Here is a 70,221-nt window from a genome sequence, read left to right on the forward strand (position 1 = left end):
CCCAAATATACAGGAGCATTCTAAAAAAATAAAAATAAAAATAAAAAAGTGAAACACAGCCATAGGTGACAGATTCAGAATGCGATTATTGATTCAAACACAGATCCTTTCTCTTCCTTGCATTTTCTACCCCACTCCCTTCAAAGATTGTTGATGATGGCTGGGTAGTGACTCAGGGAGCCAGCTAGCAGGGGAGAGTGACTTGGCTGCAGCCGGTGCTAAAAATGACCAGCACCAAGGCAAAGGAGGGAGACAGCATTTTCCCTCAGCCCTGCTCTCCCTCCCTGAGCCTTTTTTTTTTTTTTTTTTTTTTTGGTAACAAGGAGATAGAACTCTTGACCTATTAGAGAAATTGAGTGGATTAAATATGATAAGGGGTCTGGCACCCATTCATAAAGGTAGTAAAAGCCATGATGTATTGCGTCCCCGAGGCCAGGTACCATGCTAAGTGCTTTACAAACATTATCTCCCTTAATCACTGGCCCAAACTCCATGAAGGCTGGGACTAGATCTGTCTTGTTCCCTACCATACTGCCAGTCCCAAGTACAGTATCCTCCTGCATGATGGTGATAATAACCAATGCTCACAGCAATCTTATTTTGTACACGCGTGGTATAGCCTTATTCATTATTTTTATCAGTGTACATTTCTAATCTTCATGATAATTTTAAGGGGTGGGTACTACCATTATCCCCATTTTATGAATGAGGAAATTGAGGCACAGAAGGCAGAGAAAAGCTGGGTAACTTTCCCAAGGTCACTAAGGAAGTGATAGTGCAGGAGTCTGAACCCAGGTAGTCTGATTCTAGAGTCCATATCCTTGACTCCTATGCTAACTCAGGGGGTGGAGGTGGGGTTAGGGGTTGTATCATAAGTCCAGTGTCAAGATGTTTTATCGGTAGAGCAATCAAAGCTAAGAGAAAAGTTAAATGATTGAGTCAAATCCACAAAGCCGATAGGTGGTGACCCAAGATTTGGATGGAGTGTGACCAAGCTTAATGCCTCAGAAAGGGTACACTGTACTCCCCCCACCCTGAGCCCAAGCTCTAGGGCCAGACTTTCCCTGTAGGGCTCTGCCTCAGAGTCCACAAATGTCTTGAGTCTGGGTCTGGACTAAGTTGAGCAGTTGTGGAACAGTAACAATGACACCCCAAATCTCAGAGACAGCCCTAGGCCAGGAGTCTGTCAGGAGTCCATTTCCAAGGGTAGGAATGGCTGCGGGCTAATGCTGGGCCCTCTTTCCACCTGTAGCCTGTGGCAAGGGTGCCTCTCAGAGGGCCCGGGATTGTCCCCTCCCCAACCTCCAAGGGCAGGGTGGTGACTGTCTTTCTGGGAGAGGGAACTGGCAGCTTCAGACATGGAGTTTGGTCAAGATATTTTTCATTCTCATCTCCTGGCGAGAGCTGAGCTTCTATCACTCACATGCTTGTTTTCCATCACTCACGTCCTTGCCCATGGCTTCATCTGGCTCACCGTGGATGTCCTGTGATAAGTCAGGGACATGACAGATGCCATTAACATAACATCCCTATTCATCCTTCCAGGGTAGGCTGGCATGGAGGGGAGGCCGAGAGAGGGGTGGAGTCAAATGACACCTGACCCATTTGAAATTGAGTATGGCCTCTGCTGCTTACTAGCTAGGTAGCTTGGGACAAGTTACCTAACCTCTCTGAGAACCTAAGTTTCTGTATTCATAAAATAGGAATAGAAATTCTTATCTGGAAGCAAAAACCACTACTTTGCACAACTCAAGGGGGCACCATTCACACTGTTGTATATATGAGTGATGCCACATGGAACCCAATTCCACAGATGACAAGGTAAAGGATGTCTCGAGATTGTATATCCCTGAGTCTGCACCTTGCAAGTAAGAATAGCTATGCCAACTTTCAGATGTGCAACCAAGGTGCTAACATGACTATGCCATGTAAAGGGGCTAGGGCCATGTAGGTGAGCAGTAGGCATGACATTATTCTAGGACAAGGAGGCAGCCCCTGGAGCGAACTGTACAGTTTCCCCAGATGCCGCCTGCACTGAGATGCCCCTGCCTCATTCCAGCTCTTGTGTGGACCAGGCCAGAATGAGTAAAGACCCACCTCACCATAACCTTGTTAGCAAGGCCTCAGTTTCCATGTTCTGTAGGATCTCCTCTTACCTCTCGGTCTGGCCCCATGGTGACCACAAAGAGCATTAGACTCCTCGGCAGTGGACCAGGGAGAGTTAAGGGTTTCACTCTACTGGGTTTTGCAGCTGACTGGCCAAGAAATCCTGAATGGAATCTCTTCCCCAGCCTGGTTTTCCAGTCTCTGCCTGAAGCCACTTACTCTGTCTTTACCTCCCCTCATTGGACGTCTTGAAGTGAAGAAACATTTATTAAAAACCTGCGGAAAGGAGAGTAACAAGTGGAAAGGAGAGTAACAAGAGAGATAAAACAGTCTCCAGCCTCAAGAAGGTCACAGAAAAGTTAGCTGAGTTAGCTGAGGTGGTAGAGTTCAGGGACTGCGATGTCTGTGTACATGTGTGTGTCTGTGTAGAATCACCTTTACTTGATACTTGAGCCCAAGGGGGCCATGTGCCCTGCAGAGCCCTCAAGCAGGAAACCAGTAGCTCCACTGCCACCTTTGGAATCAAGGCTAACTCTTCTCTCCAGGTGAGGGCTCCGCCCAGCCAAAAGCAGTTTCCTGCTGCCTCTCACTGCCACTCAACTGGCCCAGTTGGTTGCAGTTCTGCAGCTTCCAACACAGGAGTCAGTCAAGAGATCCCCAACAACTGGGGATGAAGCTTACCTTTTAATTGCCTCTCACACCCTCCCACCTCCCTTCCCCTCCACATCAACAAGTCCATCTTTATTCTGTTTGATCAGTGAACTCTGAGATACAGCAGGCCCCTTGCCTTGTCTATCTGATTTACTGCAGAACCCCTAGCTCCTAGACTTAGTAAGGAGCTCAATACATATTAGTTGAATGAGTGGATGGAAGGATAAACGAAACCCTTCCATGAAAGTTGGACACACTTCATGCTCACTCTAGGGAGTTGTTTGGACGTCTGTGGTTTTCCAAAAGAAGTCACCACTGCTCTTCTTTCCCACTAGGGAACCCTGACTCTTTTATCATTCATTCATTCATTCATTCATTGGGCCAATATTTCTTGAGTAGCTCTTCTCAACAAGGCACTGCATCCTGTGCTGGGAAACAAACCTTGAGCTTTCTTCACACCCTGTCCCCTTCTTTTCTCCCTATTGCCACCACACACGGTGCCCAGAGCACTTGCTCCTCCCTTGTTCTGCCTTTTGCACAGAAAGTCCCATATTTGGCTGTTCTTTGACCTGGCCAACCTGCATAGCAGTTGAAGGAGAAAGGTGGACTCCCAGTCTCTAGTATCTGTCCTCAGTCCATCCTCCCACCCCACCCCAGGAATATGTCCCAGCCAGGCTCTGGCCAGAATCCCAAGTCACCCCCTGCCTCTTGGAACAGCCCTGAACTTGTCTCAGCTCAGCCCCTGGGGTCTTTGCCCATGGGCGTCCTGCAGAGCCCACCGGGTTGCCTGGCCCCCAGCGCCCTGGCCCCTGGTGCTGCCTGCGGCGGGAGCTACCAGCTTTTTGGAATTCCTAATCGCTTCTGGCCCCGGTGATTGGCTGCTCAGCTCTGACCCCACTTGGGCTGCCGCCTGGTTGGATAAAAGGGGAATCTCCTTGGGGCTCCAGAGCATTAGACACCGGAGGGGGCACCTGGGACCAACTTCGCGAAGCGGGGAGCCCGGCGGGGGGGTGGGGGGAGCAAAAGACCTGCGGCCTCGGCCTCTCCAAAGAGCCGGGAGATGACGGGGAAAGCGGGGGAAGCGCTGAGCAAGCCCAAATCCGAGACAGTGGCCAAGAGTACCTCGGGGGGCGCCCCGGCCAGGTGCACCGGGTTCGGCATCCAGGAGATCCTGGGCTTGAACAAGGAGCCCCCCACCTCTCATCCTCGGGCTGCCCTCGACGGCCTGGCCCCCGGGCACTTGCTGGCAGCGCGCTCCGTGCTCAGTCCCGCAGGAGTGGGCAGCATGGGGCTGCTGGGGTCCGGGGGGCTCCCTGGTTTCTACGCGCAGCCCACCTTCCTGGAAGTGCTGTCCGACCCACAGAGCGTCCACTTACAGCCGCTGGGCAGAGCGTCGGGGCCGCTGGACACCAGCCAGACGGCTAGCTCGGGTAGGTGAGGGAGAGACTGCGTAGCTACCCGGTTCGGGGCGAGAGCCGGGACCCCACGCCGTCGGCTCTCGCTTGCACCGCAAGGCCTCCTCCGGGCGCGAAAGTTCGTGCCAGGCCGAGAGGTCGCAGCCCTGGCCTGGGTCGCGCGCGCTGGGGACGAGAGCCGGGACGCTGCCCCCGGCGCCCGCCGGCTTGCGTCCCCAGCGTTTCTGGCCGCCGCGCTGTCCTCTCGTCCCCGCGTCGGGCCCGGCTTTGCCACGGCGCCCAGTTGGGGCCCCACTGGAAACCGGACTTGGGGTGTCGGGACCTGTGGGGCGGACTGGGCCCCTGCAGCTCCGCTGCCCCACTGCGGCCCCGGCCCCAGCCTCCCCGAGGACCCGCGCTCCTGGAGCCCGACTCGGGTCCGCGCGCTGGCGGCCCAGGAAGCGGGTGCCGGCTTCGGCCCCAGCCCTGGTGCCCAAAGTTGTCTTTTCTCTCCTCCTTTTCTCCATTCCAAACTCCTGGCGTTTAGTCAGCGGGGGTTTGTTTTTCACCCCAAGAGCTTGGACAACCCGGCCACCACGGCGGCCGAAGCGGCCACAATCTGGTCGCACCCAAGCGCCGCAGCATATCGGATCCCCGCGCCTCGCGCGTTCGAGGGCCCCCGGGTGACCCCGCCGCGCCCTCCCGGGCCGCTCTCCCGGCCTTGCGTCCCCGCCCGCTCGGCCCTCCCGCGCTCGTTGGCGCTCGGCAATTCCCCCGATTTTTCGTTTCCGTTTTAATGATTTATTTTATTTGGTGGGGCAACGAAAAATGCTGAATCGCAGCCTCTCCAGTCTCGAGCGGAGGCGCATTTTGCGGGCACTGAAAAATGGGCTGTGCCGAGGGAGCCCCCAGCCCTTACCGGCGCCAGCTACCTGCGCCCCGGTTCCGCCCCTTGGGGCCAGCTTTCCGGCCAGGGGAGCCGGAGCTGCAAGCGCAGAGCAGGGCGCGGAGCCGGGAGCGCGACCGCGGGTCCCCGCTGCAGCCCCTGAGGCTGCCTCGCTCCCCCGCTGTCTCTGCCCCAAGCGCGCCAGGGCCTTCGCCTCTCTTACAACGAAATCTGCTCAAGACCTCCGGGTTTGGGCGCCCGCGTGGGTAGGGCAAGCCTGGGCTTAGGGATGGGGTCGACCTCGTGGAGGTCTTCTTGGGGAGACAGAGCAGGCCCCCACCGCTCCCGGAGGCGGCCCGGGTGGGGCCTTGGAAGGTTTGGGGCGCCTGATGTTCCTTGGCAAAGCCCAGCGCGCCCCCCATTCTTCCGCATGTGCCTCCGCCCGCTTTTCAGATTCCGAAGATATTTCCTCCAGCGACCGAAAAATGTCCAAATCGGCTTTAAATCAGACCAAGAAACGGAAGAAGCGGCGGCACAGGTAAGGCCCTTGCGGCGCATGTTACCTCTCCTGCTCACTCACCTTCTCCCGACCCGTTTGGGCGTCGGGTCTCAAGGACTCTATTTTCGCTGCCTCCAGATCAGAAGTCCGCGACCGCGCCAGGGCGGGGAGAGCGGGCGTTGTTTGGGGTCACGCACCGGGCCCCGGCGTCCGGCTGCTCTGGGTGAGGATGAGAAGCGGCCGCCAGGAAAGTGGCACCGTTTTAGGCTTTTTCCTTCTTCGGGAAAAAGGAGAGGCCCCAGCCAGGGCCAAGTCGGAGCCAGAAAAGGGCTGACGGCCCCAAGATGCAACCCCGGCTTCAGCGCATCCGAGAGCCGCTCGCACTTCGCGGCCGGCAACTCGGCCCCCACCTGCCTCCCAAGCCAGGTCCTCTGCCCTTTGCCCCCGGCCACCGTTCCTCTTCTGCTGCCCCTGTCCACTTTGCCAGCCCACTAGCTTTGCGCTCCCACCGTTCCCCCAAACTCGAACGTGATATCTGCATTGATGGAAATTTTTCGTTAGGCTTCTGCTCTTCTATGATCCTGAGAGTGTCTCTTTCCTTCCGTGAGCCTCAGTTTCCTTGTCTGTAAAATAGAGAGAGGGAAGGTAGAGTGTGGACTGGATGACTCCACTCGCTCTAGCTGGAGTGGAGTGGGCTCCACTGGGGTACAGACTAAGGAGAGAGTTAAAAAAAAAATGTCTTTAAATAGGCATTGCTTACACAAAGTTAAAATTCAATAGATGCGGAAAGGTGTATCTTGAAAAGAAATCCCCCCACCCCAGACCCGCATGCCCTTGGACCCCGGCACCAGCGCTACCAGTTCTTTAAGTGCATTTACGACGAGTTTTCAAGGAAATAAAGAAGCGAGAACCAAAAATCTGTTTGACTTTCAGCGAGTGCTGCTTCTAGGAGCTGTCCCTGCACTCACCACGGGTCTGTCTCCCCAAATCTCTCTGCGCCCGGGTCCGGGTGGGCCGCCCGCAGGGTTCCGCTGGCTCTCTGGAAATTTTCCCCCTGGGGAGAATTTCCACCTCCCCACCCCGACCCACCTCATCCACGCCTCCTTATTTGTTCTCAGCCTCTTTGCACTTTCTCTTTTGGTGCTTTTCTGCGTTTTCCTCTTAGCCCTTTGAAACCCCACGATTAACCCTCACCTTTGAAAAGGGCTCTTCCTGACCTCACAGGTTCCGGCTTGAATGAGAGTGGTCCTTGACTTGGTTTCTCAGTGACCTCGGTGTGATCCCTTCAGGCAGCTGTTTGGTTTTGTTTAGTTTGTTTTATTGTATTATAAACCAATATATATATATATATAATGTAAAAAATAACCCCAGATCAGGACTAAATATATATATATCAATATATCAATATCTATCTATCTATCTATATCTATCTATATCTATCTATATCTATCTATATATATATATATATATATATATATATATATATATATATATATATATATATATATATATATATATATATATATATATATATATATATATATTTAGTCCTGATCTGGGGTTATTTTTTACATTCATTCATCCAACAAATATGCATTAAGTGCACCCATCTCAATCTGGTCCCAGGACAGGTAATCCACAGCTTCCTACACCCGGACAGGGACCAGACCTTGGAGAGGAGGCAAGTGGGAGTCCCACTGAACTGCTTCTGTGCTGGTGCAGGAATTAGGGGAGGGAAGAGCGCTAGAAAAAGCATCCCCCAAACCCTGAGTGCCTCAACAGTGTTTCTGCATCAAGAACATCTATCTCCCTGTCTGGCACTTGGAGCTGACTAACCCATAGCCCAAAGTCCAAGCTTAAGGCTCTTGACTCTCTGTCCTCACCTGATTGCCTGGCCACCAAAGAAATCTTTGGGAGCTTTGGAGGTTCCCAGGGAGACAGGACAACAACTTGCCACCTGCTCTGGGTTTCTGGCTATTTCTGATGCCTAGAGAGAGCAGATTATTGGAGAGAGGAGAATGGTTACTGATTGCCGGCACAATTTTTAATTAGTAAAAAATGTGTTTTCCTGAGCTTCTCTCGTTTGGGGATTTCAGGTAAGAGACCTGAAAGGGGAGTGGACGGGTCAGCAGCCTCTGGATACTCAGATTTTGTTCTACTCTTTACTTAGAAAGCTCAGACAGGATACAATAGGAATCTGAAGGATCTGGGGTTCTGCAGAAAGTCAGGAGCAGGCTTTTCTGGGTAACGCTGTGGGAGCACAGGAAGGTTCCCTGGAGAGCTGTCAGCATCAACACATAGATTGGCTCTGAGGCAGAAATGAAAGGATGTTTGGGGGATTTGAGGCTTTGTTTTGTTTTTCGTTTTCGAATGGAGCTCTCCTAAGCAGAGGCTGGCACTTGAATGGTCTTAAATGACCTATGTCAGCTCTCCTCTTTGGCTTTGGCCACAACACCTATGTGCCTCAGTTTCCCTGGTTTTGAAAAGGCCTTGCGTATTTCGATTGCTTATTTTGATGATCTGTGCAGGGGCCCTTCAGTAAGTAGCAGGAGAGAAATAGAAAGCATCAGATCTTCACATTTCTTTCCGTTTACATAAGCATTTTCATCCCCCCACCAAGAGAATAGGGGAAACAATTTAGAATTAAACAAGTCATTTTCTGTAAAGAGCTGAATCTTTCTTCCTCACACATCCCCTACATCATCTCCCAAGCTATTAATGACAACACCAACACAAGGGATGTACAGGGCTTACGGGGCTTAACTTTGTACTTTTTCCTTGTGTTGGGTGAGGGCGAGGGCAGCAGTGAGGGATTCTAAAACCTTGTGCTGGTCCCAGGGTCCAAATCTCAGAGCTTTGAGCAGGGAAGGTGCCGCTTTTACAAGTCTGAGTTTGCAGAATCTGGGCTCTATTGTCTGTTGGGTTGTTGATAAGGATGCAGGAAAAAGGTCACCTAAAACTTAGTGAAATCAAGGTCTGAAAAGGGAAGAATTTGTGTTTGTAGGTGGGCATGTAGTTTATTTAATGAAGGGGGCTTATGAATTTTCTAATATTGGAGGCAAAATTTTATGTATTGGAGCATATTCATTTGCACATTTTCTTGGAATGAGAGAACATAGATTTTATCAGACTCTTAAAGCAGTTTGACCCAAAACAGATAAATGTGAACTGCTCTGTTGGGGTGGGGGGTTGTGTGGGTAGGTTCTCTCACGGGGACCTGAGTAGAATTCCCCCTCCCCTGACTGTGGCCCCACCCACTGGGTGTGTGGCTGAGAGTGGGGTGTGTGTGTGTGTGTGTGTGTGTGTGCGCGCGTGCGTGTGCATGTGCACGCGTGTGCATGTGCACGCGCGCACACGCGCGCGCCACTAGCCCTTGCCTTCTGAGCACAGGAGGGGTCAGGGTGCCCTTCCCCTCATCTTCCCCACCCCTACATCTCTGAGGAAGCTGAGGAGCTGATGGATTTGGGCAGGCGAGGAAGGTGGAGTGTTAGAGTGGGTTGAGGGGGTAGGAAATTCAGTTCTCAGTTGTATAAACACTGGAGTTGAGGCTGCATTTGACCTTCTGGTGAGTCTTCAACTTTGAGTGCAATTTAAAAGATTAGCTCTGCTGTCTAAGAGAGGAGCCCAGGAAACAGAGCCCAGCAGGGCTGAGGCATTTATCTACCTGGTATGCCCCTCACCTGTGCCTGGGAGGAGGAAGAGGGGCTTTCTGCAGTTTTCTAAAATTCCTCTCCCCTAAAGCACTTCTAGAAAGACTCCCAGTATGAGATGTCACTGAGGGCCGAAATAATCCCCCAGCACCACCAGAAAGGTAGCGTGAGCCCTCAGCCTTCAATGAAGAAGAGTCCAGGAGGTTAAGCTATGGGTGTGTGTGTGTCAACGTATGTGCGCACATGTGCGTGCACGTGTGTGTATGAGAGCCTGTGAGGGAGTTCGTGTCCGATTGTGCTGAGACAGCCTGGATATGGGGTCTGTCTAGGAGGCGTAGGGGAGGGCCAGTCTATCCTCTCTGAGGTAGGCTCGTTCTGTTTCCAGAGTTCTGAGTATCTGGTTTTGCTCCCTTCAGGACAATCTTTACCTCCTACCAGCTAGAGGAGCTGGAGAAGGCATTCAATGAGGCGCACTACCCAGATGTCTATGCCCGGGAGATGCTGGCCATGAAGACGGAGCTGCCAGAAGACAGGATACAGGTAACAGAGCCTCGAGCCCCTCTCTCTTCCATGTTCCCTGCTCTTGGGGACATCAGCAGCCCAGGTTCCGAGACACCCATCTCTCACCTCCCCACACCCCCAGCCCCTGCTATGAGCACCTGCTTGCCTTTGATCGTGTTCTCATGAAGAACAGTTTGTTTAAACTGACAAGTATTTGCTGAACACCCACCAGTGAGGTGGGTACTGTTTGGGGGCAAGAAACTTAGATGTGGCCTGGCCTGCTGTTCTAGACTGTAGGCTTCCTGAGGAGCACATCAGACAGACCCTGAGGGGGCCTGTGGTGGGAGAAGCAGTTCTGGGTGGGTCCTGGGTTCTGAGCAGGGTCTCTGTCGTGGCAGATGTCTCCTAGGTACAGCTAAACATCTGCTTCAAGGCCAGCCGTGGCCCCAGGCCTCTCTGGGTGCCTGAGGGTGGGAGGGCAGCAAGACCTTCGAAGTCAGGCTTCTAGCCCTGACCTCAGTCTGTTTCCCTTCCCTCCACTCCTCTCCTTAGGGGGAAGAGGACGTCCCCTCCCTTCCTACTCCCCACCACCGCCATCCACCTGAGGCTCTTTCTTTCTCTCACAACTGCCCTGAGCTCTTGCTCCTTTACTTCTCCTGGCTCTGGCCCAGGATGTGGCTGGGGACCTGCACCTGCAGTTGTGGCTCATGAAGCCCTCCTCCTCTCCTGAGGAGTTTTGTCATAACCAGCCACTGATCTGGACTGGGATGTCCTCACTTGGGCTGGGCACAAGGCCTCCTTTCCTTAGCAGTAGGACCTTTTCAAGTCCAGAGGCCCCCTACCTGGGCAGGAATAGTGTTGCTTAATCATTTCTCTGGGAGAAGATGAAATCTGATGAGTTCTAAAACAGGTCTCCATGAGGAGGAAGACGTGACTTGGGTGGGAGGAACATTTCCCAAAGATCTGGATTCACCTTAGCTGGATCGCAACCTGGGCTGTCCAAAGTAGTTTACTACTGAGGCTGGGAAGCGGGGGGTCCTGACTCCCTGAAACCCCTTCTGCTCACATCTCCTCCCAGTCAAGGTCCTTTGTGTCTCCAGGTGCGATGTGTGTTGGGGTTTAGGGGTTGGGGGCTAGAGAAAGAACCACATAAGGTGTGTGGTTGGCTAAGGTGCTTTCTCACTGGAAAACCAGAGAGAATGGGAGATGATGCATGAGCTGCTTTTCCAGAAAAGACTTTCTCTCCCTTGAAAATCTATTTGGAATTTCAGTCAATGGCTTTAGACATTAACACTAACAATAAGCTCAATTATTCATAAGCAGATTATCTGTTTGGTGTATTATCCTTGGTGGCCTGGATCTATCACCCCACACACCCAGTTGGGTTCCAGAGGGGTAAGGCTGGGTGTTGATTCTGAATCTTGTGACTGTGTGTGTGTTTTGTGTGTGAGTAAGCCAAGGCCCAATCCAGTTGATGTATGGGGGTAACCTGCACCTGGCCTTCGTTAGGACAAAGTTGGCTATTACAAGTGTCTAGTCAAAGTCTCCCTTGACCAGAAGGAAGGAACAGCTTGTCTCTTGCAGTGAGTTGTCTTAAAACCTGTCTGGCTGTGATGGTGGCGGGTGGGAGTGTGCGTTGCTACGAATGCCTCAGCGGGTGAATGCTGGGCTTCTTTAAGTTCCCTAGGGGGTGTCCGTGGGGTGGTGTCTGAAGCCACCAGGACCAGCAAGGAGGAGCTGGGGTGAGGAGTGAGTTAGTTGCCCTGGGACTGCGAGGACTGGCGAAGGAATGTGCGTGTGGGAGAACCGAGGCGAGAACCTCTCCAACTCTTTGAGCACCTCATGGTTCTTTGGCTAAATGCTGCTCCCAGAAGGTGTTTGCGAGCTGTCAAATAGTCCTGCCCCCAAATGTTTTGCCAAGTGGCCCGGGAAAGGTCTTAGCGTGTGTCAACCGTAACCACAGCTATAATTTACAGAACAGTTTCTGTGTACCAGGTGTTCTAAATACATGACATTCGCAAGAGAGGCAGGGAAGTGTGGTGGGTAGGGACACTGACCCTGGAACCAGACTGCCTGGGTGCACGTTCTTGCTTCGCCAGTTACCAGTTGAGTGACTGTGGACAAATTACTCCGACTTCTCATCTAGAGAGTGGGGATGATAATGGCACCTGCAGATGTGATGAGCCACATGTGTAATGTGTTGAGAGCAGTTGGGGAGTTTGTGTTGTGAGCCTGGTACATGCCCAGTGCTCACTCAGTTTCAGCTCTGATCTCGTTAAATCCTGGTGACAACTGGTAGAGAAGAGACCATTAATTTCTTTTTAAAACTGAGGAACCTGAGGCATAAGGACTTCCCAAGGTCACACAGCTAAAATGCGGAGGACACAGGGACCCAGGACTGCATCTTGGGTTTGAAGCCTGTGCTTTGACTTGAAGCTGGGGGAAAAGAGATGATTTGAGGGTGAGTGGAGGGCCTGTGTCAAATCTTCTTTATAAAAATAACCAATATTTATTGAGCACCAGGTAGTGTTCTTAAAAAAGAAAAAAACTTATTCAAAAAAATTATTTCTCAAATGGGTAAATTTAGGTAACGCCAGTCTCCCTCCTCACTGCCCTCCAGCAGGCGCTCCAGGGGTAACCAGTTTCGTTCCCCAGGAATCCTCCAGATACGCAATGAGCCAGGCACTATTACTAGTGTCGTTTAACAGATGGGGACCTGAGGCACAGAGGCCAGAGTGCAGACCCAAGTCCCTTTAGCCTCCAGGACACTTGCTTCGCTACACCGCCACCCCTCCGACCGTTTCCTCTTAACGTGTAGGTTTAGGTGGGAACAATGCATCTGAGGACCGAATGCTACCACCCCAGCCTGTCCTCTCCCCACCCCCAGCTTTCAGCCAGAGGCTTTTGTGTGTCTGTTGGAGGGTACGGGAGCGGGAGAAAGGGGTTGTTTGTTAACTCCAAGTCTGAAGTTAGACATTCTCAAGGTGGAATGGAAAGGTTATTGGACTGGGTGTCAAGGACCCGAGTCTTCGTTCTGGCTCTGACACCCACCAGGTATAGTAGAGGCCAGGTCACTTCCCATCCCTCAGTTTCCTCATCTGTAAAAAGAAGAAGGGGGATCCCTCCCAGGGAGGGGCCTTCTCAGGGTCACCTTCCTCACCAGGCCCCTGGGCTGCCGTTGGTGGAATGTGGGAGCAGGACAGGTGCAGTTGGACAGCCCCAGGTGGACAGCTGGGACACATGCCCTCGCTGGACCTACCCAAGTAAACCCCAGGATGTGTCTGAGGTCTACTGTCTAATGTCTAATGAGAACTCAGTGTGGAAGTGAAAAGTCCAACACACCTACTTCTAATCTTTGTTTCTCATCCAGCAAACTAAACTCTAAGCCTGAAATTACTCACTTGTAAAATAATAATATTTTCCCAAAATGCTAATTTAATAAAAGTATTGTTATTGCTAGCGTTATTAAGTACTTACCCTTGCCCCAGATTTTAAGTGTTTTCTATGCTTTGATTCATTAAATCCTCACAACGGCTAGATGAGTTAATGCTCTTCTTATTCCCATTTTGTAGATGTAGAGAATGAGGGGCTGAGAGATGAAGTAAGTGGTAGACTGGGATTCAAACCCAGTACTCAGTTACTACCACGTGAGCATTCATGAGGGAAGCATGAACTCCTGTGTCCATAAACTGGAATAATCAACGCCAATGGCAGTGATGGTGGGCCAGCCCCCTCTGCCTTAGGGCTTGGAGGGCAAGCACTTCCTTGCTTTATAGCTTTCTGGGTTGGGGTGAAGGGACACCGTGTATTGTTGGAGAAAGAAGAGATTGCAAGTCTCCACATCAGACAAATACGCAGTCCTCTTTGTGTCTCAAAAAATAAAAGAAAAATGCTGGGACATGGCATTCTGGAAGCCCCTGCCATTTGTCAGCCCTGGGGAAGAGGAAATGGGTTTCCGGACTGATTTCATTTCCTCTGTGAGGTCACTCGTTCCTAGAATTATAAGATCAGGATATAAACATATATTTATTTGGCTTTTTATTTTTTTTTTACCGTATTCTTTTCTGATAAAAGTAGTACTTATTAAAAATACCTTTGTGACAGAGATATGAATGTGCAAAGGCAACAGAGCCCACATCTCACCCCCACTCTTCGCAGCTTGGTGTGTATCGATGACCAAAGTTTGAATTCTCTGACTAGCGCTGTAGTGCTGTTTGATTCTGTCTCTTATATAATGATCCCTGCCCAAGGGTAGGGAATGAAGTTTTAGGGGCTTATATTCCAGAGGTTAGAAGACACGTGTGCAAATGGGAAAGGAATGCAGTGTCCCTCAGCCTGGGACATTTGTTAGAATCACGTGGCAGCTTTTTAAAATACTCGTGTCAGGCTCCCGTGGCCCACAATTCCAATTTAATTGGTTTGACATGAAGCCTGGCATCTGTATGTTTTTAAAACTCTGTAGGTGATTGTGTGCAGCCGGTATAAAAATACTGGGTCAGACTCAGGGAAGGAGTTTCTTTGTTTTGAGTGGGTTAGTATGAGTGTAAGAAGTGGAGTTTTGGGTGACAAGGTGGGGTCAGGTGTGCAGGAAAGGATACTGCCTCAACTGCCAGGAAACATGGGCAGAGCTGCCCCCTCGTGGACATCAGAGGCTGCAAGCAAGGCCAGGCTTCAGTGAGCCTGAAGCTGAGACTGGAAGGGGTGTGCTGAAATATGGTGTCAGAAATGCTGAGTAGGTGTGGAGCGTGAAGTCATTAAATCACACCAGCAACGCGCCCAATTTAATCAGCTTCCAGCTAGAGGAGAGGAAAGAAGCCGGCTGAGTGTGATGGAAACTGCCACGTGGCCGACAAGCCTGCTGGTATGGGGCAAGAATGGAGGACAAGGTCTAGGTTAGCCAAGTGACCGGAATGTACAAAGACCATCCTATTATGCAAGCTATCTCCCTAAGAGGGGTAATCCTGGAAGGACCAAAGAGGTTTTCCTGGGACATCTTTGAGGAGAGGAGCCTTGAGCATGTTGTCCTATGGGGAAACAGGGATGGGAGCTTTGCCAGACAAGAGCTGTGTGATGACACCAGAAGCCATGGGCACAGCCACAGCTGCTCACACGGGTTCCGCGCCTATGAAAGTAAGAGTCGATATAGTTGCCTGGCCTGCTTTACATGTGCCCTTGTAGCAAAAGAGCACCCATTTGGAAAGAAGCCCTTTTCCAGGTCCATTCCATCTTTGGAGGCACAAGCTGTTAGGACTCTCTCTGCCATTTGTGGAGGCACCTGCCACACCAGATGTCAACAGCCAGAGGCATCCTAGCTGGGCTTCCTCAGAGCTGCTAGGGCATCACCTTCGAGGGGAAATGCACTAGGAAACCCAGGCTCTTTCCAGAGCTGAAAGATCTCAATTCTCCTTTGCCTGGGGCTCTAACCCTGGCGACTCTTGGTGTCACTTTTGGGTCCTTTCTCAGGAGCTCAGAGCCCTGAAGTGTAAGGCAGGGCTCTGGTCCTTGCTGAGGCCTTGACGCAGGTTTTCTTGAAGAGTTCCAGACCCGACTCCCATGTGAGAGGAGCAGTCTCTTCTAGAAAATGGGCAGTCAGGTAAGTGAGCGAGAGAGGGATTGATTGAATATTTGGGGCCTGCCAGAACCAAGAGACTAAGTAGGAAAAAGGGCCCAAATGCTGAGAAGGAATCTCAAGGGCGAGAGATGGAAGCAACTGGCTTTACATGAAAAGTGTCACTGAGCATTTGCTGGACAGCAAAGCCTCATCTCATTGCACATTTACCCACAGAATTCACCCAGCATCAGGCTAATGTTTTTTAGTTCTTACTATGTGCCGGGTATTTCCCATGCACTATTTTGTTTAATTTTTCTAAGAACCCTGCAAGAAAGCGATATCATAGGGCAGATGAGGGACTGGAAGCTCAGAAAGATTAAGAAATACAACAAGGTCACAAAGGCAGCTGGAGGCAGAGCAGGGATCCCCAGCCTTGGTCTTTTAGCCCCTGATCACAATGTGTGGTGTTGGGCAATGTGTGGTGCTCTCCTGTATTCGTGCCTCAAGGGCCTGCCGTACACTAGAAATGTGGGGAGAGTTGCAGGGGCATCTGTTTAGCTCTCCCAATGCCTAGAGGGGAAACTAGAGGCTATTAAAATCTCACAGCCTGTAGGTTAGTTCTGTCCCCACCCCCACCATCAGTTGTTCTTGTCATTTGTCAGTCCTGCCTTGCTAACGGGCCATGTGGAAGAGCCCAGAGGGGCAGGTAATACCGATTAACCTGCCCCTTGAGCGCACTCCCACTGATTTTTATGTGCCTCCACGGAAATAAGTAGCATTTCTTGAGCACCTTCTGTGTGACTAGCACTGCTTTTAGGTACTTTCATTTATTTCATCACTCTTCAAAACAACCCTGAAAAGTAATAGTCTTATTTTATGACTGAGAGAAGGCAAGTAACTTGCCCAAGATCATACAGCAATTTTTGTTAGAGCTGAGAATTCCAGTTCAGGACTGGCTGACTTCGATGCTTCTTGTAAACTTTTAAGTTCTGTGAACACACGCTGGTTGCTTCCAGGAAGAAGAGCAGGGCAAATATGAAGAGTGGTTAGGGTTAATTCTAATCCCTTGTCCACTTCCCTCCAAGGCACCATTACTGCAGCTTCCCTGCCAACTGTCTTAAAAAGAAATTGTTTTGGCTGTCCAGGTTTCTTCCATAAACTGGAGCAGCATCTGGTCTTCTCAGAGAGCCAGGCATTCCAGGAGCCCATAACCGAGGGTCCGGATGACTCCTGGTTTGAGTGACCAGCTGGCACCAACTCCCCTGGGAGTGTCTGTGGGTAAAATCTGATCTTCAGACCAGTTATTCACATGCCCAAATTAGGAGACCCAGGAAAATGGTTCTGTTGACAGGCCCCAAATATGACCTGAATCCCAAGTCTGCACCCTCTTCTTTAGTGTCCTAGTAACAATGCTGTTTCCATTAGAGAGCCCCGCCCCCATCTCAAGCACCAATGCTCATGGAATCCTGGAGAAGCCAGGTCCATATGCCTTCCCAGGTAGCCACTCTGGGAGCAGGGGATGGAATCCGTGCCTTCCTATACTCCACAGTCCCTTCTCCAGAATCCCTAAATCCAAACCATGCTGGAAATGGACAGTTCTGTCTTAAGTTTGCCATCAGAACTCATTAGTGACATAAACCAGACTGGACCTTATGCTCTTTATTCATCCCTCTTAGTGTGAATTGTATAGGTTTTGCTGCAGAAATCAAAACAGATGGGTTTGATTACGGTGCGCTGTTGCTGCTGCTGCAGGGTGTTATGTAACATGTGGCATATGCATCACCTCTTCTTTCTAAAATCCAAAACATTCTGGAGTCTGGGCCCACATGCTCCAGTTAAGGGGCTGTGACCTTGTTGTTTTATAATGTACTGTGTTCAAGCAGGAAAGTCATCTCCTGACCAGAAAGCAGATGGCTTACTTAGATTCATAAAGAGAACCTTCCCATCCCTCTGTGGTCTGACTCAGAGTCTAGAATTCCATCACCAAGGGGTTCATTCTTTGCTGTCTTCTCTGAGAGATGGATGAAACCAGAAGTCACTTACACTTGTATGTGGATTAATCTTTTTAGATTTTTCCTCTGTGGGAAGAAAGTGGCTTGGGACAAGTGGGTACTTGGAGAGGGCGATCAAATGCTATTGGGAGGGAAGATGGGACAGGACAGAGGTCTCAGACAAACTGCAGGCCCTGTGTAGGACAGGTAGTCAGACAGAAAGCCTACAGGACGGGCAGGCGGCCCGGGAGAGAGATCTAAACACAGCGTAAAACGAGGCCACGACCATGGCTGAGTTGGCCCGGGGCTCACATTGCGCACCGCTCTCCCTCCTTAGAGCATGGAGCGCAGCCATCTAGTGCATTCGAAATTACAGAAACCCTTTGCTTGGCCGTGGTCACTAGGGACAGTCTGGGTCTGGACCAGGGGGAGGCTTCACAGCTCCCCCAGGAGGGCCTGATTAGGAATGGCAGGTGCCAAACCCGGTGGTAGCATAGGCATTTCAGACCCAGAGTGTGACCAGCGATCGTTTTCTAATGACCCTGGCCAATGTCGAGGTGGAGAGACCCGGCCTCTGAGGCCGCGTTTCTCTCATTTTTAGAGGTTCTGGTTATTTACAAATGAAGAAATTCCAAAACAAGGTTGCACACATTTTGGGTTAACTTAAAGTTGTGCGCAGATGGCGCAGTCTTTCCGCAGTCCTGCAGAGCTTGTCTGTGACCGCCGGGTTCTTTGGGGACGGTGGGGGTGAGGCAGGGCGTTTGGGGCGCCCCCTGCCGGATGCAGCTGGCCGCGCTCAGCCGCAGACTCGGAGCTGCCGCGGGCCGCCGGGGCGCTCACTCCGCCACCTAGCGGCGGCGGTGGGAACCACGGGGGCGCGCCGACTCCGAGCCCCTCCGGCCCCAGCCCTGGCCTCCCTGCGGCCGAGCAGCAAAGGGTTAAGCTGTCAGCGGCGCGATGTTAAACAGGTGTCAAAGGCGCCTCATATATCTGCAGATTGAAATCAAATTCTTTGCCGTATAAAAAGATAAATTACCCAGGCGCTGCCGCGCGTCCCACTCATCACGCCAGCGCCAGACGGCAAGCAATTTTTTTTTTTAATGTGCTAACGACCTAATCAAGCAATCAAGTCGGAGAAGATTGCAGAGTGACCGGGGCAGCCATCTGCCGGCGAGTCCCGCATTCATTTCCTGCGCCCCCACACGGGGCGGGGGCTGGGAAGGGAGCTGGCGGCGGGGTTGGTGGAGGGGGGGAGAAGAAGGGAAAAAATCCTAAACAAATTAACACCCAATTTTCCCCGTCTAATTAGTTAAATGAGAAGTGTTTGGGGTCCCCCGGGGAGGGGGAGCGGCTCTCGGCGCGGCTCGCGCTGCCTCCCCAGCATTAATTAGTGCGGGTCAATGCCACGACTCCCGGGAGAGCAGCCGCTTTAATTTCCCGTGATATTTCAGTGCCTGAGGCCCATCGATTCAAACTGAAATTAACTTATTTTTCAATCAGCCCAGGGCTGCCCCTGGGGGTGACTCTTCTTTTGCCGCCTCTTGAATAGAGCTGGAGCAATTTTTCATCAAAAGCTGAAACCTCCGCTGCCTAGGGCGGGGGGAGGGGGCCCGGAGGGAAGGGCGGGGGACCCAGCCGAGGAGAGGGAATGGAAATCGCAGAGGAAACTAATAGATTTTCTGGAACCCGCCTCTGCCTTCCCCTTCTTCCCCCCACTTCCTGGGTTGCCTTGGGCATTTCCCCGCTCTGGGGGTCAGGGCTCTGAGGGGCTGTGAGGGGACATGAGGGGGCCAGCAGGGCCTGAGGTCCTTACAGAGCCCACCAGTTTCTCGCCGGCCTCACCTGCTTGAGAGGTAGTGCAGCTGTCCCTGGTTCTGGCTCTGGCTCCTGTCAGCTGCTGGAAGTCTCAGAAAGCTGCTTTGGGAGACCAAGAAATCGCCCCTTCTTCAAGCATGGCAGGGACCCTGGGAGCTCCTCCACGCAGCACTGGAGTGCTCCAGACATCCCCAAGGCACCCCAGCTCAGACCCTGCACCAGTCAATTTGGGGGCCAGAGAAACATTCCCTAGAGTGTCACCACCACACTCTCCTGGGTCCCCATTTCATTTGCTCTTCATACCACTGATAATTTTGTCTTCCTTCCCTGACTGAGAGATGGCTGCCCAACTCCCCAAAATATCATTCAAAGTTAGGTCCAAAACTGTGGAGAGCCGGTGAGTGGCAGGCACTGTGGCATGGGAGGGCTGAGCCAGGACAGGGCAGAAACAAGAGCTGACTCAGGCTTCCTGGGAGCATCCCCAACTCCATTTTGGGGCGGGGCAGTTGTCATGCCTCAGAATACCTGGATGAAATGTCCTTTGCTCGCTTGGAAGGCTTCCTGGGACTGGCCGCTCTGGCCTCTGGAGTTCTGGTGGAGAGGGAACCCTGAACACATTAGTCCTGTCCTTGAAAGGAATTTGTCCCTCTGCAAGTCAGAAAAGACGTTCTGTTTATCCGCTGGAAGTGTCCACACTCTCAAGAAAGCTACCAGGGTCCGGCTTCTCAGGTACAAACTGAGGACCACACTGGGAACTGCCCACCTGCAAGATCCTGTCCCAGAGGCATCCCTATCCCATTGCCCTGGAACTGTTGATTTTAAAAAAGAAATTTAAAAGAAGGACCCATTTCATCCACTGTATTCTCATGGGACTCGGGTCTTCGTTCTGGATAACCCTGAGCCTGGGGGAACCCCCCAGGGTACTGTGGGGTCGTCGAGGGCACCTGGCTGGAGAAATCAGCAGTCACAAGTTGATGGGGCCACTGGGCATAGAAGGGGTGGGGACCTAAACAGATAGTCGTGGGGGTAAGGGCCGGGCCCCATTGCCTCTCAGAGCCCACCCCTGACTTGTTCGTCTACACTTGCAGGTCTGGTTCCAGAATCGCAGAGCCAAGTGGAGAAAGCGAGAGAAGTGCTGGGGCCGGAGCAGCGTCATGGCGGAGTACGGGCTGTATGGAGCCATGGTGCGGCACTCCATCCCCCTGCCCGAGTCCATCCTCAAGTCCGCCAAGGATGGCATCATGGACTCCTGTGCCCCATGGCTGCTGGGTAAGAGCGCGCACCCTCCTCGTGGCCCTGCCCTTGCGTCAAGGAGAGTGGGCTCCTCGGAGGAGGAGACAGAGCCCTGGAGCAAAGGGACCTGGCCACAGCAGCCCATCTGGATGGAGGCCCTCCAAGCCCTCCGGTCTCCCCTGGTGGGCTCTGAGGGCAGGCTGGGCATGGGACTTGGCATCTATCCCTTGCATCTACCTATGGGTGCCTAGGACTTTCATCTTGGGCAGGCCCCTGACAGGGGCTTCTTTTCTTCTATGAAGAGGGTGTGACTATTGCTCCAGGATCTGTACCCTGCTCTTCCCTGTAGGAGGTGGGCTTGTGATGAGACTGCCCCTCTTGGGGGTTGAGGGGACTCCCTGGGTACCTTTGGCCACCATCTGGCTTTGCCCAAAGGACTTCTTCCCTCTAAATCTCTCCACCTGCCATCTTCCCCCGCCTGCCATCCGGGCCTATGTCTGATAGCAGTACCAGTTTGTCTTGGGGTTCTAAGATCTGGGCTCCCAGGAGGGAGGGATGGGGAGCAAACGCTATGCTCGGGAAGGGACAGAACAGGCTGTCTGGGGGCAAGGTGCTTAGGGGCTTGGCTTGGGGAAGCCCTCTGCAGGCCTGGTGCCCAGTTGCTCGGCTGCAGCCCCCCAGCCACCTCCTGCTGCCCTGGCCCCAGCCCCGGGACTCGCGTGACTGCGGTGTGTGAAGTAAGGCTTTCTGCTTGTCCTTAATTCTGGCCTCTCTCTATCTTTGCCGTTTTCAGTTCAAGATGGCTTTCCCAGGCGCTTTTCTAAACCCGAATACCAACAATTCTTTTTAGGGATGCACAAAAAATCGCTGGAGGCAGCAGCTGAGTCGGGGAGGAAGCCCGAGGTGGAGCGCCAGGCCCTGCCCAAGCTGGACAAGACGGAGCAGGAGGAGCGGGGCCCCGACCCCCCAGCGGCCATGTCCCAGGAGGAACTGAGGGAGAACAGCATTGCGGCGCTCCGAGCCAGAGCTCAGGAGCACAGCACCAAAGTGCTAGGGACTGTGTCTGGGCCCAACAGCCTGGCCCGGAATGCCCACGAGCCGGAGGAGGAGGAGGCCATGGATGAAGACAGGCCAGCGGAGAAGCTGAGTCCGCCACAGCTTGAGGACATGGCTTAGATCAAGGGTGCACTGCCACTGGAGCGTCAGGACTCTGCTCTTCTTGGGGCCTGTGGTGCTGGGAGGTGTCCTCTGAGGCAGAGCCCAGCCTGGTCTTTGCCACCCTCCCCCAGCCCCACAGGCTCTCCATGACCTCCAGGTGACTTCAGGCACAACTCAGTTCTGGCCAAGGCTTTGGGCCGTGCTGAGACATCCTCTACATAGTCTCGACCTCTTCAGCATCCTCCTCATCCCAACGGCCCTGCCTCAGAAACCTTCTTGCTGCCCCAAACCACCCCCTCAAGCTGCTTTCACTCAATCCCTTGGCAACGCTCACTGTCTGAATCTGCCCTTAAGCCAATCTCTTGCTCTAAGAGCCCTTCTTCCCAGCGCTGACCCCCGGTGGATTCTGCTTCCCGCACGCCCAAAGCCCATGCTGCAAACACCCTGTCAGGGATTGAGGACCCACGCTCCAGGGCCAATGTCCTGAGCGCCCCAGGCCTCGCCAAACTCTGCTCCCCTCATCCTGTTCCACCGTGTGAATGTACCGCCCTGCAGGCCCAAGCACAACCTCTGCTCTACCCCATCAGTGGGGCCCAGAGTCCAGATTAAACTTGAGAAGTCTCAGCCTGGGCCTCTCGGCCATCCTTCATCTCATGCCCTCAAGTCACCCTCAGGAACCCGTCCTTTCCACACCCCAAGCTGCCCCATGATTCCCTCCAGCACAGGTGCCAGCCCTGCATGTGACAATGTACAATACCTGTAGCGACGCCAGGACCTGTGCCCTGCAGCCAGAGGGCGCCTCTCACAAATGCTATGGCTCTCTGCATTGTTGGGGAGGCCAAACTCTCTACCCCAGCCCCTTGGGGCTGTATTCTGAAGCATCCTGACACCCCTGATATGCTGCCTGTGACCCTGACTTGTTGTGCAAATCCCCCTTCACCTAGAGCTTCTCGCAAATTACTGGTTCACATGTGCCCTGCCTTGGTGCAACCCAATCCAGTTGTTAAAAAAACATCTAGGAAGCCCCAGACCTTGACTCAACTTCATCCAAGCTATCCTTGGGAAGCCAAGCTGAGAATGGGCCTGGGGCTATATCAGGGGTTGGTCACAGAAGGATATGAGAAATGGCTACAAGGAGAGTAAGGCAGGAGCCAGTTTTAGACCCAAACTAAGCAACAGGCACACACACCTTCACGCCAGGTGTATGTCATGGTGCATGTCCACTACAGTGAGTCGGAGACAGTGACCATGTTGGCATAGGGAGCTGGGGGCTTCTTCCTGTCTGCCGATGAGAGGACCTGTCCGTACTGATGGCCTCTCTGGAACTGCCCCTCCACCCCCAGGCCATGAACATGTCCTCCTCATCCTCATGACATTTCTTTACCATCCTACCTTTGCAAGGAATACTTCGAGAGAGGAAGGCCTGAGACAGTGAGTTGAGATTTTAATTCCTCATCAGAAGTTGATTTCTTCTTCATTCCATTCATGGAACTTCCCCTCAGTTCTTCTTGTCTTTGTCCCCTGTTGGTTTGAAGTGTTAGGCTGTAGCCCCTTGTGTGTAAATACTGTACATAGAGTGAGAAGAAAGAATCTTGATATCGAGGTGTTTGAAATATGGAACTGTAATAACTTCTAGGTATTCTAAACCTGTGATTTCTGTGCCATTTTCTGTAAAGATACAAGTAAGAATAAAATTGATGTAAAAACAGCAGGGGAGGGATCCAGGAATCCTCCATGGGTGAGGAGGGTGTGTACATGTGTGTTTCCGTAGCATCGAAAGCAAATCCATGAAGTCATTTTTAGCTCAAAATTACTAGATTCCTCTTTTAAAATTACTCCAACTATAGAAACATTGTGGCAGGGCTTTCTCCACTGAGCTGACATCTGTCACTTTTCAATGATATTTATCACTGTGATACAAGACCCTCCTCTGTCGCAAGCACAACTAAAATATCTCAGCCATCGAGCCCCTAAGTTATTACCTATGACTCCCAACTGCTCCCCACACAATAGATTGCACTGACTTTTCCCTCTGGTGCTCCTTACAAACACCTCTATTTCCTTCACACCTCAGGTGATGCCCACAGCCCAACTCGACTCCCAAGAGTAGTGATTCTCTTTTGTGTACACACGTGCACTTGAATACCTTACAACACATTACATGACACAACAAATGGAAAAGGGAATGGTATCTGGAACTGAAAGTCAGACAAACCTCTGCCAAATCCCTGTCAAAGAGAAGGGAGTTAACAGGAGAAACAGCAGAGAGAGACTGCATGACATTTTCTGCAGACAGCTGGGGCCCACCGGCTTGATGATGTGTTGGATGGAATTATAGATGAGAGAGCGCAGGGAGCAGAATAGAGAGGTTATATATAAGCTGTTGGCTCAAGAAATCTCATAAGATGGTTTCAGATTGGCTCAGATGTGGAACTCCCTCACAGAAAAGGTTTTTCTGGCAGCCTGTCATTGAAGGAGAATGACAGGTGGTTGACAGTCTTTGGACCCTGGACTGGGCCCGTGTATAATCCACCCAGACCCAGAGCCTGGGGGGGCACAGGTGGGAAATCTCTGACTTCTATGTGGTGAAGGGAAAGATCCAGGAGCCTGGCTTCAAGTCCCACCTGCACGGGGTTACTCCAAGCCTTCCCAGAGCATATCAGGTCCCTGCAGGACTCACTGTCGCCCCCTGGGGTAGGAATGCCCTTCCCTCACTGAGCCCACCTCCAACACTGCAGGAAACATACTGCCACTCATCCTTCAAGGCACCCCCTCCAGAAAAAGCTTAGTACCTGTTTTCTCATAGCACATGGGACATTTCCATTATGGCATTTTATGCATTATGTTGTAATTTTTTATTTACAAGTCTATCTTCCCCACAAGACTGTTTTCTTCGAAGGTGGGGATTATATCTTATTCATCTTTTTATCCCCACGACCCATCAAATGGTCTGACACTCAATCTATTGTTGAATGGACGAATAAATGAATCTTCTTCCTCTAACTCATTCATTCATTTAATAATTTAAAAACATTTATGGAGCATCTGTGTACCAGCTAGTGGGCGAGGCACTGGCGACAGAGTGGTGGGCAAAGCTGTCCTATTTGGAGGGAAAGACAGAATTCGAGTAATCACATAAGTAAAATACAAAATTGCAAATGTTCAAAGTCATTGAGGTGTGAGATAAGGGACCATGAAAGTATAACCATGAGACCTGGGGCAAGGTGTTTAACTTCTGAGCCTCTCCTGTGTTCTAAATCGGAATGATAACATCTGCTCAACTGGTCTCACAGTGTTGCAAGATACTACATGAACACAAGGGAAGGGTGGCCACACCAAGGCAGTTGCCTTAAGCCGGGGGGGAGGGCGCTGCTTGGCAGCTGCTCCACCCTCAGATCTGGGAGACAACTGGGACACTCAGAGGCTTGGGGGCTGCCAGAAATCCTCCTGGACACTCACCCTAGGGGATTAACCCCGGGAAGAGGAACACAGCTCTCCGCAGAGGGACATGCAAATAGGCCTACAGATAATCACGGAGGGAATAGACTGGGACACCACAAAGGGAAGAAGCTGGACAGGAAAGGAAGGGCGGCAGTACCTGATGAGGCAGAACAAAGAAATCTTGTTAGGTGCTGACAACATCCCGCTGGGGGCTTCTCCCTGAGACCCCAGCCCTGGAAGGGAGATTTTATTCGAGGCTCCACAGGCCCAACAGGCTGCCGATAGATGGCTGTGTGTACCAAGAGCATATAAAAGGGCAGGAGGGACTGATTTATGAGGCTGCTTAAAGCTGCTGAGCAGGCCTGGCAGGGATAGATGAGAAGGAGTCTGGCAAGTGGAGGCAGGGATGAGGGTGGGGGAGCCCTTGAGGCCCAGCCCTGCAGCCTGCAAGAAAAGTGGGGCCATGATCTAGTGCAGCAGTCCCCAACATTTTTGGCACTGGGGACCAGTGCTCCTATGAGAATTTAATGCCTGCTGATCTGAGGTGGAGCTGAGGCGGTGATGCTAGTGCTGGGGAGTGGCTGCAAATACAGATGAAGAAGCTTTGCTCACTCGCCTGCCACTCACCTCCTGCTGTGCGGCCTGGTTCCCAACAGGCCGTGTGGTCTAGTACCAGTCCGCAGCCAGAGCGGGTGGGGTGAGGACCTTGATCTAGAACTCTGAAACCTGGTCCATCCAGCCTCCTGTCTTCTGCACCCCCAGCTCACTGGGTCCTCGGAGTCTTCTTCCTGCTCCTACCAGAGCTGCAGTGCCCTCTCTCCTCAAGGTGTGGAGGTGTGGCACCCAACCCTGTTCATCAATTGTGGCAAAGGTACCATACTAATGTAAAAAGTTACTCATAGGAGAAACTGGCAGAAGGGTTCATCAGAACTCTCTGTACTATCTTCGCCATTGTTTTGTAAATCTGAAATTGTTGTAAAAATAAAGTTTATTTAAAAAAGTAAACTCATTTGTTTTCTAGAGGAAAAACAACAGATAACTTCTTTGGGTTAAAACTTTTGGTTGCTCCTTTCTGTCTCTTACCCCAGGGCTCTGCTTACTGAGTGTCCCAGTTCAAGACTCCACAAGATCACCCAGCACCCAAGACCCACCTCTGGGGAGCTGAGACTTGGGTCAAGCTCTACTGGCCTCAACTGGCTCTGTCTTCTGGTGTTTTCTGAGTGGGTCCAGCAATGATCTGCTCCATTAATTTCTCACTCAGATCAACCCCTCCCCGTCCTAACTCTTCTCAGTGACTTCTGGCTTTCTCCTCTCCCTGACGCCTCACCTCTTAGCCAAGGACTCCCTCTGATTTATCTCTGTCACTCAGCTCCCAGTATGGACTTCAGGGAGCCTGTCACAGGAAGGGGTTAGGAAGTGATGAGGTGGCCTTCTGATTGTGGATCTGCCAATATCTCCTTGTAATTCTACCTTGTTTGTTGCATTTGTTGACTCATGGTACATTGTCTGCTTCTGTGTTTTGTAAGTTATTGTGACAGCTTTTCTCTTTTTTTTCCTGTGAGAATACTTGCACTACTTAAACGTTCCTTCCAGTCCTCGCCTTGGGCCTGGTCTTCCATCCCTGCGTGGGCATTTAAAATGAAAGCTCCTAGTCTGCAGTCATCTGCTGACCTCGCACCCGCATTGATGCTCTGGCTCTGGAATTTTTCTTCTGGCTTCCTAGTTCAGTCATGCATGAAACTTGTTTTTTACTGTATTTTATTAACATCTAGGTGATCTTTGTGTATTTCCAATAAATCTTTTTAATTTTTCAATTACAGTCGACATATATTAGTTTCAGATGTACAACACAGTGATTAGACATTTATATACCTTACAAAGTGATTACCTGGATAGGTCTAGTAACCATCTGACACCAAAAATAGTTATTGTAATATTATTGACTATATTCCCTATGATGTACTTTATATCCCCATGACTAATTTTATAACTGGCGATTTATACTTCTTAATCTCTTCAACATTTTCATTTATCTCCCAATCCACCTCCCATAACCATCAGTTTGTTCTCTGTATTTATGTTTGTTTCTATTTTGTTTATTCATTCATTTTTTAGATTCCACATATAAGTGAAATTACGTGGTACTTGTCTTTCCTATTTCACTTAGCATAATATCCTCTAGGTCCATCCATGTTGTTGCAAATAGGAAGATTTTATTCTTTTTTATGGAAGAGTAATATTCCATTGTATATATGTACCACCTTTTCTTTCAACTGATAGATACTTAGTTTGCTTTTATAGCTTGGCTATTGTAATAATGCTGCAAAAAACATAGGGATGCATATGTCTTTTCAAATTAGTATTTGGGGTTTCTTTGGATAAATACCCAGGAGTAGAATTTCTGGGTCCTTCTTTGTTTCTTGTTATAAAGTGCATTTTGTCTTATGTAAGTATCGCTACCCCAGATTTTTTTTTCATTTCTATTTGTATGAAATATCTTTTTCTTTCCCTTTACTTTGTCTGTGTATCTCTTTTGATTTGAAGTGGGTCTCCTGTAGGCAGCATATATATGGGTCTTGTTTTCTTATCCACTCAGCCACCCTGTATCTTTTGATTGGAGCACTTAATCCATTTACATTTAAAGTAATTTTTGATATGTATGTAGTTATTGGCATTTTCTTACTCATATTGTTTATCTCTTACTCCCCCCCACCCCACCCCCCGCTTCTTATTCTTAAAGAAGTGCCTTTAACATTTCTTGTAATACTGGTTTGGTGGTGACGAATTCCTTTAGCTTTTTCTTGTCTGGGAAGTTCTTTATATGTCCTTCAATTCTACATGATAGCCTTGCTGACTAGAGTAATCTTGGTTGTAGGCCTTGTTTTTCACCACTGTGAATATTTTGTGCCAATCTTTTCTGGCCTGCAAAATTTCTGTTGAGAAATCAGTCTTATGAGAGCTCTCTTGTAGGTAACTAACTGCTTTTCTCTTGGTGCTTTTAAGATTCTCTTTAAGTTTTGACATTTTAATTATGGTGCCTTGTTGTGGGCCTCTTTGGGTTCATCTTGTTTGGGACTCTGCACTTCCTAGACTTATATGCCTATTTTCTTCACCCAGACTTACACACCTATTTCTTTCACCATGTAATTTTCCATTATTACATCTTCAAATATGTTTTCAATTCCTTGCTCTCTCTCTTCTCTTTCTGGTACCCCCATGATGCAAATGTTAGTACACTGTATGTTGTCTCAGAGGCCCCTTAAACTATTCTTTTTTGGATTCCTTTTTCCTGTTTGTTGTTCTGACTCGGTATTTTCTACTACCTCATCTTTTAAATCTGATTCGATCCTCTGCTTCATCTAATTTACTGTTGCTGCTCTCTAATGCATTCTCATTTCAGTTATTGTATTCTTCATTTCTAACTGGTTCTTTTTTATGTTTTCTATCTCTTTGTTAAAGTTCTGAGTTCATCTACTCTTTCCCTAACTTCATTGAGCAACCTTATAACCAGTGTTTTGAACTCTGCATCTGGTATACTGCTCGTGACTTTTAGTTCTTTTTCTGTAGTTTTGTTCTTTCCTTTGGAACATGTTTCTTTGTCTCATTTTAGCTGACTCCCTGTGTTTGTTTCTATGTATTAGGTAGATCTGCTTATGTCTCCTGGTCTTGGTAGAGTGACCTTATGTAGTGGGTGTCCTGTGGTACCCGATGGTGCATTCTCCCCAGTCACCTGAGCTGAGTGCTCCAGGTGTGTCCCTTGTATGGGTTGTACATGCCCTCCTGTCATACTTGGACTGTGATTGTTATTTACATATCAGTGGGAGGAAGTGACCCTCGGGCTGATTGGCTATGAGAAATGGCTGTGACTACAGCAGAAGAGCTGTTGTGCAAGGGCTGACCCAAGGGCTCAGGATTCGCTTCAGCAGGGCTCTGGTGCCTACCAAGTTTGCCCTTTGGTATGTCTTTTGTGGAGGTGGTTGGGTGGCACTCTGGTGTGGTCTGAAACTGGCCATCAGGTCTGTTGGTTCTGGGGTCTCTTGGGAGGGGCTCTGGTGCAAATCAAGATCAGCCACTGCCTGTGCGTGGCTCAGGGCTGCCCGGTAAACCAAAAAGTGATCTGCAGATGTTTGCCACTTGTTCTAGGCTTGGAGTTGCCTGGGAGAGGCTAAGCTGCGAACTGAGGCTGCCTGACAAGAGGTACAGCACCCCATGACCCAAGGTGAGATGCTGCTTGTTTGGTATTTGTGAACTTTTGAGAGATTTTAGGAAAGTCTAAGCCATGAGCCAAGACAAGCTATTTGTACAGAAAAGCCACTGGGAGTGGCATAGGTGGGCTAAAAGTTGGGTAGGGCAGGGTCTCAGGGAATTACCAGGGGTGGGGCGACCCGTGTTAGCCAGGTTGATGGAGACTCAGGCTTGGTTTCTGCCTGTGCCTGCAGGCTGGGTTGGGGGAGGGCTCAACAAACAACAATGCCACCTGCCAGCATTTCTCTCTGGGAGAAAGTTGCGCCTGCAGTCCTGACCCTGAAGTCGACAATCAGATCCTCCCTGTATGTCCCCGGCATTTTTGGAATTTCTAGGTGATCTTAATCAGATTTTTTTTTTTTTTTTTACCAGCCCAGTCCACCAATTTCCCAGATGTTCTAAGGCTCTCTGTTGACTGTAAAGACTATAAAATGTGAATAGCGTAATTACCTCTCAAGCCTCCCTCATAGCCTGTGGTCACTCCCCTACCCCTCAATCTTGACATAGAGCTTGTCTGCTTAGATTTGTTTCACATGGTTCTGGTCAACTCTCTCCTACTGCTGGCACCTTCCTCTCCATTTCCGTCCTTTTTATTCGGAAACAAGTAACAGTAGAGGAGCGAGCGATATGTGATTATGTGTTTGGTTAGGCAGAGAAACCATGAAAACATTAAATATATTTTCTTCCAGCCTTTGGTTCCAGCTGGTGGCAATTATGGCAGGAAGAATGCAAGTTCTCTCAAGGGCATGGAGGCTGAATGTCCGGTATGATAGTTAGGTAGTCAGGTGGCAGTAGGGAAGGACTAATTTTTTTAGTACCTACTCTTTTTTAACTGTTAATTTTGAATTGTTAATTGTGATTTTAAAATTTCAAAATGAAGTTTACCACATTGCCTTATTATTCTCTTTAAATATAGGTAAACCATTTGAGAGCAGGTTGAAGACATGATGTCTCGTTACTTTTTTTTTCTTTGAGTGTGATGTAGAATTGTTTATTTCAAAAAAAAAATAGACTCTAACCCAAATACAAATTATATTTTTTTAAAAGTTTATTGGGGTAACATTGGTTAATACAATTATATAATTTTCGGGTGTACATTATAATGACATCTATGTATTCTATTGTATTCTACTATATTCGATCCCCTTTACCCACTTCACCCTCCCCCAAACCCCCTATATTTGACCCCTTTTACCCTGTCTACCTCTTTCCTCCTCCCCCATTCCCTACCCTCTGGTAACCACTAGTCCATTGTCCATGTCCTTGAGTCTTTGTCCTGTTCATTTGTTGCTTTTAAGTTTATATCCCACATATAAGTGATATCATGTGATTTTCAACTTTTTCTGTCTGGCTTATTTCACTTAGCATGATTATCTCAAGGTCCATCCATGTTGTCGCAAATGGCAGTATTTCATCTCTTCTTATGGCTGAGTAATATTCCATTGTGTATATGTACCATAACTTCTTTAGTCGATCATCTATCATAGGACACTTCGCTTGCTTCCATGTCCTGGCCACTGTGAATAGTGCTGCTATGAACATCGGTGTGCAAATATCTTTTCGGATACGGGTTTTCAAGATTTTGGGATAAATACCCAGTAGAGGGATCGCTGGATCATATGGTAGATCAACTCTTAGTTTTTTGAGGAACCTCCATATTGTTTTCCATAGTGGCTGTACCAATTTGCAGTCCCACCAGCAGTATGTGAGGGTTCTTTTTTCTCCACATCCTCTCCAACATTTGTTAAATTACTTGTTCTGTTGATTATAGCTATTCTAACAGGTGTTAGATGGTATCTCATTGTGGTTTTGATTCGCATTTCTCTAATAGCTAGCGATGTTGAGCATCTTTTCATATATCTGTATGTCCTCTAGGGAGAAGTGTCTGTTCAGGTCCTCTGCCCATTTTTTGATTGGATCATTTGTTTTTTTGTTGTTATTGAGTCATATGAGTTCTTTGTATATTTGGATATTAGGCCCTTATCGGAGGCATTGCTTGCAAATGTATTTTTCCATTCAGATGGTTGTCTCTTTACCTTGTTGATTTCTTTTGCTGGCAGAAGCTTTTTAGTTTGATATACATGTTCATTTTGCTTTTACTTCCCTTGCCTTTGAGGTCAAATTTATAAAATCCTCTTTAAGTCCAAGGTTCTTGAGTTTAGTTCCTAAGTTTTTTTCTATGCATTATATTGATTCCAGTCTTATTTTCAGGTCCTTAATCCATTTTGAGTTAATTTTGGTGTGTGGTTATAGACAACGGTCTAGTTTCATTCTTTTGCAGGTGGCCTTCCAATTTTCCCAGCACCATTTATTGAAGAGGCTTTCCTTTCTCCACTGTATGTTTTTGGCTTTTTTGTTGAAAATTATTTGTCCATATAAATATGGTTTACTTCTGGACTCTCGATTCTGTTCCACACTGGTTCGTGTGTGCAAAGACCATCATCCCTGTCACGTGTGGTCACTTGAAGTCTCTATTGAGCTAGTATTTTGACAGAGACTTTCTTGAATAGCAGGAGCTAAAAACAACTGAACCCCCTTCTCCAACTCCATCTCTCCCAGACGGGCTCTGTGCTGGGGCGCTCCTTCAACACTTGGCCAGAGTTTATAACTCTACCTTGGCCTTTATTTTCTGCTTGGACTGAGCCCAGAGACTAGGCAGAGGTGAATGAAAGCCAGGGGTCTTGTCAGATCTTTTCTGAGCACGCATCCTGTCCTGGCCATGCATGCGGCTTTCTAGATTCCCTAGTACACACTGTCACGCCATCACACCTGATGAGGCATTTACTTTCTCAGCTTAGCACCGAGACACACTGCTTTAGCACCCCTACAGGGCGGAGCTGAAGAACAGGCCCAAGGCCTAGATGCCAGCCAAGCCAGGTGGCATGAGACTTCAGTTACCCGGGGTGGTATCAGTTATCTGGGACTGCCACCTCACATGTGGGATCATTTTCTGCGATACCAACAAAGCATTATATAACTTCCAGTCTTTTAGTGAGAAATTTATTTCCCTTGTAGTTCCCATTCCAACTTCCTCATTTTATGAAGGAGAAAAATCTCAGTTGGTTGTTAGTACATCCGACTCCTGTAATATCCCTTAACCTCCCTGTGTACAGTGAGTGAGCCTCGGGCTGTCTCTGCAGGCCATAGTATCGAGCTGCAATTTTAAAACACTGTTTGGTTTTTATTGATTCATTTTTAGAGTTACTTTCTATTTATATCAAATATAAATATTCTTTTCTAAATGCATTAAATTTAAAAAGTGAGTCGACTTAAAAAAATATTAAGTATTTACCAGTACAAGATATACACAGATCTGGCAAAAATCATGAAGGTGATATGCTGGTAACTGAACTTTGGGGAATATTGTTCTAGAATACGGACTTTGAGCTCAAAAACTTTCTATCTCATGCTTTTACGATTCCTGGGGTTTACCTGTTCAACTGGTTGTTGTTCTCTAATATATATTATTTTTGAAAAATCTCAACTTTATTTTAGCTGAGGAGGAAAGGGATTTATTTTCATCTGAGTTAAGACAAGAAAAACAGAAGGGCTCTAGAGGTTAGTGGCTTGGATACAACTGGCAAATGGAAAAGGAGTGACGTGGAGTAAAGTGAAAAACCAGGGACAGAACATTCCAGCACGGTGCAAAGTGCTGTTCCCTTCCCTCCAGGCTCTCCAATACAAGTCTGGAAATTCAGTTACTAAGATGGTCTTATAATGAAGAAGAAAGAGAAAGGGGGAAAGCGGCAAATTTTTTTTTAATGTTTATCTTTAAAAAAAAAAAAAGTTATAAAATTTAAATAGTTGACTCAGTTAACAATCTATTGTTGCAAAATTTAACAAATTTAAAAGATCTCTGGATCTCTTGACTCCAAGTCCAATTCTCTCTACTCTGACCCTTCATTTCTTATGGATCCTACACTTTTAGGTTTCTCATTAGCAAACAAGATCTGAAGTAATTTGTAAGGAATCAGCACTTCGAGTGTATGGAGCTCTGGCTGAGGTAGCAGAAGGCCTGGCAGGGCTGAGTGCCCCATGAAGGCCACACCTGGGAGAGCCCACTGCTGCCAGCACTCCACACAGGACCTGTGAGGCGAACGTGGGGCTCACTTGTTGCCCTGTCAGTCGTCCTGGTCTCTTCTGGGGACTACTGACTGGCCCGAAGCCTGGCTCTCCTCATGCCAGCCACGTCCTTGGCTTCATTCTATTTTGATTCTGGTCAGTTCCCATCTTCCTTCTTCACAGAGTTTCAGACCCCAGGAGTGAAACTATAAGAGACCGCCAACACACGGAGATTACGCTGCTTTGGCCACAACAAGAAGTCATCGACCCCTCTGCCACTCCCAATCTCCATTGTGAGGGGCCTCTGGCCCTGGCCAGGCCCAACCCTTGGCCTCTTTCTCCTCCTTAGCTATCCTTGTGAGCATGGGTACCTTCTCGAGGCTGCGCCGATGTCCCACGCTGATGAACGTCATGCCCAGCTGCTGGCCAACGCGGTAGAGCTCACTCTCCACCTCCTCAGTCAGGGCACTGGTGGCTTCATCAAGCACTGAGGGCAGAACCCATGGGAAGAGATGGTGTCCTGCCCCCACTTGCCTCTGCTTCTCCTCCAACCCACTCGCTTTCTGGCTGGGACCCGGGGGAGGCTGAAAGCTGTTCTGGCTTATGGAAACCCTGCCTTAGGGAGAATGGGCCATGGGAGCAGAGGCCAGGCTCCATGTAGGAAGCCTTTTGCCAGCAGAAGGACGAAATCCCTCAGCTTCCTGTACATAAGCACCAGCCACTGCCTGGGACCACTCAATCCAGGGAACCCTGATTACCCCAAGGATGTCAGTCCTTGGCAAAGTCCATGCCTACCATCCCTCTGCCAGGCACAGCTAGAGGAAATGCCCATTCACGAATGGCAGAGCATAAAGCCACAAGCCCTCTCAAGGCAGCTCCAGCTGCTACAAAGGCAGAAAGCTTAGGAATCAGTAGAGCAACACAGCCAGAGCTGCTCTGCGGATGCTGAGCACTGCTGCCTCTTGGGCAGAGTCCTGCCACCCTCTCCTGCCGGGGCAGATGCCCAGCCATGCATAGGTTTGCTCTCCTACCCATACCAACGCCACCCCAGTTTTTCATGAACACACGCTGCTACACCTAAGGGCATATGCGGTACCTGGCATGTGCACCTACAGGGTGGACCTCACCTGCATACTTTGGCTGCAGGTAGAAAAGCCGGGCAAAGGACAACCTCTGCATTTCTCCTGGGGACAGAACATCATACCTAACAAAAGGGAATGAGAAAAGATTGCTGGAAGAAGGAGGATGTAGCTTGGCTTTTGCCCAGAATGGGTCTGGGCAGGAAGAGGTCCTCACTGCAGAGGCTGGCCCGAGGACAGACAGACGTCACCCCTCTTTCAACCACAGCCCCACTGCCACACAAGGTGATGCCAAAACTCTGCTCCCAAAGGCATGAAACCTGGACTTTGGAGTCAGGAGCCATTCTATCCCTTCACTGGGACCCTGGAACCCACTGTCTTTGTGGGAACTGGATCTGGAGCACCCCAACCTCCTTACCAGTTCCAATCGACCTGCTGGTCCAGACCCTCTGTCCTTGCCACCAAGTTGGACTGTAACACACCCAGAGGAAATGATGTCCATAAAAGGGCGCATCCCTGCTTCCTGCCACCCTGAGGAACCTCCTCAGTCCCCACCACACATGTCTCTGGGACAGATCTACAAGCCCAGTGGCATACCGGGGTGAGGCTATGGGAGTAATCTGCCTCGGACAGGGAGGAACATCTTACCAACTACATTGCTTAGATTTGTTGGAGCATGGTGACAAGACAAAGCACATTTTCTTTATAATAATTTTATTTTAAAATTACTTACAGAGTGTGTGCCCCTTGTTGCCCAGACATGGCCAACAGTTCCCTCTGCCACTTTATATTCCCACTCTCCCTGACTGAGGCTCGCACTTCCAGTCATGGGCCCAGGGGCAGTAGGGCAGCTCTGCTGGGCCGCCAGCACCTGTGGTCTATGCTACCAGGTGGTCTTGGGCCTCAGGGTCCCGCTCTCACTTACCAGGCCTGCCAACTTCAAGAACCTCATGATCCTCTCATCATCGGTAGAACCTACAAGACAGAGAGGCTTTCTTCAAGAAAACAGCTCCTTCTGGGCAGCCAGAATAGATGGGACACATCATGTCAGAGGGGGTAGAGGTGGGAGCCCCAGAATCTGGGTTAAGGCTCTGAAGTGACAGGTTACAGATCTAATAAGGGAAGGGCCAGGTGAAGGAAGTCATCACTTCCCCTCCTGCAGTGGGTGTCTCTTCTCAAGGAAGGAAGACAAAACAAGATGAGGTCAAGGTACAGGCCCCAAAGTAGTAAACAGTCGGAGGAGGAGGGTACCCAACCTGAACCCAGAAGCCTGACTGGGGCCTCTCCCAAAGGGCACAGGTGAGGCCAAGGTCAGGGAGGCTAGGAAATATTGAGATGGGAGGACACGCCAGAGGAGGCCAGCTCACCTGAGTCCGGGTAGATCTCCTTCAGGGGATATATAACCTGGTAAAATAAAAACCATATGGGATAAGGGCCAACTAGAGGTGGGGCTGCACATACTTACTCTCCTTCAAAAACAGCCCCAGGAACTGCCAGAGGCCATGTTCCTCTCCACCTGAGGAGTAAGGGACACCCTGGCTGAGGGTCCCATGGGAGAGGCCAGGCCAGCAGACTATGGGGCAGGGCCCCCAGAATCCATCCTTGGTGTTCGACAAACGTGTGTGATCTTTGGCTTGTGGCGCCACAGCTCAGCCCACCCCCGGGAGTGGGTCTGAGTACACTGCCCAGCCCAGCCCATGGATGTGAATAAACATTCTCGGAGCCAGGGAGTTCTTGGGCACAGGCCATCTTACTATACCTCCCCGACCCCTGCCCCCAATAACTCCCTAGGGCTAAGACCTGTCATACTACCAGAGGCCCCGGCTGTGGGTGGGGAAGGAAGGGAGGAGTGAGCCCTGAACTGGGCTGACCTGCTCCCGAAGGGTCCCATCAGTGAAGAATGGCTTTTGTGGCAGAAACAGCACTCCATGGGGTCCAAAGTCTGTCAGCATCTGCACTGAGCCTGCAGAGCCCACAGAAACCTCCATGTTGAGATCTCTCAGAGAAGGTAACTGCTTCTCACTCCCCTTCTCCAACAAAAAAGGCTGGATTCTAATGCACATACCTACACAGGTGTGTGCACACACACGCATGCATGCACGCACATGCACACGCATGCACGGCCAGGCCAAGGCTGGCTCAGAGGTGGGGAGGGCCGGTTCTTACCCTGTGTGCTCGTCCAGAGGCCGCCCAGAACCCGGAGCAAGGAGGTCTTGCCGGTGCCCGTGTTGCCCGTGATGAGCAGGCTCTGCCCCTGGGAGATCTTCAGGCTCAGATCCTTGATTAAAGTTTTGTTAGAAGAGGGGGCAGAGATGGAGACCCGCTCCAGAAGGAAAGCTGTGTCTGCTGGCTCTGCTGCTGGCCAGCCTGGGGCTCTGGAGTGAGAAGGGGGTGGGTGGGGAAGATAAGTAGTGTCAGTACTGCCAGGTGTGTGTGTGTGTGTGGGGGGGGGTCCTTTCCTTGGGGACACCACCTCTGGATCAGCAGGTTGTTATGAGCTGAATTGTGTCCTCAGACTCATATGTTGAAGTTCTAACCCCCAGTTTCTCAGAATGTAACCGCATTTGGAGATAGGGTCTTTAAGAAGTGATTATGTTAAAATGAGGCCCTTAGGGTAGGGCCCTAACCCAATATGACTGGTGTCCTTTCAAGAAGAGGGAAGTAACAGGGCTGTACATGCAGAGAAAAGGCCATGTGAGGACTCAGTGAGAAAATGGCCATCTGCAAGCCAAGAAGGCAGGCCTCAGGAGAAAACAAGCCTGCCCAACACCTTGATCTTGGACTTTTAGACTCCAGAACTGTGAGGAAATAAATGTCTTTTGTTTGAGCCACCCAGTCTGTGGTATTTTGGTATAGCGGCCCAGGCAGACTCACACAGAAATGGAGCTGAGGCACCTACTTTGCGCCAGGCTGGTCAAAGCCTCACACGACTAGTCTTAGTCTCAACATTCATGAATCACAGATATCATCCCCAACTTGGCAGGTGAGGAAAGAGAGTCAGGTGGCTAAGCAACTTGCTCAGGGTCACAGAGCTGAATTTGTCTAACTCTAATGTTGGTGGCATCACAGTGTGACTAGAGGGCTGAGGATAAGAACAGGAGTGGTAATATTAAAGGTTTTATTTTTTTTTTTAAGTTTCTGGCCCTCCATGGATGCCCATCTACCCCAAGGAATAGCAACTCTGGTTTCCTATAGTCTCTGCGCCATCACCCCAGCCTCTGAGATCAGTTACATGAAGCTTTTATTTTGAACAGGAGCAACTGTTAAGGCATTCGTTCCTAAAGAGACAGTTAAGTGTAGGCCCTGGAATTCAGACTTTTTCCTTTTTGTGGTCACTGTCCAAGCACTTTCTAAGAACTATGATATCTAATCCTCACAACGACTCTAAGAGGAAGGTCATCTCTATAGAGATGAAGAAACCGAGACCCAGAACCCTTAAGTAATTTGCCCAAGAAAAGTGAGGACACGAAACAAATTCTCGATGCACAGAAAGGTCGGAAACATCACAGAGCCTGCGATGATACAAGAATAAAGACGTCTCGGCGCCTGAGTGAGGCTTGGGGACGAAGAAGAGACAAGCCCTAGGAAAGGGGCAGGTGGCAGGGCTCGGCGGAGAATGAGGCAGGGCTACTATGCAGGTTTTGTTACCTCAGGCCAGGCAGTGCTTGCACTGTTTCTATCATCAGGTGGGGGATGGCGGAAATGAACACCATGGATGCTGGAACAGCAACACTGACTGGGAACGTTTCTAAAGAAGTCTGGCACAACACAGATTCTTTCATTTGCTCTGTACAACTCTGCTGCCCAACTGGGAAGGGGCAGGGTTCCAGGGGGAACCCAAGCTGGGCGGTTCTAGAGCCTGTGTTCTCAACCACTGCACACACTACCAGCCCACTACTCACCTGTGCAAGTCCCATTCGCTGTCGTCCAGGATCTCACTGTCCTGTGACTTCAGGGACATGTCCAGCAGGGCATCCTGAAGCTCCCCGATCCTGAGCAAAAAGTGAAAACCTGAGGTGGGTCTGGAGGCCCAGATGAAGGCGATATTCCTTTTACTCTCATAACCACTAGTATATGGGGGAGATTTTCCATTCTTTTTCTTATTCAGCTACTGCTTCCGGTGGCACACACTTTGTTTAGAAAGTAGAGGGGTAGGATGCAACCTCACCTGTGTGTGTAACCAGCCACATCTGAGAGTGTGGTGGAGAGGTCGATGAGCCGGGTGAAGCAGCTGATGAGGTAAATGCAAACAAAGGCGTTCTGGACAGAACGAACAGCAGTGAGCACAGGCCTTGACTCCCAGGCCCTGGGCACTGGGCCAAAGGGCAGAGGGGGCAGCATGAGGAGGTCACCAGGAGGGAATTCTCACCTTGCTGACTAGAGTGCTGAGCTCTGTGGGGCTCAGGTCTCCATAGATGCCACCGAAAATGGGGATGGCTATCACGACATAACTCAGGATGCTGCCCAAATAGTCAAACATGTTGACACCGACTGTAAAGACAGACTGCATGAGACCCGAGGAAACTTCTGTGCTCTGAGGGGAGTGGGAAGCCAAGCAGGGCTGAGCTATTCCCCAGATCCTCATTCTCCTGAGGCCACACACTGCAAAGGCAGTGGCTCCCCCTGGTGAATTCCTTCATCAGAGCAAATATGCCAGTGCAGAGAGAAAGAAGAGAGAGAAGGGGGGTCTATTCCAATCCCGTAGTTCCTGCCTCCCAGGGTTCCCTCCACCTACTGTACAGCCAGAGCTCCTTGGACATCAGCTCCCTCTGGGTCTGAAGGAGTCTCTGCAGCCTACGGTCTGTCCTCATGTGTTCCACGTGTCCAGCTCTGATGAGAAAGGCTGGGATGTCCATGGGGCCTGGAGAACCTCAGCCAGGCTGGGGGCCCTCTGTCCCTCATCACATTCTTCTTTAAGGAAGCCCATTCAAACGATCTTCACTTCAGACCCTTTCCGCCACTAGCATCTATTCACTGCTTCATTCATTCAATATGGTATTGTCTGCAGAAAGAACCTCAACTCTAGATTGGGATGACCTGGTTCAAATCCTGGCTCTGGCCAGTTACCAGCTGGGTGTGACTGATGGGTTACTTGTCTTGGAGTCTGTTTTCTCTTCTGTAAAGTGGAGGTTATAATACCTAAGTAATAGGCTATAGTGGGAATTTCTGAATATAAAGTGCTAGGCACATGATGGGCCCCCAATAAATAATAGTTGCTATTATTAAACAAATATACAGGGAGCAGTCACTGTGTGGCAGGTGCTATGCTAGTAAGCCAGGGTGATGAAAAGGTGGTGAAGCAGTCCCTATCCTGGAGGAGCCCCCAGTTCGGGGGGTAGGCAGGTGTACTGCATCTTTCATCTGGAAATGGAAAGTATAACATGAGTAGAGTGTCTTCAGGGCTACGGCAACAAACAGGCTTGACTACCAAGGGAGTCTGGGAAGGCTCCCAGGATGAGGTGACTTTGGGCTTCAAGGATGGGCAGAAATTCTCCTGGCAGAAAAGGTGGGGGGAGGATAGTGAGAAGCCATTTTACAGACAAAAAGACAGAGGCAGAGGCATTGCCTTAGGCATCAGCAAGACAATGAAATATTCACTCATTTCATTCTTGGAACAAATTTAGGCCCCATGCTAGGCCGCTAAGTGGAAACGCTAGCTTCAGAAACAAATCCCTGGACCTAAGAATGAGGCAGACAAGGACAGTGAGAGATAAGGGGAGAGGGTCATAGCCAAGTGTGAGGTTGCTCAACCCTGGGCCCGATGGAGGCGGGAGGGTTGTACCGTTCGTCTTCTCTGCCACCTCCACTAGCAGCTCTGATGGGGCAGGAGGGGAACTATCCCCACTAGACTCACCTGAAAAAAGCAGCAGCCTCAGCATTCACCCGGATCTGCATGTGCTTGAACCTGGGCAGACCAAAGGGAAATATGTGCTGACAGTGGGCAGTACTGGCCCCTCTCCTTTCGAAGACCTGGATTAATAAGACCTTCAAACCAAGAGGGGCCCAGCTCCACCCTGAAACTGGCTGCCTCAGCCTGACCCTTTCCTGGACTGTCACAGGGTGGTAGGAGCCCTGCAAACAGGGTGGCCCCTTGCCTCGCTCCAGAGAGAGCAGGGGCCCTAACCGCCTCCTTCTCCCACAGCTGGAAGGAGGAGGCCAGGAAGCACAGAGTAGGGGCTGGATTCATTGGCTGGGAACAGAACACATAAAAAGGCCAAGGGATGATGATGATGGCCAACCAGACAGCATTCTCATACTTCTCATATGTCTTTAATCCTCCTCACAATTCTTTTAAATAATGGTATCATCCCTATTTTAGCAATGGGAAGCTAAGTTTAGATAGGTTAAAGACCTTGCCCAAGAGCACATGGCTAGTAAGTGGTATAGCTGGGATTTGAACTCAGGCAGCCTTACTCCAGACCCCATTCCTTAATCATTATGACCAGCTCAGAAACCTCAAGCAAGGGACACACACCTGAAATCCCCCTCTAGCTTTTCTTGCTGTACCAGCTTCACCACAATGGGCCCCATCAACATTTTGTTCACCACGGTTCCAAAGATGAAATACCCGAAGATGCTCACGGGTCCGAGCCAGCCTGTGCTGAAAGGCAGAGAGGGAGGGTGGGGGGCGGCCACATACCCCCGCAGGCCTCAGCCCTGACTCCTGCCCCCGGCTGTCAGAGCATCAGGATCCCTGTCACACTGAAATACCACAGGGCCAAAGGGATGGCAGGGGCCCAAGCACATGAGACAGGAAGACTTCTGGGTGCAGGTGGGAAGAGGGGAAGACTAGTCTCTTTTGGACCTTGACCTGGGAGAGCTTGTGTGAGTGAGGGACCTCTGGGATACAGAGGTGGGGGAGCAGGTGGGGGAGCAGGAGGGATTCTGGCAGGAGGAGAGGCTTCACCTTTGGAAGCACTGATAGGTGTAATAGACGAGGGTGAAGGGGGAGATGATCAGCTGGCTGGCCATGCTGCTGAGCTGTCGGCAGAACCGCTCCACGTCCTGGCTGATGCGCTGGTCCCTGAAGCCAATGACACAGAGTAACTAGACCCAAGGAGCTGGAATTGAGGGTTGAGAAAGCTGACAGTTCCATGTTACCTCTCATTCTGACCTTCCAGTACCGTCAGGAATGGCCCCATGGGGAGATGGACTCAGTCAAGGGTGGGTTTCCCAGAGGCAATGAGACCCTCGGGACCTCTACACAAGGTTCTGGAGAGTTGCTTCTTACGGTGTCTCGGTTTACCCCTCAGAAAAAGTGGCAATTGAAAAATCCAGCACCCAGGGGTCCTGAGTCAGTTCTGAGGGTAGGTGAGCTAAGTTTCTAGATGATCGGGAAAGCTACCCCATCTATCTCACTCCTCCCAATCTCTCTTTTATGAGCCTGGGTCTGCCCCCATTTTAGCTACCTGACTGCGGAAGCTTTCATGGATAAAGCCACAGAGAAGAGGCCTAGGAGAGACAGGTAAGCAGCGGCGGCAGCAGCTTCCCAAGAATCTTTGCTGCAAAACTCAGCTTGTGCTGAGGAAAGATCACCCTAGGCAACAAAGTGCTTGGGAGGGTGGTGTGTGGGGAGGAAATGGGTGAGGAGGCCCCATATGTCCCATTACACCACCAGGGCCACAGTGACTCCTATTCCCAATGAGACATGAGTCACTTGCATTCTCTGGGCTTCAGTGTCCTTACCTGTAAAATCACAATAGCTAATTTACATTGGAACACTTGCTATGCGCCAGGCACTGTACATTTGCATTACATGAATATCATTTTATCCTCACTGCATCCTTTGAAACTATTGTTATCCTCATTTTACAGAAAGGGAACCTGGGCCTTAGTGAACTTATGGCCTATATGCTGGGAGGTGACAGAATCAAGATTTAAATCCTAGACTGAGTTCTAAACAGCATTTTCTTTTACTGCTGAGAGCTGATTTTCTAGCTTTTTCTAGCAAAGACACTCTCTTGAGAGGGGGCCGGAGTCGGAAGCCCAGGATATGAAATGGACAAAAGCAAGCCACTCTCATATTTTAGCTCCCTATTCTCAGCCCAGCAGCCTCTCCAGGAGTCCCCTGCAGAGCATCCTCCTCCCATGGCTCTTAGTGACATCTGCAAATAACTGTAGATGATCTCTGAGTCAGATGAGATGAGTTAGATGGATGGAACCAGGCAGAGGGTAGTAGGACCGAGAGGGGGGCCTACGGGTTATCGATGTCATCCCGCAGCACGTTGACAGTGTAGTACACGCGGCCCCGGAAGTAGAGGCGGTGGAGGTGCTTGGTGAGGTCCTTCCTCCAGCTTACGTACAACAGGTTACAGGTGAACTGGTCAAAGCTCTTCAGCTGCACAGTGGGGGAGGCAAGGGGAAGGGAAGGAGAGGGAGAATGGCTTCCTGCAAGTCTCAGTTCAGCTCAAAGCTCAGGGCTGGCAGAAAGCCTCCAGGGACCCGTCCCGGCCCACTTGGATTACTCTGTCCACTCAGCTCCTCCGCTTGTTTAAAGTGTCCAGTCATGGGACTTCTCCCTTCTTCACTCACTCACATGTTCATTCCTTTGCCAAATACTGAAGGGCTTACCAAAGGCAAGACCCTCTAGCTCCTGTCTTATTCTGAGAGCATATGAGCTTCTGGAGATTGAGGACAGTGTTTTCTATTCTATTTATGTTCTTAGTTTTCTGTCCCCACAACTTGGAACCTGGTTCTGTGTACATGGGTGCTTACTGACCAAAGATCCAACAAAAGTGCCAAAGTGTGAGAAGTGGCTTCCCCAAGAAAACAGGTTAAGCACAGCCTGAGAGAGAGCATTAGGCTGGAGTCCTAGCAGAGCCTTGGCTCTCACCATTCATCATTTATGTGCTAATAAGCATGAGGGAAATTGCAATGAGTTCAGTCTAGCCAAGAAACAGACAATTACAAGGGTGTAAAGAGTGTTACAGCAGAGGGAAACTCAAAATATTGGTTAAGTAAAGGACAGAGATTGGCAGAGGAAGCATGGAGGAGAAAGTTAAGGAGGACTTGAAGGAGGTGACAACAGAAGAATCTTGAAAAGCGAGCAGGCATTAACCAAGTGAACAAGGGATAGCGTAAGGCCATTCTGCGAGAAAACAGCAGGTGCAAAGGCTGGGCGGTGTGGCATGGTGCCAGGCTGAGTCATAGCCTTTGCCCCACAGAAGAAGAGCAGCTCTGGCTGCTGATCCCAGTTTTCAAGTGCTCTGAACTCCCTGAAGCAAGAGTTCTGGGAATGGAAGGAACAATGATCATTTCCACAGTATGCTGAATTAAACCCAAATCTTGTGGTTCTGGGAGCTTGAAAGACCCAAGGAATTGGTCTCAGTGTGTCAATAGCAAGATCAATGCCCTACCTAGGTTTCTGACCTTAAGTTCCCAGAAAAGGGAGAGGTCATACACCCTAGCTTGATTCCTGCTTCCTGGTGGCTAAGTCCACTGGGCATTCCATTCTCATTAGGCTGGAAAGGAAAAGAGACACAAGAAGAACTTACCATGGAGTTGAGAACGATGAGCGTGACAGCCAGGAAGGTCAAGGTCTTAAATCCATCCAAGTCTTTGTTTCCCAGGACCCCGTAGTACTGACTGGGGATCAAGCCAACCTGGTAGATCACGAGTTGTTCTGGGCGCAAGGAGAGAAGTAAGAAATCAGTAATGAGGGGTACAAAAAGGAGGGAGGCTTCCTCTTGAGTCCTTGCCTCATTATTACCCCAGAGAAGGAAAAGGATCGAAAACCAGGGCTGCCCTCCCGCCTCTAGCCCGGGCTCACTCACTCACCCAAGAGGGCCAGACACAAAAGGGTCAGGAACATCAAGGCATTCTGTGATGACCAAGAAGGAAACAAAACCTTCTGTATCTGCAGGAACCGCTGGAGAAATTGCAGATCTAACTTGGGCCTGAAGAAGAGAAGCAGAAGCAGAAAGAAACCTAAGAGGGCAGCTGAGCCTTAAAGAGCAGTTACCAAGCTTATTACATTCTGTGGTGGGGTCCAGGCCGTTCAGAAAGAATGGTTTACAAATGCTGAAGACGGTAGGTCTGGAACAGACCAGGGATAGAAAGGAATTTCTTTAAGTTGCTAAATGCTCTGAAAAGTTCCTTACCAAAAATCTACAGCAAAAAACTTAGCTAATGAAGAAATTTTAGCCATATCCTCTTTATGGTCACGAAGAAGACAAGGAAGCCCACTCCATCAAGGATTTTAAAATCCTGGCTAAAGCAGTAAAGCAAGAAAAAGAAATGAGGCAAAAGGACTGAAAGGAGAGAAATTAAATTGTCGTTATTTGCAGAAATGTGATCGTTTCCACAGGAAACAGCAAATCAGTAGACAAAATGTTGGAAATGAAAGTTCAGCTAGATATAGGGTTAACAAACATGTATCAATAGGTTTCTGTACCAACAATAATTAACTGGAAAACATAAAGAAAAAGTCATTTACAAAACAAAAATGTAGAAAAACTATAAAATATCCAGGAATTAACTTTTAAAAAGAATGTATATGACATTTTAGAGGAAAAACAAAAAGTTCTACTGTAGGATAGGAAAGAAGAATTAAATTGACAGAGCTGGCATGATTTAATATTATAAAGCCCTCATTTCTGACAAATGTTATCTATAAATTCAGTGTAATACCAATCAAAAGCTGGACTTCTCGAAAGAACTTTATCTGGAATATAATGGTCCACGAATAGCTTAAGAAATTGTGAAGAATAGGAAAGGAGAAGGAAGATGGTAATTACTTAATTACCATCAAGTAATTAAGATATATCATAATACAGGGCTGAAGTAATAACAAAGTACGGTATTAATACAGAAACAAAAAGACCAGTGAAACAGAGAGACCAAAAAAAAACCCCGACATAAATCCCCTCAAAAAAAAGCTACGGTTACATGGGCACCTCAGAGAGGTTACATTATAAGGAAGGACATAGTAATACTAATAGTTGTCAACACTTACTAAGCACATACTATGTGCCCAGTACTGTTCTACATGTTTTACACTTCTTTAAGAGAACCAGTGCAGAATTCATTTGTCACAACTCTAAGATATGGAGAACATAGCCTATTTTATGAAAGAGGAACTGAGGCAAAAGAGATTAAGTACGCTGTCCTGTCACCCACCTGGCAAGTGGCAGCCTTAGGGCTTGAACATGTACAGCCTGGATCCAAGAATCTGTGCTCTTAACTGTACTACAGAGCTTCTCTAATTTTTAATTATTAATTCATTAGTTACTTATTGAAAATGGTGGAGGAAAATTTAGATTATCTCAAATCATTTACAAAAAATTAACTTTAAAAACTCCAAATGGATTAAAAAAGTAAATGTGAAAAGTAACTATTTAGTTATTAATAGAAGGAACTGCAGAAGAATATCTTAATTAAGATATAACTGGAAGGTATTTGTCACATAAGATCCCCAAGCCACAAAATATAAAGGGGAAAACTAATAAATTTAACTTAGAATTAAATATTTTTGTTCACAGTGCTATAGATTAAGTTAAAAGACTTGGAGAAAGTACTTGCAGAGTAAAACCACAAGGAATTAAAATCTAAAGTATGCATGGAATTCCTGCAAGTCAGGAAAACAAGAAATCCATAGAAAAGTGGGAAAAGGATATAGGTGATTCAGAAAAGGGGAAACTCGAATGCTTAATACATAAAAATTAATACGATGGGATACCACCTTACAAACATCAGACTGTTAAACATTAGAAAACCAAACAATATCAAACGTTGGAGGCGGGAGTAATGGAGAAACCTTTATTTAATGCTGTCCGGAAGCATAATCTGGTGTGGCCATTCCAGAAAACGATTTAGCAGAATTAGGTATGTCCTAGCATACTAAACTGGTGTGAATAATGCAGAGAAATTCACCCACAACCATAATAAGACAAGTGCCAGTATGGCTTGTGGTAGTTAAAATTGGAAGCAATGTAAGTGTTCATTACTAGGGGAATGTATAAGCAAAATGGGGTCTAATGCACTTCGAGTAGCACCATGCAGCAGAGGTGAAAACTAGATTAGTACAGCATGTGTGATCTCAAAAACGCAATGCTGAGATAAAAAGTTTTTAAAAGAATCACATCATGTTATCATTTATATGAATACAAAACCACTATATATTTTTCAAGATAACACTTACGCAAACTTATGTAAAGTGGGCTGTAAAGACGCTCTCTTAATACTCCCAAGTGGATGTCTGAGAAGGGGAGTGAAATGGGATTGACAATAAGGAATGAAGGCAGGAAGATGATAAAACACTAGAAGGGCTTTGCACTGGCCCACAGTAAGCCAAGAACTGAGAAAAAGGAACAAGCCAGTTCTGCGTACTTGAAAGTCTTAGGGGAAAAAAAAAAGCCAGTTCCAAGAGAGGATCCCACACCCAGGATGCAGGGGTTGGCAGAAGTTCCCGCGAAGCTGGAGGGCGGCCTCGGATGGGAGGAGAGAGTGGGCGCCCCTTCCGGAGCTCCTCTTGCCCCGGGGCGGCGGCTCTTTAAGCGCCGTGGACTAGGGCGTTAGGCAGTGGAGCCCCTTCCTCACGCAGCCCTCAGTAGGACGCCTTGAGGCCCGGACCGTCCTCCCCAGTCACCCTGCTCACCTAGCGCCATTCCCGGGCGCGGGCCCCGGGACCGCCATGACCCGGGATCCAACCGATTCTTAAGAACGGTTTCTCCCGGGCCAGCTCCGGGCAGAGTACGAAGAGCACACTACTTGCCAGGGAGGGGCGGGGCCCCGGCGACCACAGAGACGCGCGGATAGAAAGGAAGGCTCCGGGCTACGCCGCCGCTCCCGGAAACGACTTCTTCAAGAGAACCAGTGCTGAGCGTTACAGTCCGTCGACCCTGCGCCTAGAGCGCCCCCTTCTGGATTTGGGAGGTTTCCTTTTTGACAAGAGGTACCAGAGAAACGTGACTTAAGTATTTTATGATAGGTATTTTAGACTCTGAATATAGTAGATATTTCATACATTCTCCCAAAGAAGCACCAGTGTTCTTTTAACAACAGAAATCAGGCTTCTGGTTGCAGTTAGAATAAAATCCAAATATTTTCATGGCATATGATTGGATCCTCCACTTGGTCTTCATTGAATGGCCACTCTGTTTCCACTCAGGGTCTTTGCAATTGCACTTGTCTCCACCTGAGTCTTCCCCCAGCCTGGAGCTTTCCATGGCTGGCTCACTCCCAACATTAGTTCAGCAGCCACCAGCTCACCCTACCTAGAGTGTGTCATCCAGCCCCATCATTCCCTATTATATTACACTTGTATATTTTCTTCATAATATTTATCACTGTCTGAAACCACTTTGTTTCCTTGTTTATTGTTTGTCTTCCTTTATAAGAATAAATTTCATTCGAGTGAAGTTTGACTCTGCCTTGCTTATTGCTGTATTCCCAGTACCTACTGTTGCTTCTGAGAAAGAAAATGTCTACCAGGAAGGGCTCCTGGTGGCTAACTGGACTCAAAAAAACCAAAACCCAAACCAAAAACAGAAACCCAGAAACTAACAGCTGTCGCTAAACGGGAGCCTCTCATGCAAGCTGAGCTTCAGATAGAAACCTGCGCTAAACTGCCTGCTATCTGCACTGTGTTCTTACCTTGTGCTGAGAGCCAACCCTTATAAAGGTGTTCCTGGAAGTGCATTTCAAACAATAGGACTGAGATTTCCCCTGCCAATTGGATCTGAACAGCTATATCTTCATTAGCATCTCCACTGGTAGAACAGCTCTATTATGACCAATTGGGACAGTACTTTTTGGGCCAAACTGTGAAGGTTTGGAGTCCTCGTTTGCATGAGAATGGACAAATCAAGGACCAGAGGCAGGGACTTCTCTCTGTATAAGTTAGCAGGGCTGGAGCTGAAATGAGAGTTTGGACCAGAGTGAATTCTAGTATACCTGTGTAGCTGGAGTGGGATGGAACCATGCTACAAAGACGCTCTCTGAATACTCCCAAGTGGATGTATAATAGGCCAAGCCGCCTATTTCACAGTCATACTGTTTTATAATTGAGCTGTAACATTATTAAGCTATTCCACAGCCATGCTGTCATGCTATATCACAAATGAGCTGTTTACACAGAATAAAGTCTCCTCCTTCACCTCATCCCAAGTTGAGGATTCCTGTCGGCCTTGAATTGACGCTGAATTGATGCCAACAACCACCAGTTGACATTAAAATACTGGTAATATATAGTAAGTGCTTAATAAATATTTGTTAAATGTTGAAGAATGAAATGCTTATCAAGTGACCAATTATATTGCCCAAAAGAAGGTGGGAAATGGTTCAAGAAAACAAGAAGCATGATCTTACTGGGCTCTACATTTGAATCTGGATGTATCTTCCCATCTTCCTTCAGTTCTTATTGTCAACTATGTGCCAAATACTCAACGAGATACCTGTATCACCTATTCTCATGATGCTGGCTTGTTTAGCCGGGAAGGTCAACCAGTTGACAATTATAGTTGTCTTTATGAAGTGCTATGACAAAAGTACCATACAGCAGGGTTTTTCAGCCTAGGCACTATGGACTTTTTGGGCCTGATAATTCTTTGTTGAAGGTGTAGGGAGGCTGTCCTGTGTATTGTAGGATGTTGAGCCGTATCCCTGGCTACTAGATTCTAGCAGCACTCCCCCTGACCCAGTTGCACCAACCAAAAAAATCATCTCCAGACATTGACAATTGTGCCTTGGTGAGCGGGGTGAGGTGGGGAGGAGCTTCTGCTTTTCCAGCTACTGGACTTCTGGGCTATACTTCCTCACTCTCATATATAGACAAAGGGAGAACAAACTGGTCAAGAAAAAAAAAAAGAAAAATTTCGTAATAACTATCAAGTTTTAGATGATGCAATAGTTTCATTTCAAGGACTTTTCTTATAAATATATTTACCCAAGAGCACAAAGGGTTGATCACAAGAATATTTCTGCAGCATGTCAGTAATAGCCAAATCCTATAAGCAACCGGAATCCCCATCAAAAGAGGAGTGGTTAAACAAAGTACGACCCAATCACTTTACAGAATATACTTTGCAGCCATTAACAAGAGAGGTGTGGCATCATCTTAATGGTTAAGAGTATAGTTAAGAGTATGTAACCTGTTCAGAGATAGGTTACATGGTTCAAATCCCTGCTCTACCACTAAATATCTGTGTGATCTTGGGCAAGTTGCTTCAGTTTCCTTATCTGTGAAGTGGAATAGTAATTTTTACATCAGAGAGTTGTTGTGGGAAATAAATTAATATGTGTGAAGTATCTAAACAGTGCCTGGCAATGATAGGAGCTAAATGTATTACATAGTAACACGGAAAAAATGCCCATGCTGTATTGTTTGTTTGTTTAAGAGTTTGAGATATGTTTCATTTATTTTTTATTTTTTTAATTACAGCTGACATACAATATTATATTAGTTTCAGGTGTACAACATAGTGATTAGACATTTATATAGCTTATGAAGCGAGCGCCTCAATAAATCTATTACCCATCTGATGCCATACATAGTTATTACAATATTATTGACTATGTTTTTTTAATTAACTAGTTTTTTAGTTGAAAAAATTAAGAACACATGGTAATAAAAATCTCACAAGGTGATAAGGCACATAACGAAAAATAAGTACATCTCTCATCCTAGAGGCAACTGCTCTTTACAGTTTCTTTGCAATCTTTCCAGAAATATTTTATGCATATGCAAATTTAAATGTGATTATTATTATGCACACTCCCCTATCTTTTTCCTTTTAAACACTCTGTCTTGAAGCTTGCTTTTTACACTTTATAGTATATCTTGAAGTTTGTTCCATATCGTGCAGACCTACCTCAGTTTTTCCCACTGCATAGTAATCCGTTGTAAAGAGGAACTATCTATCTAGTTCCCACATTTTAGTGGGTTATAGTCTCTTGCTATTACATAGAATGCTGCAATGAATATCCTTGAACATAAACAAAATATGGTTAAGTTTAAAAGAAAGCATACTCCACATTTGTTTAAAAAAAAAACATGTTTGCGTGTGCATAAGTATGCATCCATTGAAAATAATTGGAATCTGTAGAAATTAGGAATGAAAGGACTAGAGAGTGCAAAAGATAGTTTGAACAAAAGAGCCTGTATGTTTAAAGTGTTTTTTTTTTTTTTTTATTTAAGTGGGTTTTAAAAAATGTTAATTATACAACCTACCCAGAAGTTGTTTGGCAATATAGAAATAATCACTTCATCTTCTGGCCCTCACAGTTGTTGGTTCATACCTCAGTTAAAGACTTGTTCCTGCCTGTCTCCCTGTATCCTTCTTAGTTATCCTCACATCCTGCAATACCCAGCCCAGTGCTTGGCACATAAATGGTTTCCATTAAACAATTTTGAAGTGAATGAAGCTACTCCTCCAACCTCAGTTTTCCTGCATATAAAGTTAGGATGTTGAAGCAGACTCACAGCTCATGGCCATCATGAGAAATTACCAAGCAATGTGAATGTTCTTGAAAAAGATGCAACAGTGTGTAAAAATACTAAAGAATGACAATTTAATCTGAAATTTACCCTATGGGCTGATCAGGTCAAAACATCTGAGGTGTAGCTGGTTCAAAAGCCCGTGGCAGCTTCCACATATGAGACCAGTCTGTTAAGTTTGTTTCCAGACTAAAGGAGGAGAGAGCAGAAGAGATTAACTTGTTAGCTGAGCAGAACCCTGCTGTCAATTCTTCCAGATCTGAAACCATCTGGGCCTGTTCCCATCCTAGAAATAAATCACTGTGGAAAGATTGTGTCCCTGAGCTGCATGTTTGTTAAAAAGTTGGAGTCTTCATACTAAAAATCACTCAAGGGCACCCTGATCACGAAGAGCAATCTTAGAGCAATGTCAGGGATGGGGAAACTTTCCCCCCATCCCTTAAGTTCTTCTGGCTGGTCGAATAATTCAAGTGACATACAGCAGATTAACAGGATAAAATCAAATCTTAATATGTGCACATGGGGAGTTCACGTAAGCATGAAAATTCCAAAATTCCAAAAACAGTGAGGCAAAATGAGGTATATACGTCCTTTTGGACTAAAGAGTAGGTGGTAGGCAATTCAGAGGTATGTGAGAAAGAATAAACATTTGTAAACAATTTCTTATAAGGCCTTTTAGAAACGATGGGACAAAGAGGAATCTAGTGGAACAGATTTTTGCTTGGGTCTTCCCTGTCTGCCATACTTCATTCATTCGTGCTAAGGTGAATATGCTAAGGATCCCTTCCTGAAGCAGGTTTTTCTAACTGAATCTCTCTAGGTAGGAAGAAGGAGGTAAAAAAAAAAGTCTTCTTGAGTTTGTTGGGCTTTAATTGTTCTCAGCTTAAAATAACCTGCATGCCTGCATGGCACATTCTAGGAGACTTGTTCCTTACACCCACAGTAGTGAAGAGCTGACTATAGTGGCAATGAGAATTCATTCAACATTCAGTAAGTGTTTACTGAGCACTCTATATGTGCCAGGCATTGTTTTAAGTGCTGGAGATACAGTAGTTTTAAAACAAAGTCCCTGCCTTCACAGACCTTAAGCTGATACATACAATAAGCAAGTACAATAATATTAAATATAAGTCATAGTGCTAAGAAAACTATAGAGGATGTCACAGGTTGAGTCCTCTGGGATGCACACCCTGAGATGTTTAGCATGCTAGATGTTGATAGAGAGTGCTCTTGGGTCCCATCTGTGGAAGAGAAGGGAAGGAGAAAAGATTGGGCAGAGGTTGAAATCGAGCTGAGGGGCAGGTCTGATGACAGCCTCAGTCAGTTCTATGGGGAACTGACCCATCTTCATTGCCTCCTTTCTACTCAAGCCCCAATCCGTTCTTGGATGTGGGCTATCTAGGAAAGGTCATGACCTTAGGCAAATCCACTCTGGCTCAGGCAATCCTGTGATAGCTGAAGGCTGTCTGCTGACTGCCCTCCCAGTCCTTCATCAAAGAAGGTGATCTGGGCTGCACATCTCCATGTTCATCACACAGAGTGTGGGGAGAGAGGGATGGGTGCCAGTGTTCCTTGAGACAGGGTGCTCAGGAAAGGCGTCTCCGGGGAGGTATAAACAGTAAACCTGAGTGAAGTGAGGCAAGGAGCCATGCAGATTCTGAGGGATAGCATTCTAAATAAAGGGACAGCAAATGCAAATGCCCTGGGAGGGAATGTTCTTGACATGTTCAAGGAATGGCAAAGAAGTCAGCATGGCTGGAATGCAATGAGCAAGGGGAGAGTGGTCAGAAACGAATAAGGGTCAGATCATGCAGGGTCTTGCACGCCACCACAAGGACATCGGCTTTTAGGTTTAGTGTTATGGGATGCTGTTGGAGATTGAAAACAAAAGAGTGACAAGATCTGTTTTGTGATTTAAAAAGATTACTCTGGCTGCTGCTGGATAAGGGGGAGCTAAAAGAGAGGTAGAGAAACCAGTTAGGGGGGTATTCTGGTATTTCAGGTAAGAGATAATAATGATTGAGACTATGGAATGGTAGCCGCAGAGAAGTGGTTCTCAACCAGGGTGCTTTGCCTCACCTTCCCCATACCCACCACCCTGCCAGAGACATGAAGCAATATCTGGAGACATTTTTGGTTGTCACAATTGGAGGATGCTACTAGCATCTAATGGGTAGAGGCCAGGATGCCACTAAACATCCTACGATAATGCACAGGACAGCTGTCATGACCAAGGGTTACCTGGTCCAAAATGTCCAAAGCACCAAAGCTAAGAAACTTTGCTTTAGAGGAAGCGAGAAGTACTGGCTTTGGGATGTATTTTGAAGCTAGAACCAACAGGATTCGAATTTGGATATGGGGAATGAGAGAAGGAGGAATCAAGAGTGATTCTAAGGCTTTTGGCTAGCGCAACCGAGTGAATGATGGTACTATTTACTGAGATGAGGAACTCTAGGAGAAAAACAGATTATAGATGGGGGGCAGGTGATAAGTCAAGAGTTCGTTTATGGACAGGTTAAATGTGAGATGCCTATTAGACACTCAGTGGTGATGTTACATATGCAATTGGCTGTTTGAGTCTGGAGTTCAGGGCAGATGTCTGAGAATCATAAGAGGAAAGGTGGGGTTTTAAATGAGTAGATTGCAAGAGATCACCTAAGGAGTGAATGCAGACAGAGAAGAGGTCAGAGGACTGAGCCCTGCGTGACTCTGACATCTAGTGGAAGGACCTGGAGAGGAGGAAGCAAGAGTCTGCAAAGGAGATGGAGAAGGAGCAGCAGTGGAGGAGGAGGAGACCCAGGTGAGTGTGGTGTCCTGGAAGCCAAGGGAAGCAAGGACTTCATGAAGCATGGCCAGATTAAATGTGTCAAATACTGCTGAGGAGTTGCCAGGCGAGACTGGAATTGCCCGCTGGAATTGAACCAGAGTGTTTATCAGTGACTTTGACAAGAGTAGGTTCCATGGAGTGGGTTCAGGAGACAGAAGGTGAAGAAGTGAAAATGAGAGTTATAGGCAATTCTTTCAAAGAGTGGTGCCATAAAAAGGGAACAGATAATCTTCCAGGAGTTAGAAGAGGATATAGGATCAAGGACAGAAAGCTGCTACAATGCATTTGCAGGCTGAAAGGAAGATCTAGTAGAGGGGGAAATGGTCGATGTGAACCTCCATTGTATACTTACTATGTCTCAGGAGTTGTGTTAGGCATTTTATATGGATTATTTAATTTAATATGTACATGAAACCAGTGAAATAGATAACATCGTTATCCCTACTTCACAGAAGACAAAACTGAGGCACGGAGAGGATCGGTTGGTTACATGGCCATGGTCACATGATTAGTAAGTGGGGGAACTTGGATGTAACTAGGACATCTGGCTCTGGAGCCCATGTTCTCACTTTCTTCATCTGAATTCATTTCTTATCACAAATTATAACCACTGGCTGAAATTGATATCCATTATCATTTGTTCCCCTTTAGAGAAAAACAATACTATTGACTCTTCAAGAATCAGCTGAAGCTAATCTCATAAATTTGTATCTGACTGCTCCCACTCCCGTGCCCTCTGCTTCCTGAGCAAACCTCTATCATGGTCTCTGTTACACTGCTGTTCAACCCCCCATCCACCGTAATGTGTCTGTTTACTCGTCGGTCTCCTGCAGTGGAGCAAGAGCTCTTCAAGGGCAGAAGTTGCATCTAATTCATCTTTCTATCCCTGGCTGGCAGGACAGGCCCGCAAACAATAAATATTTGTCAAGGAGTTAAATGGTTGGATGATTGAATGAATGTAAAGAATTACTAGGAATATTGGAAGCCACGAGACAATGGAATGTGGCCATCTAAATTTACAAGCTGGATACATACAAAAGTGCTCTCAAAATTTAGAGTGCAAAGGAATCCCTGAGGAGTAGGGGTCTGAGGGTAAGGGTGCTTATTAAGAAGTCTCCACCTCCAGAAATCTAAGTGCTAGTACAAGATTTCCTCCCTTCCCCAAGAATTCTGTGCAAGTGCCCCAAGGTCTCACCACTGGAAGGCCAGGGAATCAGGAGACTTGGATTCTAGTCTACTTTCCCCACTTACCATCTGGGTATGGTAGCCAGATAAAATATTGCATGTAATAGTTGAGATATGCTATACTAAAAAATTACTCTTTATATGAAATTCAAATTTAACTGGGCTGCTGTATGTTTATTTGTTCAATCTGTCAACCTTCCAACTGGGTGACCTTGGCCAAGCTGCATAATAACCCCTTGGAGCTTCAGTCTCCTTATTTTTAAAATGGAGAAATTTGAGCTTTTCTTAGAGTCATGAGGATTAAATAAGGTCTTCATGTAAAGCACTTCACCAGCAAATAGCACATTTGCCATTCAATAAATGAGCTAGTTGAATTCATAACATTTATTTTAACTTCTTTCTCTCCTAGAGGATTAAATATAATCCATCAAATTAGATTTATGTACGGCTTCTCAGAAACGCTTAACTTAAATGGTCACTTAATGTGAGTCTGGGCAGCTGACTGGGATGTACGGAGAGCATGAGGCAGTCCTGGACCCCAAAGAGAAGGTTAATGGAGGACATCCAAATTCCCTTTCCTCTGCTAATTTCTGACAGATCTTGGAGTTTCCCCAAATCGGCAAACCAGTAAAAGAAGGATGTGATTCTTCTTGAAACCAGTAGGGGGGAGTGTGTGCATTTTGGGATAGAACTGGATCCTGGGATACTCCAGGATCCAGTCAAACAGCACAGCTACAGGTTTTCACTTTCATTTAGAGAACAATGGAGAGCCTAGGAAAGCCCTGGGTAATCTGCTGGTAAAGGGGAGGGTCGGTGAGGCCCCCAAATCGTGCAATACATCAGCCTATACAGCACCAGCCCCTATGGGCAGATTTGGGCATACACTGTGTAGAAAGAATATGAGACTTTGTACGTTGAAAGACACCAAGACACCAAAAACAAGCAACACACCAAGAGAAAACATTTGCAAATTGTATAACAAAGAATTCCAGAATGCAGAATATATAAAGATATCCCACTAATTGTTAAATGAAAGACAAACAAATAAACAAAAAAGCTAAAAGAAAAAAGAATGACAGCTTTGAACAGACAAATCACATAAGAAATACTAAAGGCCAATAAACACATGAAAAAGGGATTAATCTACCAACAGGGAACTACAAATCGAAACAACACTGCAGGAAGTTTCTGCCTTATTTTCTGATTTATTAAGAATAACTGAAAATTCATTGAGCACCTATTTATTCTGTGCCAAGCACTGTGCTAAGAGCTTTCTAAACATTAACTCAGCATTTCATCTGTACAAAATCTTGACAACTAGGAATAAAGAGCATTCCCATTTTACCTATAGAAAACTGTGGCTCAGACAGGTTAGTAACTTGCTTGGAATCCACTGAGCTGGAAAGGGCAGAGCAGGGTTCCGACCCAGGTCTGCATGGTTCCAAGTCCTTCCTTGCCCCACTGATGGTTTTTCTAGGACTTCAGTCCAAGCAACATCTAATGCTTGAATATGGTGATTTGGAGAAGGCCCTGGAAGCTGTGAACCCCAAGCAGCCAAAGAGGAATGGAAATGTAAGAACAAACAAAATCCTCAGAAAATCAAGCAGCCTGGGGAAGCAGTGTGCTTTGGCAGAGCATGGAAAACAGGGATTTGGGGACTGGCGGAGATGGGACTTCAGAAGGCCAAGTGGGGGGCGGGGAACCAGTTCATGGCCACTTTCTAAGCAGAATGGAGTCTGACTAGCTTGAAGGTTCACAGCCTTAGAGGCTGAAACCCAAGGAATTTGTCAAACAAAACTGCATGCTGAGCTGCAATTCTCATTTCTAAACTTTCCAGGACGAAGTCCGCAACTCTCGCCCCTATTCTCACACCTGCTGGCAGCGGGGGCTCTAATGAAAGGACGAGTTCCACGAATTCTTGCCCCTTCCCCCACCTTTTACAAAGCCAAGCCCTGGGACAAAAGGCGCCCCGGGTCTGGGGCTCCTTCCTTGGGCTCCTGCCAGCTCCGGTGAGTGCCAGACAGCTGGAGCCGGGCTCCACACTGCACCATTTACATTTTTTACAGCGCCCCCCCCAACCCTTCCCTCTTTTCCTCATGGCCATGGCCAGGACCTTCCTCATAGTTCCCTGGCAATTGGGGATAGTTGTTCGTGAAACAGATAGCCAGGGCAGCAGAAATACTGGAAAGGCGGAAGGTGCAGGCCCTTTGTCCATAACAATACATCCCACCCACCAAGCTTCAGCTACTGGAAGTTGCTTCCTTGTTCTTTGTGATTCTGATGCCAGGCCCCACATGATGGCTGGTCCCTATCTTTCCTGGATGGCTCCCTAACCCACTGATAAATGCAGCTACTACTTACTGAGCACCTACTGTGTGCCAGGGACAGTGCTAAATACCTTTGCATCTGTTCTCTCATTTATTCTCACAACAACCCAAGGTGAAATGAGTATGAACCCCATTTTCCAGATGAGGAAAGAGGCTCAGAGAGGAGAGGCCTCGGGCCTCCGCACAGACAGCTGGCAATCAGCTGTCAGCCGTAGTGCCAGGATGTGAACCCAGGATACCCCACAACCCCGCTTTGACTGTGAATGTGAGGATGGTTGGGCAACACTTTCCTCAAGTTCTCTCGCACAATTTCACAGTCCCGCTGTTTACCTGTTTACAAACTAGCTCCAACATTGGACAAGCCATTATCATCCTGACCTTTCCTGATGCTCAGGGCTGGCCCTACCTGGGCTTCCCTTGCCCTCCTAGCAAGCCTCCTGCAGAAACCTACATTATATCTCAAATACTAGTTCAGTAGGGCAGTCCAGGAAAAGGGATAGTTATTCCTGTGAAAAGCTCTGTCTAGATTCAGGCCTGGCTTGAATTTGCTGCTCTCTGACCCTCTTCCATCCCTTGGCTCTGTGGACTGGACCTAGCTTCAGACTAATAAATGCTGGCTGATTCTAACTGTCATGTTCCACCTCTTCTGATAGCCTCCCAAAGCGCCTCCAACCTCCTCGGCCACAGGCTAACACATCAAAAGGCACCCTGTGGAGAAGAAGGAAAACTCTGTACCCAGGCCACCTCCTCCCTTAGATCAAAAAGCTGAGATACAGCCACAGAGGTGGCCATGGTTCCGGTCAGCCCAGCCAGCCCTTGACCTCACAGAGCCCATTGGATCCTGTCCCTTCAAGGACTCAGAAGCCACTCCAGCCATAAGAATTGCATGCATGTGCCCAGCAAATGACAATACGAAGGACTTCCTTTGTTTATTTATCAAAACCAGTATGTTGCTTGTAATAGTGAAAAACTGGAAACAACCTAAATATCCATTTGCAAGGGATTGCTTAAATACATTACTGTACACCCCTACAATAAAATATTCTGCAGCTGCTAAAGGGTGCGAGGTAATTTTATGTGTACTGACAAAGAGAGAGAGCCGTAATATATTGTTGGGTAAAAAGAAGCAAAAAGTAGAACAATATATAAATGTCATTCCATTTTTGTTTAAAAATGTATTTCTTAAGGTAGAAGGTAGATAGATAATTTTTTAAACTGAGAACTTAGGAGGCAGTAGTTCTCATCTTAAATCCATGTTAGAATCTCTGGGAATTTTTTAAAACTCCAGAGGCCCAGGCTGCCCTCTAGATCAATTATATATCACAATCTCTTGAGGTGAGAGCGAAGCATTGTTTTAACCACTCCTGGTGATTCCAATGAGCAGCCAACTTGGGAAACATGACCTTAAGGAAGCAGAAAGAAGAAAAAGTTGATTCAGAAAGGAAAATGAGGTTGTAATCTCTTTACGTGAAATCTAAACAGATATTACTTACCATAATCTTTTTTGGGGAAAAGGGTCCTTTAGGTTGCTTCAAATTTTTCACTAAACGTTGTAAGCACTGAGGAAGTTGAACTATAGCCCTTAGTGATACCAAGCCTTCTGACAACACCTGAGATGTTCTAAAGATCGACTACTGACTTCAGGAGATCAAGGCTGCAAGGGCAGAAGAAGGGAAAGAGCCCGCGTTGTTGCCACATTCTGAAAGACATGGGCCACCACTTCACCAGTGAACCAGTAACACAAATAAAGCACTTCGCACAGTGCCTGACACAGCAGAGGTGCTCAATAAGCAGCAGCTTATTCATTTTCATGAGCACGTGGAGTTCAGAGATGCTGAGTACTAGGCACATATATGTGGTGTCCTGTTGTCCTCCTAAACAAGACTGTGAGGCAAACATTGATATCCCCATGTTACAGACGAGGAATCTGGGGCTTACCTGGGTTAGCATCTTGTCAGAAGCTATAATTAAAAGCCGGTTCTGTCCAACTTCAAATGTTGTGCTTTGCTTACCATACTCTGTCCCTTCTTAGCGACATTTGGGGCAGGGAGTTAACTGTGATTTTAGGGCCTTTGTTTTCAGACTCACTCTTTAGATACCTCCAGATGAAGGGAATGTGTAGCTGAAGTTATCTGGGATTTCTCTGCTTAGAGATGAGAGGACATCTTAAAAGATTGTGACCAAATGTGCTTCTGGAAGGCTTGAGGTTGAGGCCACACCATGAAAGAAAAGGAAAGTTCTATCTCCGGGCCCACTGGGAAATGTCAAGGGCTTTGGGCCTTTGTTCTGCAGTACAGACATAACGAGGCAGAGTACCCCTCCCTTTTCCCACTCCTACACCTTCCATTCCCTCCTCCCTCAAAGCAACTGCTGCTTACCTATTTTTCACACCTGTTTCCAGGCCTGGCAGGCAAGTTTATCTTCCCACCTCAGAGGATTTGGTTCTGCTCTTGTTCTTTTTCACTTCCTTTAAAAAAGGCATTGTCTGGTTGTCTCTTCCTATCCTTCTCCACACTCCTTGAATCAAATTATCAAAAACAGGGATTTATTGAGCACTCACTGTATGCAGCGGTATAGGTAGCACATCTGTCCCAGATATTCTGTCTTGGATCATCCATTGCTCTCTGCCTGGAATACCTGCTCCATGTCTTTGTCTCCTGGTCAGTGTGGCTTCCACGTCACCTTCTCTAGGAAGCCTTCATGGATGTTCCATGTCCTCATAGCACTTAGACACCTCTACTGCATGGTTTCCTATGTTCTGTACTTGGGTTATGGCTATTTGTGTGAGCATTTCCCTGAAGGCAGAAACAATCTTTTCTTTATTTTTGTATTCTTCAAGCACCTAACACAGTGCCTGGCATGTTAAAAAAATATATTTATGTGGTTGTTTGCTTATACTCTTTCTAAAAAAGGGTTTGAAATACCTTACTAAAATACAGAGTAGCAAAAATGGGACTGAAGAAAAGCAAGGGTAAGGAAATCATAGAATGAGAATCAGTAACAATAATAACAACATAAATAATATTTGAGTGCTTACTATATGCCGAGCATTGTTCTAATTTCTTTATATGTAGAATCTCATTTAATCTTTATAATCATCCTATGAGGTAATTACTATTACAATTATCATTTAACATTTGAGGAAACTGAGGCACAGAGAGGTTAAGTAACTTGCTAAGTTCGCACAGGAAATAAGTGGGATTTGGACACAGGCAATGTGGTTCCAGATGCCGTGCTCATACCATAGCCTTTAGCATGCCAGTCACAGGCATTCTGTACATACAGCTGGGTTATAAATTTGGCTCTGAGGTTCCTAGCAGTCAAAACTGAGAAGGGAAGGCATACAACTAATGACAAGAGTGATTGTATTTATTAGCAGCGATAATCTAATTGCTTGGGAGAATCACAGCTTTTTGTGACCCTAAATTGAGAAGAACTCATAAAGAAGATACTGCTTTCCAAACTTCCATGGTTAATATTCCATGGGTAAAAATTGTTAAACTCCCTAATATAGGTATATTTGTTTGTAAACTATACGTACACACCGACGAGCTAATATATTATGTGCATTGTAAAACAATAAAAATTTTTAAAAATGAGAGAAAATATAAATACACATGCAACTTCTGCTGGAGGTGATCTCGCATACTCTCTCTGGTAGATGCAGATCCCCCTGAGTTCCCTGGTACAGTGGGTGGTTACATGAGATGGATCCTGGTAATAGATAGGCAGACTTCCCATCACTGTTTCTTATAAAGGCCTTCAGTGGAGGTCCAGAACATGACACAGAAGAATCACTGTAGTGACAGCTTTTCTAGAGGGATCAAAATAATGTGGCCTAAGTTTGCAGCATTCCAATTGACTGGTTCCAGCTAGTAGCAACTATTTTAAAGGCCAACTAATATTAATTGAGCCTTTTCTGTACGACAGTCACTGTACTAAATGCTTTACTTGTATTTCTCCATAAACATAGTTAATTATATATCATAATCCTGTGAGGTAATTATCATAATCACCATTTTACGGGAGTGAGGAAACAGGCTCAGAGAGATTCATTTGTTCATGGGATGGAGCTGGGGTTTAAACTCATGTTCATTGGATTCTGAAGCTAGCTCTCTAAACCCCCATTCTCTACAGCCTCCGAAATTTTAAATATAGATGGTCTTAAATAATAGTTTCCCTCCTTTTACAAATCTTTTTTCCTTACAAAAAGAATGTATTCTTGCGGTAAAAAAATGCAAACAAAACTGAGGGATCCAAAGTAAAAAAGCCACCCCTTTCCACAAACCCGCTCACCAGCGTTTCCCCTATTAGCATGTTTTATTTAAAGTCTTCCAGACTTGTTTCTACTCACTGAACATGTGAATATACATACCAATTAGATTGATTTTTGCAAAAGTGGGATCGTAGATATATTTTACTCTGAACTCCCTCTTTGCTTGGCTGTCTTTCCAGGTTGGTTCATGCAGATCTCCTCACAGTAGGAGCAAAAACACAACTGACTACTTACACACTCCTCTCTTCTTAAAATAGTCAGTCTCTCTTGATTTTTCCTTCTGCTTCTTTGTGTTTTTTCCCCCCAGCTGACTCTAAAGGGTGGTCCTTTTTCTTTCTCCCCTCTTTTGCCTCCTCTCTCCTTCTTTATCTCTTCCACTCCATTGGCTTTAGAGATTATCTACCTGCTAACAACTCCCAGACTTACTTCACTCTTTACCTGGAACACTGCAATTTTCTGTATTTTCAATTGGCTTTGTTGTTAATTTTAAGCCTATTTCTACATGCTTGGAGAATGTATATTTGTATATTTCTTTGTACTTACAAAAAGAAACTCTGGAGGGAAATCAATAAAAGTGGTTACCTAGGTGTGTGGTTGAAAGTAGAAAAAATTGGGAATAAACTAACCAAGATCAAGGGCACCAGGCCTGAGATTATAAACAGAATGATCGGGTGACCTCGAATTTGGCCTGTAGTCTTGCTTCCTCTTTATGGGTGAAATAGAGGTGACAGAAGAAATTCGATGAACTTGGGGGCTGGGGACCACAAGCCCTTGAAAACTTGTTTGAGTTTTGAAACCTAGCTGTTCCCCTAGTGGGGTACCTGTGCCTGTTTCCTTGGGGCGTGGGTGGGGGGGGTGGGGATGATGGGGAGGAGTGGGGGGGGTGGGGGCTGGGGGTGGGGTGTGTGGAGTGGGGCGGGGTGTTAGTTATCCTCAAGCCTTCTTTCCTCTCCTGGTACATTCCTTGAGCTGCTGTGTGAAGCACCTAGCAAGATCCCTGCAAACAAAGTAGACGTCGATCCATGTGGCCAATGACTTTGCCCACCCAGGCACTTTTGCTTGCTCTCCTCCTGGTTAAGGACAGGGGCTGCTCGCTCTCCACCTAAGTGGGAATGCTGCTTGCAGGTAAGTTTTCTTCCCTCTTGCTTTCTTAACGTGTTACTCCCACTCCTCAAAAATAAATATTTAAACATTCTGTTATAAAACTTACTAAACCCACCAACATTGAGAGAACGGCATAATGAACCAACTCTGAATGAATGGAAAATGAATCCCCGAGATTCAATAATTACTGACATTTTGCCATATATACTTTACTCTTTCTTCTTTTCCTCTCGTTCTTACAAAGCAGATTCTTGAGGTCCTGTCATTTCATCCCTAAATTATTACACGTGTATCTGAAAATTTAGGACATTTGCTTACTTTGATCACTTTTAACAAATTTAATTCCTTAGTAAATGCTAATGCCCAGTTTATATTCAAATTTACCACAAAATTAAATGGCTTTAAAACCGTAAATAATGCCTGATTGTCAGAGCTGGACATGAAAACAGACGTCAGTATCAGCCGATAGCTCTCTTAGCACAGGTCTCTGAGAAATATCAGTAGTCCGGAGTGAGGGGCTCGAAGAATACTTATCCCTTACCATGGAAATAGCAAGTAACAGTAGCTCTTACTGAGCGCTCACTATGTACCCATCTGGGCTATGCCTGGAAGAGACTGCATAAGCGCTTCGTGTGTCTTTCACAGCACTGAGCATCATGCCTACATAGAGTAGATGCTCAACTAATTGTGATTTGAATTGATAATTATATCTCCTTGGTATTAAATGTTTCTTCACAGCAAAAGAGTGACATCCATCTTTAATTCAATCGTTTAGTGGAGGTTTCTCATTTCACGGATGAGAAAACTGAGGGGGGTCGGATTTGTCTAAATTCTCTCAGCTAGAAAGTAGAGGAGGTGAGGTTCAACTTGGGTTGATCTGACTACAGAGTCTGAGTGGTCATCTGTTTTTTGCTATTTGCCAAGGCCTGGGTAGAGGCAAAGAGAGGGTAAAAGAGGTGAATGGAGGAAGGGGAAAAAGAAGAGAAAAAGGAACAAAGAAATGAAAGGAAACCGGGGGATTATGTCATAGAAGTAAAACTAGCAGCCACAGAGTCTTTGTGTACAGTAAACACAATAGGTGTTTGTTGTGTTGTAGAATAAATGAGAAGACTTGAGCCTCAACTCTCGGACTTTGGAGTCTAGATTCAGGTTTGTAGACATTGCAGTGTCCTCAGGGCTAGCCCAGGACCTCGAATTAAGAGCTCAGATATCTGTTGAATGAATGAAAATGTATGAGTGAATATATGAGTGAATGAATAACTGAATAAGTAAATGATTGAATGGATGATGGACAAATCTATGAATTATATAAATTATTCAATAAGGCATTGAGTGGATGAATTAATTGAATGAATAGATGGATGAAATCTTTAAATCTCTGTAGCAAGAATGAGTAGGGAAGAGAGCTAAATCTAATAGTAGTGTTGTTTACTGAGCATTTTATCATTAGACCTGTGCTAAGAACTTCAGAAGTAGTTTTTCATTTAATCTTTATAGTAACCTCTTGAGTGTTATTATCTTCATTTTTTTTTAAGTGAGGGATTAGGTCTGGAGATATAAGGAAACTTGTCCAAGGGCACACAGGGCAGAGCTGGAATTTCAACTCTGCCATTGTATTCTCAAACTCAGACTCTTCACTGCTTCACTCGATACAGGTCTTGTTTTTCGTAGCTGATGAAAATACAGGTGAACCTTTACTTATATGACCCCTGGAAAGCTGTACATTTAAGCATAGTTAATTACTTATCTTAGCTCATTAGTTCAAGGAAGCTTTTCTATTGTATGTCCCTTTATAAGTGAAGGATTATCCCTGACTTATCTGCTTCCTAAATCTAAATTTTGTTCAAAGCAAGGTACATATTAACTAAAGATGTCTATTTGTAAGAATTGTTTAATTATTGTTGGAGATCTGGGATTTTTGGTGTTTGGGCACCTTATGATCAGGCCCTTAATTTTGTGACACCTCATCTTAATAGTTTAAATAAAAGTATATTGAAGTTTATCAAATTCATAAACCCATTTAAAAAAAGAGACAGATATGTTCGATGTATGTAATAATATAAAGATTACTTTAGGATGAAAAAACACCATAAGCAAAGCCCAATTATAAACCACAAACTCAGAAAAAAATATTTTGAATTCCTATCATTGACCAAGGGCTCTTCTTATACAAAACTTATCAATCAGTAAGAAAAAGGTCTATCACCCAATAGCAAAATGGGCAAAAGATATTCACAGGAAAAGAAACATGAACTGCTCTTAAATACATGAAATATACAAAAAATGCTCTTCCTTACTGCAAATAAAAAAAGGTAAATTAAAACCATACTGAGGGACTACTTTTTCATCCAATAGGTTGGCAAAGAATTTTAAAAAACTGTGATAATACACTGTACACGCCAGAGGTTAAGGAGCCTACACTCTCATACTTCATTTTTGGGGAAATAAACTGGTACGACTTCTAAGGATTTGGCAAAATCTATACAAATTACTACCGCACATACGTTTTGAAAGTATAGTTATACCTATTCATGCCAAAATTATGGATGTGCAAGGTTACCCATTGTAGCATGGTTTAAGGAGAGCAAAAGATGGAAGTGACCTTGATGTTCATCCATAAGGGACTGGAGAGTACATTATTTTTGTTCAAAAAATGTATTTCATGCTACATCTAAATGTCAAGATATGTGCTAATACATTTGTCACCAGCCACATGTGGCTACATGAAATGTGGCTAGTACTAATTGAGATGTGTTATAAGTGGAAAATATACATGGAAATTTGAAGACTTGGTACAAAAAAAGGAATGTACTATATCTTATTAATCATGTCTTATATTGATTTCCCATCAAATTGATAATATTCCAGATATATTGGCTTAATTAAAATATATTGACATTAATTTCACTTGTTCCTTTAACTTTTTTAATGTGGCTACTTAAAAAATATAAGTGCATGAGAAACTCTCATTACATGTCACTGGACAGCGGTGGCTCTGGATAAAAAAATAAAGTGAAAAAAGCAAAGCGCATAACAGTGTTCAGTGCTTTAAAGAAAGGAAAAAAAAAGGAAAAAAAGGAAAAAAAAGCACTCTCTCAGACATTTGCTTGTTTATACATAATATATTCCTGGACTAGTACCCTAGAAACAATATTGGCTACTTCTGGAGAAACTGTAGACAAGGAACAGGGCTGAAATTTCAGTCCTGAATCCTTTTGTAAATTCCCAAACCAAAATATACAAGCATTTTAAATAATATATTATTATTTATATATCACTTGTGTATAATATATATTATGGACATATATAATGTATATTATTTAGTCAAAAACAGTTTTAAAATGCTTAACATAGAACATAAATATGCATAGAGAGTCTGGAAAAATATACATGTGTGTATGCACAGAAAAAGATGAAAATGCACAGAAAAAGAACTGGCAGATAAGCAGTGAGGAGAATGTGTTAGGGACAGAAAAAAAATTTACTCTATTTTTTACTCTGTACCATTTGAATCTTTTGTAAAGAGAATGTTTAACTTATATGTCAATTAAAAAAAAAAAAACTAGATTGGAAAGAAATATACCAAAATGTTCACAATAGCTGTCTTTAGATAATGAGATTATAGGTAATTTTTTCTTCCTTGTACTTTAAACTTTTCTCAATTCTAAATTTTCTCAGTCTATAAATAAGGCTCTTACTTTGGTAATGGAATCACCAACAAACCTTTTCATCACTGTAATTTCTTTTTTAAAAAATACTTTTACAGATTCTATTAGCCTTTTAAAGAATTTTAAATGATCTCCATTGCTTTTTAAAATGATAGCAAGTAACGCAGACTGTCAAAAGACACAGAAAGATATAATGGGGAAAGAAGAAATATCTCATAATTCCATCTCTTTCTACAAGATAACCGCTATTCTCTGAAGCTTTTTAAATACTGCATTTATATCAAGAACTTAAAAATCTTTTCAAATTAACTGGAGAGGCCAGAACTGGGATCTACTTGCTTTATGCCAAGCACAGTCCTAAATGCTTTAAATGTGTCATTTAATTGAATCTACCCAACAACTCAATCGGGTAAAAGTTGTGTTACATTAACCTCCAAGTCAGGGCCCCAAGGGTCTCAACAATTTGCTCAAGGCCATACTCTATCTAGTAAGGGGCAGGGTTGGCATTCAAATCCAACTCCAGGTGACTTCCAAGCTGCTGCCTCCAGGCACTGCCATCATAGTGGGTGGGGCTGGAGTGATTATGATGAAAGGGCTGTGCTTGAGCTCACTTGTGGTGGCTTCCCGTCCAGGGCGCCTGCGTGGGTGAGAAAGGATTTTTGATTTAGGTGGTAAGTGTAGAGCTCATGACTGGCAGAGGAGAAAATAATAGTGGAGCTGAGGCATAACCAATATCGAAGGCATTTAACAATGGGTTGCCAGGGATAAGGCGACAAAGAGGAGCAGTTGGGGGACTGGAGCCCGGGAGGGAAGCAGCTAGCCCCGGCACTCTAAAGGGTTAAAGTTGGCCAGGAAAGTCCCTGGAGGACAATACCACCAAAGGCTGCAATCCAGTGGCCTTTACCTCCCCCACCAGCAGGGACTAGATGGGCGGATAGGACTGGTTCCTCCGGGATTATCTGAGGCCCCTGGTCTGAGGTGAGCTTTGAGGATAGACGCCCCAGGGACCACGCACTCCCATCTGCATCCTGGGGCACGGAAAACTAAGTGTCCTGGGATAGGCACCCTGGCTCCTGAAAGAAGCAGCTCTGGCCCAGGCACACTCTTGGGAGAGGTGTTGAGCCTCCAGCCTGGGGAGTGCTCAGAAAAAGGTGGGGATGGAGGCTTTGGAGAAAGTGGGAACTTTCTGGAAGGGAAGGGGGCTTACACCAAGGTGGGGGCAGTGAGTTCTCCAGCTTCCTATCTTGTAGGGCAAGGGATGGGAGAGCTGCCTCAGAAAGAGATGCATTTTGAAGCTTCAGAGAAACCCCCAAATCTCTAACCGATCGTCCCAGGCCAGTTTCTGGGCTCCAGGGCCACCGCCCCGCCCCTTCTCTCAGCCTGGCCACAGACTTGCTTGCTTTAGGTCATTCTTTCTAAACCTTTCTCCTCCCCTCTCCTCCTCCCAAACTCTGAAAATCTTTCAACCTTCGAATTTTCCTGCGCAGTTCGGGGTTGGTTTCAGAGCCAGGTCCAGGCGCTTTAACACCCCCAGCTGGGTAGTGTGGATGAGACAATAGCTGCTATCGCTTTACCATTGGAAGTGACCCCCGAATTTGCACTTCTTTCATCTTGGGACCAGAGCACTTGAGGGTGGGCGATTTCCTGGGGGGAGTGGCTTAAGCCCATCCTCCCCCAGCCAGTTGGCTGTAGACAGTCCATGCTCAATAGGCAAATATGAAACCAGTTCTGGAGTGAGAGTGGCGCTCAGCTGGGGACACTACCTTCAGGGTGACTTAAATGTCCCAAGCTGGAAGGTGGAGTGAGAAGTGGACGACCCCAGGGCTCTGGGTCACCCTCGAGGTCAGTAAACTAGGAAGTTTCCTCAAAATTAGGAAAGGTGGGTGCCTGTACAGCTAGGAGGCCCGAAAAGAATGAAGGCTTGCCTTGGGTCTCTAAAGGGCCCAGGGATCAACGGGTGGCTCCGAGAAGATGCCGTAAGAGTGCGTGAGTGCGTGAGTGTGCGTGTGCGTGTGTGTGTGGAGAGGGGAGGTGAGGCATTGTTTCAAGTTCTTTTCTCCCCATCCGCACCACCAGCTCCATCCCCACCCCCACCCGCCTGCCTATCTCCCCTCCCCACACTCTACAATGGTCTGGCCTCAGCCCCTCCCCAGACTCCTGGAGCTTCCTGGATTGGGTCCCTTGTCCCAGATGCCCAGGCCAGCCAGCTCTCTTCCCAGTCACCCTTTGCCTCCTGGCACCCCCAGGAGAAACTGGTGGCTTGCCTGCCTCCCCTTGTGGGCCGCACTCCACCTTCCTCTTCCCTTCCAGACGTGTGGTCCACTAGAGCAACTAACTTTGGAACTGCCCAGGCGGACTTGGTGACTTCGGGCCTGCCCTGGTGCGCTCCCAGGTGCACCCGCTGCCCTTGGTAGTGGGAAATTCCTTGAGAAGTTACAGCGATGGACTCTCCTGCCCCCAGCCAGTGTCTGTGATCCCTATTTCCATTCCTTGCTGGACCTTTTGGCCACCAGGGAGAGAGCCTAGATGGCTGGCACTCCCTTGAGCTAGTGTTGCAGCCTGAGCAGCTGGGCCAGTGTGACTGGAAGAGTGAAGGGCAGGCCAGAGAGGCACGGAGCCAGGCTGGGTGAGATGCCTGCTGGTTTACCCTAGTCTCGCCGAAGGCAGAGGCCTCTGTGGCCCTCCCTCAATAATTGTTGGGTGGGAGAACAGGAGGGATGGGGTCCTTGATGAGCAAATGCAGAGCCCAGGATGAGGCTGGCAGAGGAGGAGTTTGTTTTAGAGGCCAGAGGAGACCGACCGGCATCCTGTCGGCAGGTCCCCCGGCTCTTCCTTCCCTTGCCCTCCCCAGAGCACTGGCTCACCCCTGTAAAATGCAAGGGACAGAGGCCAGACCAGAGCTCCCGAAACCCCATCTGCCTGAGATAAAGAGATGGGGTGGGGTGGGGGTGGGGTGGGGAGGAGAAAAGCTGGCCTTGGTGAAGGTGAGGCTTTGAGTCTCCTGCAGAGTTGCTCAGGTCTGCATTCATTCCTTGGCTCCAGAGATCCTCCTAGGTGCTAAGACGCAGGCTGGATGCTTTCAGGATGTCTTGTTTTTTTCTCTTCCAGCCTCAAGCCAGGGGGACCTGTGTAATCTGAGGGGGCTTTCCCTCCTCGGTTTCATTCCTTTTCAGATCCCTTCCAAGTGTTGTCAGGGGAGGCCACCTGGGCAGAGTCCATAGGTTAGCTCTCACTTTCTGCACCTAATTCATGAATGCACCTGGCAATTGCCAGATCTGTTTTGCATTGCATTTCCAGGAAACCGCTGCTGAAAAAAAGACTTGCACCTGAACTCCATCAACCAATTGTCTACTTAAAGATGATTGGTGTAGCCGTACAGCCTTTGGCCTTTCCCCAGTGCCCCGTTCTCTGGTGGTTCAGACGCCCTTGAGTGGATGTGAGATGCAGAGCCTCTTTTTCTCAGCAAGCTTTTGAAGAAAACAGAAGTGGGGTATTACCTACTCACACCTTCCTCTTCTGAGGAAGGAATGAGATAGGGTGGAGCAGGGTGGGCCTGGGCCTGGGCCTAGTAGGTAGGGTGGAACAGGGTAGGGTTGGGAGGGGTGGGGTTTGTGCAGGAGGAAGTGTGGCATATCTGGACATTGTGTTGAAGGTGTTCGGATACTCCCGCATGAATCAGGCAAGTCAACTTTACCTTTCTGGACCTCAATTTCCTTATCTGTAAAATGGCCAGGTTTGTCTCAAAGCTCCAAAAATATGTGTGTTTCTGGATCCTTTGGATAATAAGTATTTTGGATGATGTGTCCTTTTGGGTGGTGTATTTACAGTGTTTGGGAGGGGAGCTCTGGAGTTAGCTTGCTTAGGGTTTCATAGCTTTAATAGCTATGTGGTCTTGGAAAAGTTATTTAACTCCCCAGCCTCTGTTTCTCTAGGTGTGAACTAGAAATAGACATCCTAGCAATGGTGCGTGTGTGATGGAGTTGTAGTTCACAAGCAGGAAAGGTGTGAACTGCATACTGTATAAACAAAATTACCTCTGAGAAGCCTGAAATCCAAATGCTCACCCCATGCCCACAGAAACTTGTAATCACATGAGGGAACATTGTGCTCTGCTTAGGAAATAGTCTCACTGAGTGG

At 47.1% G+C, this 70,221-nt stretch overlaps 3 protein-coding genes across 9 annotated transcripts in view; 2 read left to right on the forward strand and 1 right to left on the reverse strand.

Annotated features, from left to right (window-relative positions):
• Nucleotides 1-3,768: 3,768 nt before the first annotated feature.
• Nucleotides 3,769-23,109, forward strand: VSX2 (visual system homeobox 2). The gene is made up of 5 exons (XM_039883780.1): nucleotides 3,769-4,187; nucleotides 5,491-5,575; nucleotides 9,603-9,726; nucleotides 20,133-20,313; nucleotides 21,128-23,109. Exons 1-5 carry the CDS (start codon nucleotides 3,818-3,820, stop codon nucleotides 21,451-21,453), a joined length of 1,086 nt encoding a protein of 361 aa, XP_039739714.1. The 5' UTR covers nucleotides 3,769-3,817; the 3' UTR covers nucleotides 21,454-23,109.
• Nucleotides 23,110-32,099: 8,990 nt separating this feature from the next.
• ABCD4 (ATP binding cassette subfamily D member 4) lies at nucleotides 32,100-47,014 on the reverse strand. 5 transcript variants are annotated; one of them, XM_039883781.1, is made up of 19 exons: nucleotides 46,858-47,014; nucleotides 44,040-44,158; nucleotides 43,757-43,884; nucleotides 42,461-42,600; nucleotides 41,170-41,286; nucleotides 40,738-40,863; nucleotides 40,117-40,167; nucleotides 38,998-39,092; nucleotides 38,632-38,753; nucleotides 38,431-38,522; nucleotides 38,165-38,254; nucleotides 36,429-36,637; nucleotides 36,134-36,225; nucleotides 35,630-35,666; nucleotides 35,188-35,237; nucleotides 34,681-34,733; nucleotides 34,311-34,387; nucleotides 33,555-33,670; nucleotides 32,100-33,389 (listed from the first exon to the last, which is right to left on the reverse strand). In XM_039883781.1, exons 1-19 carry the CDS (start codon nucleotides 46,893-46,895, stop codon nucleotides 33,321-33,323), a joined length of 1,821 nt encoding a protein of 606 aa, XP_039739715.1. In that variant the 5' UTR covers nucleotides 46,896-47,014; the 3' UTR covers nucleotides 32,100-33,320. The 5 variants fall into 5 exon arrangements, with proteins under 5 accessions (XP_039739715.1, XP_039739716.1, XP_039739717.1 ...); XM_039883782.1 differs by lacking the exon at nucleotides 40,738-40,863; XM_039883783.1 differs by lacking the exon at nucleotides 44,040-44,158 and having other exon boundaries at nucleotides 46,858-47,003.
• A 15,266-nt stretch (nucleotides 47,015-62,280) lies between these two features.
• The window catches only part of VRTN (vertebrae development associated), a 14,038-nt gene continuing 6,097 nt past the window's right edge, over nucleotides 62,281-70,221 (forward strand). Inside the window, exon 1 of one of the 3 annotated variants that reach the window (XM_039883787.1) lies at nucleotides 62,281-62,437. The gene's annotated coding sequence lies outside the window, so the exon portion shown is untranslated. Of the gene's footprint in view, nucleotides 62,438-63,369; nucleotides 63,566-67,628; nucleotides 67,927-70,221 lie in introns of those variants that run through there. The other 2 variants (XM_039883788.1, XM_039883789.1) reach the window with 2 other exon arrangements.

This window comes from Pteropus medius, unplaced genomic scaffold (genome assembly GCF_902729225.1).
Source record: "Pteropus medius unplaced genomic scaffold, Ma_sr-lr_union100, whole genome shotgun sequence".
NCBI classification, from domain to species: domain Eukaryota; kingdom Metazoa; phylum Chordata; class Mammalia; order Chiroptera; family Pteropodidae; genus Pteropus; species Pteropus medius.

Bases quoted from the DNA above. Each gene is read 5' to 3' on its own strand.
- VSX2 (XM_039883780.1), top strand. From the start codon at position 3,818: ATGACGGGGAAAGCGGGGGAAGCGCTGAGCAAGCCCAAATCCGAGACA. The intron at 4,188-5,490 runs GTAGGTGAGGGA...CCCGCTTTTCAG, and splicing joins CAGCCAGACGGCTAGCTCGG to ATTCCGAAGATATTTCCTCC. The intron at 20,314-21,127 runs GTAAGAGCGCGC...AATTCTTTTTAG, and splicing joins CTGTGCCCCATGGCTGCTGG to GGATGCACAAAAAATCGCTG.
- ABCD4 (XM_039883781.1), bottom strand. From the start codon at position 46,895: ATGGCGGTCCCGGGGCCCGCGCCCGGGAATGGCGCTAG. The intron at 43,885-44,039 runs GTGAGTGAGTGA...CCTTGCGCCCAG, and splicing joins TTTGTGTCTGGCCCTCTTGG to AACAACTCGTGATCTACCAG. The intron at 33,671-34,310 runs GTGAGGTCCACC...TTCTGCCCTCAG, and splicing joins CCTGCAGCCAAAGTATGCAG to TGCTTGATGAAGCCACCAGT.